Below are 72089 nucleotides of genomic sequence, written 5' to 3' on the forward strand. Positions count from 1 at the left end.
TCCTCAGTCAAGTCTCAGAGTCAACTAGCTCAAAACTTTTTTTTGCTCTGTCCCTATCTCTTTCTATTTCTGTCTCTCTTATTGCCTCTCTCATTTATATTCAGATATATATCTATAGATATACACTTAAATGTATTTAAGCACATACATACATACACAAACTAACACAAACAAAATAAAACATAAGGAAACAGTAAACAAAAATTATGAATAATTTAGACAAAATTGCAGGTGGATGAAATGGTCAAAACTTAAAAAACAAAATTTTCTAACTTTTTTATCTTATAAAAATAATAATGGTCCCATAATTAACTAGTATTTTAAGGTTTGCAAAGATAATTTATATATAAATTGAGTTCTAGTATATAACCTATATAATTATAACTATACATGATGTCATATAATTTAATTTACAGCCAAGTTATAAGCACATTGCTTCATAGGGTGTAGATTATAACCTATATGAATGGGATCCTGATACATGTGTTTTGATATTTTTATGCACAATTCCCAACTCTAGAGATACAGACATTAAACCAGCTCTTTTTTGTTCACAGGACTTTGTTAGAGGTCAGATATGAAAGATAATTTGAATAAAATATGGTCCTCATTCTCATGTAGCTTACATATTAGTTAGGAGATTATTATGACAAATAACTAAAATAAACCATATTTTGTAGAATCTGTGAAAAAATATTATAGAATGATTGAATTTAACCTGCTTGTTACAAGAGGTAAAATTTAAAAGGTCCACAGTGGCATATTGGAGCTCGATATTTTTGCTGTCCAAAAGCAGAATGGGTTACCCCAGGAAATACTAAATTCGCCACTGGAAGTGTTAAGGAAAATTATATCCTTGTTATGTCCACTGTAGTGTTGTTTAAATGCTTCTTTGTTTAAGTTTGGGGGAGGGGAGAAGGAGAACATTTAGACAAATAAATAAATACTAAATATATACATTTTAAAGAATATTTAAATTGGTCACAGCCATCTAAGGGAACTAAAGAAGGAAGATATTCCACAAGGTAAAAAGCAAGGAAGGTGAGTATTTCAGGAATGGAGAAAGTCAGTGCAAAGGATGGAATTCCAAATACACAGAAAAACAAGGATAAAGTTCTTGAGGGGAACCAATGTATCATCAGTCTATAAAATAGGTCAGAGTGAAAGTGTAAAGGACTTTAAATTTCATACAGAGTTTATTTTTTCCTAAACTACAGGTTTTTTTTTTTTCTGGACCTATTTTAAAGACTGATGAAGCTTAAGGAACCCCTTCTCAGATTAACTTTTTGAAAGGATAAAATGAAGTATATAGTAATATGAAAGAAGCTAGTAACATTGAAAAAGCATTTATCAAAATACTAAATCATGACAACTTCCAAATCCTAGTTAACAGCCTTTTTTTTTAAATATATAGTCACTAAATCTTCTTATGTAGTTAACGAACATGGTAAGGATAGTGCTTTAGAAGTTTTAGTTTGGTAATTATGTGGAAGATGGATTAAAGAGGGAAAGGGCTGAAGAAAAGGAGACTAATTCAGATTCCAACTCTGAGATTTCTTTTCAAGTGTTAAGTACATTAGGGAATGGAAAAATAAAGTACTATGAGAGTTCCAAGGTCTTATATAGCATTGGTGATTATAACAAATATTTGATTGATTGATTGATTGATTGATTGAGGTATGGTATATGCTGGAATTTTCCTTTCCAAACCCCTTTCCCAGAAATGACGTAGGAAAATGTTGATATTGCCCAATATGCCTCAGCCCTTTAAGGTTGAATGATTACTAGGTTTACCAAAAATCAAAGCTTAAGATATGTCAACAATCATGAGAAAACTTACTAATGGGAAAAATTCAGAAATCTGTAATTAAATAATGGTGAAACTAGTAAAATATCAGGAAATATAGAAACCCCATTCACTAACTGGTCATCATTGATCAGAACCTTAGGTTATTGGAATAAACTTTGTTGTTGTTGTTGTTAGCTTATATTAGGGAACAACTGACATACTCTGATGACTTTTGTACAAATGAAAAGCATGCCCTTCAGTAGTTATCCACACCTAGTGTCACAGGGGCTAAGTAGGATGATTTTGTGCAGGGGTTCTTAACCGTTTTTGTGCACATCATGAACCCTTTTGAATTCTGGTAAAATGTATGGACTCTTCATGAAAAATATTTTTATAAATATAAAATAAAGCATATAGAATTACAGTGGCAAGCGATCCTATTGAAATAGTTATTACAGTATTTTAAATGTAAGTTCTGTAAACCTTAAAAATTCTTAGACTTATGAATGTTGGAAATTTCCCCAATGGGAAATCTCATACTGGAAAAAATTTCCCACTGATAGTAAGAACTCTATTGGAATGTGAAAACCCTTGGCATGGGAGGGTCCTTCTCCTCCCTACTTAAGACTACTTTAGGAAAAAAAACCTTTTGCTAAACAATGGAAAGGGCTTTGACCTATGCTTAAGCATAGAACAGGAAGTTCTTTGAGTCATGATTGATTTTAGAATTGATACAATAGAGATACTTGGAATGACAGAACCAGGTCTTGAAAAATGCAATCTCCACCCTACTTAGGGTAACAGGATTTAGGAAGGGCTGCAGCAAAGATCAAAATTTAATTATTTGAGAATATGACCTTCAACAGACATGTGCAAAGCCACAGACCTCTGGGAGGTCCTGGGTTAAACTAGAGCCACCATTGGCACAGGGGAGACATCGACAGTGATTGGTAGATGTGAGAACTGAGGGGAGGGAACTTAGATGGTTTCCTTAAAGATAGCGGGGTCTGAGAACAGTGGGAGAGAGAGTTTTTTTGCTCTGAGAGGAGGAGAGATTTTTGCTCTGAGTGAGGTGGCTCTGATGGGGGACTGAGGAGGTTGCTCTGTTGGAGGACCAGGAGAGAAGGCAGGCTCTGAAGTAGGAGAATTCTCTGGAAACATTTCTTGAAAGGAGGCTCTCTTGAAGGTGGAGCCTGAGGTTGGCATGAGAAGCCTTACCTAGAGAGATCTTGGGTGAGTGATAAAACCAACTGACTGATTTATTCATTCTTATTCCTTTCTTACTTTCTCTCTTTTTCTATTGATTAATCAGTGTATTATAAATTAAATTTCTCTATAAAACCCAGTTGGCTTGGGCATATTCATAAATTGGGAATATATTCCCTGGCGACCATCTTATATTTATATAAAACCAAGACACAGTAGAAAACATATTTCAATGGTCATAATTGTTATATATTTCCCTTGCTCCCAAAACATTTTAATTATCACAGTTCATAGATCTGAAGTTAAAAATCTCTGATGTAGTGAATAAGGTAGGAGCATTTCCTTTTCATTACAATCATTTACTTCATCATTACTACCTTTAACTCATTTCTATCTCTTTGATAGCATCTTTAAAAAAGTCTTATGGTGTTTCTACTCTTTGGTAACAGACTTCAGAGACCTTGTAGTTCACTTGTCTCATTGTACATATAATAGGGACTTTGATTCTGACCAGATTATTTATTGTAGAAGCACCCTGCTTCTAGAAGATATGTCGCATTCCTATATCACCTGGGTGGTATTAACCTCATTCTATATTATCTGTATTATTAGAACAAGCTGAAAGTTAAAAACTCAGAACTGAAATGTCCTGAATTTTTCTCATGGCATCCAGAAATGGTAATGGTCACATACAGATTGAATCAAAACACACACGCACACACATACACAAATTTGGAATAGGGAACCAATGACACATTAAATAGGTATATAATATCAGGACTTTTAAGGAAAAAAGGGAAAGAATAAAAGAAGAAAGAAAAGAGAAGAAAAAAGAAAAAAAAAGAAATACCACATAGGAAGGGAGGGAAGGAATCCTTGTATGTATGTACTGATTTGTATTTTTATGTCTTTGGAATAAGTATTCTCTTGTAAAAGCTAATCTAATTTAAGTATTTAAATGTAAGTAGGGTAAAGGGGATCTGATAAAATTGGCTAAATGCAATGGATAAGGTTTAGAGAAGTATGGCAGAGGCACTGGGCATGCCCCATTTTCCTTGAGTGTAATGAAAAACCCTGTGGAAGGATGAAATGTGACAATACTGTTTTCCATACAATAGGGGCTGGAAAAATCACTATTTCATACATATGGAAAATGAATAAACAAACAGAAACTTTAAGGCATGGAGAAGTAAAGTAACTTATTTGCCTAAGTTCACATAGAGTGAAAAACTGGATTTGAACTCAGGGTTCTTCTACATGTTAGATTTGTTTTTTTGTTTGTTTTTTCTTTGATTTTAAAGTTCTTAATAAGCTTTTCTTTTCTCCTTCATAGGGCATTTCCTGTTTATCTGTTGTCAGACTGGAAACTTCTCTAACCTCCCTTCACCTATAATTTTGATTGGAGGTCATAGTTTCTAGGTTAAAGGGTCATCTTGAACTCAGCCTTTAAGGGTTGGCCATTTCTATTTGGTTCAGTACTGTTTAAAAATGTTATTTTAGTTGTATTTCTTTTGTTTTAAATGAAAATATTTCTCCTTGAAACATCTCTAAGCAATGTCTTTTCTGAGTCTTCTTTTTGTCCTGACATCATAGCCCTGCTCCTTCAAAGAATTAATTCAAACCCTTGAGGTATAAATGGAGAGAGTAGAATTTGTAAATTTTTAACCATCAGACACTATTGAAAGCAACTCATTGGAGAATCTAAAGATAGCCTTAGACATATGTACTGTTGAAAAGTTAGAGTAGAGATTTAATTTTGCTCTTTATGGTTACCAGAGAGAATGTGACTATCCCATAATGTAGATTTATGTATCTCCCTATCAGATTTTTCCCTAAAGTCACATTAAATGGCTAGTCTGCCTTCTTTTTAATATTCTGTATTTTAAATTTTAATTATATATTTTAAATTTGACATGTTCCCACATCAGAACATAATTAATTTAGATACTTTGCTTTGTGTTTTAATTTTATATTTGTTTTAATTTTGTATGTGTTTTAACATATATTTGTTTTAATGGAATTTGATGCTTTGTTTTGTGTTAGACATATTTGTAAGAAATAAATGATAGACTTCCGCATACAGTGCTTTTTTCTTAGTATAATGGATAAATAAGAAATCAGGCCTGAATTTTCAATTTCATTGGTATTAGGAACTCATTCCCAAGTTAGGAAACTCCTTCTACAATGCTGCTTGTTACTCTGTAACAGATTCTTTTTAGTGATTTAAAACTGTGATAAATAGAACACAAAGCATAAAGAAATATGAATTCCTAGAGATTAACTGTGGACTTCCTGTCCTGCTAGAAACTTGAGAAACTAACTTCCACTTGTCAATATTAAAATCATTCAGGACCCAGTAATTCAAAAATATGCACAGTATAAGTTCTTGCACTAGGAAAGTAAGGCAATATAATCAGAATTCCCAATGAGTATTTAATTTACATTTCTCATAGAGCTTGGTCACCACATATAGACAGAGGTTGCACTCAAGTATTCAACTCATGACTCTATCTGAACTAAAATTTGAGGCAGTGGTGGTGGTGGTGGTGGTTTGCATGGTCACTGACAAGGACTTGTGACATCATTTGTTCCCAGTTATTCAAAATATTGCATGACCTATATTCTGCCTCAATGGCTATTCGAATTGACTGCAGTTCTCAGGAACAAGTAGTAAATTAGTAATGGTTCTATATACAAAAGGGCAGAGGAGCATCTTGAGAAAGAAGAGGCACTGCAGGAAGAAAAGGCTTAGATATCATACATATCTCTTGTATTTTACTGATCAAGAAGCTAAGGTTAAGGGAAATGAAGGAACTTTCTAGAAGTTATTAAAAAAGCTCTTATCTCATTATTCTGAATCCATTGACCATTCTATCACTCAACCTGTGTAAAACCTACTTGAGTGTTATTCTCTCTTTGCTCCCAGACATTGGATTTCTCGTGGTGTAGAGTGTGTTGTGAACCTCCTCAGTTCTTTATGACAATGTACATATTTGCTCATCTAGATCAAAAGTCCTTGAGAAGTTCCTAGTGGGAAATTTACTGTCATCTGTTTTTCCCTCTATGACACGGAGATCCCAGACTGGTTCTATCACTGAGATGATGTGTCACCTTGGACAAATTACTTTCATCTTTCGGTATCTCTATTCATGTCTTTCTGAATCTCATCCCTGCCTCATTTATCTTCCAGCTGGGATTTCCTAAAGCACATACCCATATCAATGCAATCCTAGGTAGATCAAAACTTCAAAGTGAACATTAGAACAATTGATATAGCAAGATAAAATAAAACTATTAAACATAACTTGTAGAAGGGAGCCTGGAAAGGACCCTTTCATGTAAGCAAATGAGTAACTCCAAACAATATGCTAACCTTCTATTTCTTGGGTAAATATGATGACAGTGTCAAAATATGTCACCTGACACAGGAACACGATCTCTACCCATTCATTTATTTACTTGTTCTAACAAAAAGAATAAAAAATATCGTTCTATTATAACTGACCTTTGCTAATCTTTCCATTTCTCTGGGACTGATACTCATCCCTTTTCTCACACTTGAATATTCTTTTTACAAAAAGAAAATAATCATTAGAAAAAATAGATAGTTTCAAAGTTAACCTAGAGAAGATATACAAGCCTCTTATTTCCATTGGTTCTTAAAATTCACAGCTTTCTATTAGGGGATCCCCTGTTTTCTTTCTTTCTATTTATAAAATTAGGACTTTTTCCTGTTCTTCTCTGCTTGTTTTCTAAAGTGAAAGATCTCACTAACATCCTTAATAAATTAAAAAAAATACTTCTTTTTTTCTCTCTTCAGAAGTGTCATTCTCCTGTAGAGCAGATCAGCATCCATCACAAATTTCCTTTCAAGCTGAAAAATATGTGCAGTGAATTTTGAATTTGGGGAGCTTTTCTATTATTATTAAGTTTCTTCAATTGTCAGCATCCGTATTTCATTCTGATGATGAATAGAGGCATTACATTTTAGCATTAAAATGTAGTTAGGATTGTAATGAGCATCATTAGGAACCATAATGGGAATAAGAGCTGGATCTCATTTAAATCAGGGTGGGTTGCTTTTACTTTTAAAGTATATTTGTTTTTATATTCATTTATTTTTTCTTGATTCTATCAGGTAGGTGGGAATATGAAAGTGTTGTTTTGATTTTTTTAATTCCAGACTATATTTTTCTTTGCAAAAAATATCACATGACTCATAGTCTGCCTCAATTATCAAGTCCTAGATTCACTGTTCTTTTGGTGCATATAGTAACGAGTCATATGAATATATTCTGTATTTCTATGTCTTTTCTTTAAATTAAACTCAAAAACCTTACCAAACATTTAAAAAATGTATTTGACGCTTCCTGGCACATATATCTAGTTAGTTTCAGTTATCTACAATAGAATTGAAAAGATTTCTGTTTTGAGGTCTGCTACAAAATTGCAATGTTAGCAACTGAGACTTTTTTTCACACTCTTAGAGTGGTCAGTACCACATTGTTTGTAGAAACATTCATCCTTTGACATTTCCTAATCTAATGAAGCATGGATATGGGGGGAGAGATCTCTGATTTCACCCCAAATGTAAACTATATCTTGTTCTTCATTAAATAGAGATAAAAATCCATGTTCTTAAGCTTTTTTTCTTATTTTGAAGATTTATTAAAATCTCAGTGCATTTTAAATTTTACGTAAGCCATTAAAATTTTTTTTTGCAGAAGAAAAATGACTTCTGCAATTTCCATCTTCTGCCCACACTGGAGAACCTTCCCACATATGTCTTTTTAAAAAATGATTTTTTTTCCATTTCCTTAAGATGTGCACAGTATGTCATACAAATGTCAAATTGATCAGAAGATTCCTGAAGGGGGTGGAAAGTTAGGAACATCTTTTGGTGTCAACCATCTCTTTCACTCATCACCCTTACAAAAATGCACTAACGTTCTCAGAGACATATATTGCACATTCTTATGTATAAATCCCAAGTCTTAGGAAGCTAGACTTCAGTGTCAAGGGGGTAGAAGATGGCAATTGCCAAATAGATTATCAGACCACATTTACATTTCCAGTTCTGCTGACCTGAGACAGAAACAAGTGAAAACCAAAGTCAGAGTCAGTTCCAAATACAAATTACTCATAGAGGTGAAATATTCCTAGCGAGGGTAGGAGTAGGAGGACACAGCAGTAAAATTGGAGTATATCCCTACTTACAATCTTGAATTGTTTTAAGAACCAACTAATATTTCAAAATGAAACAGAAAGACAATAAGAACCCAGGGTATACAGATTTTCAGTCAGATTGACCCATTCTTTTTTTTTTTCCCCTGCTTCTGATTTTAGGTATGAATGGCACTTATCAGGTAAGCAAACTTTACTAAAAACCTGTAACCAACCATAAAAAAATACCACTTAAAAAGCTCACCAATTGTAATTTGGGAATTACTATGATTTTCAAAGGACTTTAATAGTTATTATCTCTGGCATTTCAAAGGAATGTTCTTCTAACTATAGCGATCAGAAAAAATGTGCCTCACTAAAAATATCCATGCACCGTTAACTAGCACATTTAGACGAAGCCTGAGTAAAAGAATTTTAGATGCGGTAAAGTCGATCTCTGTGTTTAAAATTGAGTCTACTAATCTTTGAACTACAATTGGTATTTGCCTGCCACTGGCTGACTTGAGTCTTTATTTTCTCAGAGTGTAACAGCTATGCATAATTCCATTTTCCAAGAGACTGACCAACATTACCCCCCTATTGCCATCCTCTCCAATATCTATCAACATTGAACAATGCAGCAAGCACACATCTTTAGGAACAATGGTTTCATTTCCTGTTTGAATCAATGCTTTCTTTTTAGATCCTTTTAAACATCCAGCATGTGACACATTCACAGGTGATATTAACCAGAAAGGAAAGCAGCCCACTTTGGTTATTTTTATGCATGTATTTTCAGTGCTCATTATTCCATGTATGGAGATTTTCTCTGAATATTTGAAGCATAGATTAAGAAAGTAGGATGCAATCAAAATTGGGAGTACAAGTCTGAAATAATCTAAGCAGGTATTGCTTTACTCCATGTATGTGTGTGTTAGAAACAATTCTACATTTGCACTAACAAATATGGGGGAGCAGAAACAGTCAATTTTAGGCTTCATGATAATATGAATGGAGGATCAGTCTTGGAGTCAAGAATCATTATTTCTGTCATATTCTAGCTGTTTTTCTTTACGTAAATCACTTAGCTTTTCACTATCCTAAACAGATCTCTAAAAGAGGTAAAGTAGTGAATTTGAAAGTATGTAGGATGACCTTTCGATATTTCCTAGTTTTGTGACTCTGTGCAAGTCCCTTAACCCCATTTTCCTAGCCCTTATGACTCTTCTGCTTTGAAACCAATACTTAGTATTGATTCTAAGACATGAGAAAAGTGTTTAAAGAATAGAAGATGTAGAATCAGATGACCTCAGTGCTAATTCCATCCCTATCACTTGCTATTTGTGCGAACTTTAGCAAATAACTTACAGTTTTCTCACTTATAAAATGAGGGGGTTGGCATGTGATATCTAAGGTATTTTCCAGTTTAAAATTTATGATGTCATCATATAACTAATTTACAAATATTTGTCAAGATGTATCAGTGGAGGGAATTTCCATAATGGAAGTCCTCAACATTTATGCAATTACAGCTCACATTAATTATCATCAATATTTTCCTAATGGTGTATGACTGTTCTCTCTCAAAAAAAAAAAGTTGAGAATAACTTAAAAGGAAATGGATGTGCACCTGATGGGTGTGAACAAAGCTATAACACCTTATAAATAAGAGGCTATAAAGGAACATTAGAGGAAAGATGTCATTCAAGTCATGAATGACACAAAGAAAAGATGGACCAATTATGTAGACAACTTAAGAGACAACATATAAGTAGCCTATATAATCCTTTGATAATCAAGACAACCAAGACAATGTCATCAGAATGTAGGGGAGACCCTTTTGGTGATTTTTGGGAGGATATGAAAGTGTCTCAAACATTGACAGACCTGGATGGGTTGTTATCTGTTCCATTAGAGGGTACCAGCATCAGTGAGACCACCAAAACAATGGAATTTTCAATATATTCGTTACCTCTACACTTTTTGGTAGCATATTCACAAGTTTTTATTTTAACTAAAAGTATGTTTGCTCATAATATTGAGTTGTGTCTTAAATCCTTGAGTTGTGGTCTCTATGTTTCTCAAATTTATGATAGCATTCTTCTCTGCCTCAAACTGCTACTATGCCATATAGTCAATGTAAAAATCAAATAGAGGACAGTGAGTAAATAAGATCAAATTCCATACACAAGTCCTCTAATTGGAAATATCATAAAACACTCTAGAAAGTATTGAAAGAATTAGATTTATGTTTTACCAAATAGATTCTCATTGGTGATGTTTTAAGTGCTAGCATTTATATGTAGTAATTTAAAGTTTACAAAATCCTCACATATTATTTCCTGTGTGATTTAGGAGCTATTATTATCCTCCTTTCATAGATGGGGAAAGTGGGACTAAGAAAAGTTTGCCACAAGTCCCAAAACTTATAATTATTTGAAGCAAACCTTGATTTAAACTAAAATCCCCCTGAATTCAATTCCAGTGTGCTATCAACTAACTTCTTAGCTGAGGTCTGAGGCATTCAGGCATTCATGAAAACATCGGTCCTGGGCAAGGAAAGTTAGGATGATTGATGTGGGGAGAGGAATATAGTAGTAGATATCCAGTTTCACCCAGCATGAGGGGCAAAGCGCGAATGTTAGAGAAATATTGATACAGCCAGAGTACATCGTGTATAGGGCCATGAGCAGGCTACACATCTTATATTCTAGGTTCTCTTTTAGATTTCACAAAATCTGTTGCCACCTTATCCCCCATCCATTGATATAAGCCTTCCCTCTCTCCCTGACACCTCGATACTCTAACACATGGAATACTAATTAGGCATAGGATTTTAAGCTTTGCATAATATGGTGAAATTTCTTCGTATTCGCTCCTCTGCAATGCTGAAAACACTGAGAATGAATCATCAGTTATTTTTATAATGGTAAAAGGAAGGGTTGCATTGAGAACTTTTTTTAGGCAATTATTGAAAAGCATGCTTACTTCAATAGTAGAGTAATATAATCATTGTAAATTTCAAGACCTCTAAGTATTTTCATATTACAGAATTATTTTTTCAAATATTTTATTTTTCCCAATTTCATGCACAATAATTTTTGACATTTAATTAAAAAAAATTGAGTTTTAATTTTCTCACTCCCTTGTCTCCCTCTCTCCTGAGAAAGCAAGCATTTCAATATGAATTATACATGTGCAATCATGAAAACATATTTATACATTAGTTATGTTGTAAAAGAAAGTAGACCCCCCCAAAAAAACCTGGTATACTTTGATCTTCATTTAGACTCCATCAGTTCTTTCTCTAGAAGAGCATTAGTTCTCAACATTTCTAATGCCGTGAACCCACAATACAATTCCTCATGTTGCAGTGACCCCAAACCAAAATATTATTTTGGTGGCTACTTCAAAACTGTAATTTTGCTACCGTTATGATTCAGAATGTAAATACCTGATATGCATTATGTAATCTCATTGCTACAAATTGAGAGTTTGAGAAATGCTGCTCTAGAGGTAAAAAGCCTTTTTTAAATTATTTTAAATCCTTGTTGTTTTGGATTCTCATGGATTATTGCATTGCTGAAAATGACTAAGTCATTGTACAATTTGATGTTATTGTGTACGTTGTTCTCCTGGTTCTGCTCATTTCACTTTGCATCAATTTATCCGTCTTTCCACATTTTTCTGAGAATATCCTGCTAGTCATTTCTTATTCCAGAATAATTTTTCATCATCATAACATATCACAATTTGTTCAGCTATTCCCCATTTAATGAGCATCTTCAATTTCCAATTCTTTGCCACCACAAAAAGAGTCAGTGTTATTTTTTTTCTGCACACATAGGGCCTTCTATTTTTTTCCAAATTGGGGTATAGAAATAGTAATGCCATTACTAGGGTTAGAGGGTATACATGCCTGTATAATAGCCTTTTGGGGAATAGTTCAAAATTGTCCTTTAGAATGGTGGAATCAGTTCACAAATCTAGCAACTACATTAGCACCTCATTTTCTCAGATCCATTCCAAGGTTTGTCATTTTTCTTTTCTGTCATATTAGTCAATCTTATATGTCTGTGGTGTTACCTAAGAGAGATTTTATTTTGCAATTCTCAAATCAATATTTGTTTAAAGCATTTTTTCATTAGATTATAGATAATTGTGACTACTTCATCTGAAAAGTATCTTTTCATATCCTGTGATCATTTACAAATTGGAAAATGACTTGGATGTATTTGACACATTTCTCTGTATATTTGAGAAGTGAGGCCTTGTCAGAAAAACTATAAATTTTTTTTCAGTTATACTTACTATTTTCCTCCATCCTATTTTCTATTTGTTTATTCTACTCTTTCTTCTTTCACCATATCTATTTCCAGAAGCATTTTCTTTCTGACCACCATCTTTTCCAATTCAGTTTGCTCTCCCTTCTATCAGGTTCCCACATTTTTCTCATCTTTTTCTCCTCCTTTTTTCCTGTAGTATAAAATATATGTCTATACCAATCTGAGAGTATATATTATTCCATCTTTGATTGAATTCCAATGAGAGTAACCATTTTGACCCTCCATTGTAAAACATTTGTGCCTCTTTTATGTGAGATAACTTACCCAATTCTACTTCTTCCCTCCTTCTCCCCATGCATTTCCCTTTTTATCCCCTAATTTAATTATATATTTTTTAAAATGTCACATTATATTAAACTCATGTTCGTGTTCTCTATGTATACTCCTCCTAAATGCCCTAAAACAATTAAGTTCTTAGGAGTTACAAGTATCATCTTACCACGAAGGTTTGTAAACCATTTAATTTTCTTGAATTCCTTATAGTTTCTCTTTCCTATTGTCATGTTTATGCTTCTCTTGAATTTTATTTTTGAAAATCAAGTTGTCAATTCAGCTGTAGTCTTTTCATCAGGAAAGCTGGAAAATATTCTATTTCATTAAAAGAGCATTTTCTTACCTTAAAAATGTATCCTTTTTCTTCTGTGTAGATGAATCTTAGTTATAATCTTAAATTCATTATCCTCCAGAATATCAAGTCCAATGATCCTTTATCAAAATTATCTGTTCAATCTTGTGTTATACTTACTATGGCTCCACAGTATTTGAATTGTTTCTTTGTCTTTCTGTATTTCTGTCTGTCTCTCTGTCTCTCTCTTCTGTCTCTGTCTCTCTTCCATTCTCCTCTCCTTTTAAGGTACTATAATACTTCTGAAATTATCTTTGCTATATTTATATTATAAGTGATCTTTTCTTCTGATAAAATATTGCATATTTTTACTCTTTTAATTTTTTTTTTATTTTTTGTCAGGTTGTTTCTTGATATCTCGTGGAGCTATTAGCTACCACTTGTCCAATTTTAATATTTAAGGAATTACTTCCTTTAGTGAGCTTTTGTATGTTCTTTTCCATTTGGGCAATTCTACTTTTTAAAGAGTACTTAACTTCATTGGATTCTTGTGCTTCCTTTTACGATTTGGCCTATTCTGTGTTCTAAAGTGATATTTTTCAGTATTTTTATGCTTCTTTTATCAAGCTGCCAACTCTTTTTTATCATTTTTTTTGCATCAAACTCATTTTCCTCTCCTCTTAATTGATTTTTAAAATTCTATTTGAACTCTTGCATGAATTCTTTTTGATCCTAAAACAAATTTACATTTATCTTTGATACTCTGGATATAGCAGTTTTGTTTTCATTATCTTTTGATTTTATGTTTTGATCTATCGAGCCATCATTGTTATTTTCTTTGCCAAGATTCTATTTTTGTTTTTTTGTTCATTTTTCCAGACTTTCATAACTTTTTACTTTTAAAAAACTTGCTAAAGTTGGGCTATGTTCTTGGGAGGGAGAGGGAACTCTCCCATCCTTAAGGTTTTTTCTGCAGTTGCTTTCCAAGCTAGTTGTGGGGGTCTATAAGATTTCAGTTCTTTCAAGGTGATATAACCTAAGGAAATTTGAATTTACTATTCTCTTGGCCTGTGATCCATTCTGTGAACCACTACAAACACTCTTTTCCACTATTGGATTGTGACCAGGAACCCTGCTCACCTGTGGCCCAATAATTTTGTGTACTAGTGGGACTGCAAATCAAGACAATCAGAATCTGAATATGGACAATATAACAAAGTCCTCAACCCAACCAGAAAAGGAACCCCTGTAACATTCTGACCATTTGTCCAACCTTTTTACTGTCTGATGATTGAGAGCTTCAGAAACTTCTTCTTACACTTTTGACTAATTCAGTTTCCCACAAGAACTGCTGCTGACTTGTGGAGGTAGAGCCTGTCTCAGCATGGCTTGTACTGGACTGTGATTATCCCTCACCCAAGTGCAACAGACCTTTCCGACTGACTATCCAAGCTGTTTTGGGTAAGAAAATTGCTTTACCCTCTCCTTTTGTGAATTCTTCTCCAGAATTGATTTTGAGGTGTCATTTTAAAGTTGTTTAGAGAGGAATTTGAGAGAAATCAGTTGAGAACCACACTTTTCTGTAACACATTGAATCTACCCTCTCATCTTTACATAATTCTTGCCAAATTCCATAAATCAACACCCATTTATGCAGTGTGTGCTTAATGATTTTTGATTCAACTAAACTGAAATCCTCCACAGAATATCCACCAATGCAATTATAATGTTCCCACTGGTTCTTTTAATATTTCAGGCTGTCAGTGGAACATTTGAAATACTCATCTCAGCTCACATATACCTTTGACAGTGTCCTTTATATCACTTCCTCTACACAAAAAAGAGCTGATAAAAAATGTTACATCCTTTATTTCTTCCAATTGCCTTTTGGGCTTTTTGCAATGTTAATTTAATAATCACTCCTAATGCTCTATGATTTATATTCATATACTAATACAAAATGATATTATTATAAAATATGTTTTACCGAAGTAAGCAGATGGCAATCTATAAAATCACCATATAGCTTTCTAAGGTATAATGTAGGTGGATTACTTGCTCTTATTCAATGTATTTTTGAGCTCTCCGAATTTTTTATCTTAGTCTTCTATTTATCTGTCTATCTTTTTATAAACAGAAACATACTAGCTCAATGTGAATTAAAAATGTAGGTTAACCTATTTTTTTCTTGATCTCCCTTTTTGCACAGAAGGCAATGGATATTAAGATATTGGTCAAGTTAAATTGAGGAATCTTGTCAAGTTCTTCATAAATTTTATATTTCTTTATTATATGCAAAAACCTAAAATAATTGTCCATTTGGGGTTTATTTTCTGATGTTAATTCTAAATATTTCAGAGCAAGACTTTAAATGTTTCATTAGATAAAGTTTATTAACATTTTTATAATATGGTCAAAATACGTCTATCACCACAAATACTTGGTGGACATGTAATGACCATTTCATTTTTGGGTTGGATTTAATGTCTGCAGGTGTTTGTCTTATTTTTTTAGATCTCCTTTAATTTATAACAAGAATGTCAAATAGAAGTGGTTCACTTCCTTTTACTGGTATATTGGTTTTACTGGTATATTGGTTTGATGTTTCAGTTAGCTGAAAAACATTCAATAAGCTCATACTCTATGACAGATATTGTGGTAAGCACTGAGAATAAAAAAAAAAAACAAGGCAAAAGACTCTTTTGTTCTCAGAGAGCTTCCAAATGAATAGGGAACAGACATAAAAGGTAAACAAATATGTCTGAATAAAATATATTCAGAAAAATTGGAAAAAATAAAAATAAAGATACTAGCATTAAATGTATTTGGGAAAGGTTTTCATTAGAAGATTGGATTTTAGCTGGGTTTTGAAGAAAGGCAAAGAAACCAATAGATGCAGATGAAGTGGGACAGTATTCCAGGCAGTCTGGATTGCCAAAAAAAAAAAATAACAATAAACAAACAAGCAAACAAAACTTGGAGCCAAGAGATGGAATGCCTAATTGGAGGCTAATGTCACTTTTTGTTGAACAAACTTCACAACTTAAAAATGTCAATGGACAAATTAATATGTGTAGGTAACTTAAAATACCTTGTGTGCTCAGCATTTTGCCCCCCTTTTATTGTGAAATTAAACAGAGGCATTTCAATATACAAAGATCAAGAGGACTCCATAAGAAATAGAACTTAAGCATAAATGATGAACTCATGTGCATCTCAGATTGAACAAAGGGTAACAATTGCCCTTTAGCGTCTTCTACACTTTTTATTGTTTTCCTTATATATTTTCAACATTTTGTTAATGCTTTTTGGCAAAATTTTCATAACCTCCTAACCTACCTGGACCTCTTACCAACTAGAAGCATCTTTTATAATAATGAAAACTATGATGATAATGACATCTAGCACTTATAAAGCACTTTGTGGTTTCTAAAGTGCTTAACATAAGTTATCTCACTTGGTCTCCACAATACCCTTGTGAGGTAGGTACTATTATTAGCCCCAATTTACAAATAAGGGAAATGAGACTGAGAAAAGTTAAATGATTTGCTGAGGATCACACAGACAGCAGGTACAGTTTAAAGCTCAATCTTTCTGTTTCCAAGGGCAGCATTCTATTTATTATATCACCTAGCTGCCTCAAATGTTGATAATAAATATGCAAACTTAAGAAAAACAAATAAAAATCACTGACTATTTCTTAGAATTCATGTCTACTCTCTTGCCTCCCTGCCAAAATGTGGGAGATAAGCTTTCAAACATAGCACTTTTCTGCCAAGAGGTGGGAGATATTCTTTCAAAATATTGTCCTCACACTATTTTGTTATATCAAAAGTGAAAATGGAATGGGTGGGACAACAGGGACCAAGGATCATTTTTATATATACCTATTTCACAGGTCACTGAACTGCATTTGTATACCCCCAAAATCAATACTTAATGACAATTTTTTTGTTAATGAAAATTCTCTATACTTAGCTAAGCTAGTCCTTAGTCTGAAGACCCTATTTCCCCTTGGAATACAATCTGAAGTCTTTCCAGCTTGGTATAACCTACCAGAAATATTGACTTCTTATTTTAGTGTTTCAGAATTCAGAATCTCCAGCCCCTCCAATAATAAATATCATAATGATACTTTAGAAAAAGGATCTTGATTTAAATAAATGTATGTATGGCCAAAAAAGCTGGTAGAAAAATACTTTTAATTTAGACTTAAATTATATATCTTTCATCTCCCTTCCATGCCCCAGAAAAATAATTTCCTTTATGAGAAGTTTATCCTTTTAAGGAAGCATAAAACTTATATTAGAACTGAACTAACTTAGATATTTTGTAAGTTAAATTCATGACATTCTGTGATCATTCTCATACTTCTATGGATAATTTCTGGTTCTTATGTTGGGGAATATGATCATTTAATTTAGTAAAATAAAAAAAATTCAAGATTCTATTATGTCTTATTTTGTCATCGTTGGGTATATAAATGGGCATGATTCACATTTATGCTACTTATGTGCCTATGTGAATTTTTACTTTTTACTATTTGAAGTAGGAGAAGCATGAATCAGGCATCCATGTCCCTGGTCTTTGTTCCCAATTCTTTTGTTGTTGTTCTGACTCCTTCTATAAATTTTAACCAACTAGAAAATGAAATTGCAACCTCTCTGGAAAGTTGTCAGAATACTATGCAATAATTCTGATCAACAAGGAAGTTCTGCTTTGGTTCTTATTCCTCTACACTAATAGAAAATGTAAATATATCCAAATGATCTTCAGAAATATTCCTTATAAGCAATACAACCTGAATTTCTTTTATAAATACTTTTCAGACAGAAAATGTAAATTTTGGAAATGATCAAATTAACTTACCTTTGGCATTCTGCCCAACTACTTTCCACTCAAATGCTTATCTAGAAATAGGGCCAACTCTGATGTTAGACAATTTGGTATTCACTGAGTTGAGAAAACAGGACCTCTTATAACATTGAAGATATGCATTAATTCCTGGAGCTTTTATTGAATTACATGTAAGCCAGTCATTATCAGGGTTTTTTATGTTAACATAATTACCTTGTGAATATGGAAATACCAAGTACTGTAAGAGGGACTTGTTTTCTACATGTGTTCCTGTCACCTGGATGAGAGAGAGAAAGGGATAGAAAAAGAAAAGTTTCATATAGTCAAAGAATCCTACATCATTGCAGCTAAAAGAAACTTGAGGAAGACCTCCAGTAAAACAATTTAAATCAAAAAGTAAACATTTTTTGGATTAAGTACCTGCTATGTGCATAGCATTGTGATAGGTACTGGGGACAAAGGCAAAACAAAAGGCAGCAAAAACATTGCCTGTCCCCAAGGAGCTTGTGTTCTGCTGATCAAATAGAAAATGCAAAATAATTTGAAGAGGAAGAGAAGAGTGAAATGGTGTATCAGCAAAGATTTCTCCATAGATTGTACCTCTTGAGGTAAATCCTGAAGAAATTTAAGGATACTCAGAAATACCAGTGAAGAGGAAATATTATTTTTTTATGCTTGGGGGACAGTATTTGTATATATATATATATATATATATATATATATATATATATATATATATATATATATATATATATATATATATATATGGGATATGGAATAATGCTGGGTGCATACAACAACAAGTAGGATAGTTAGACTGAAGCTTAAAGTGAATAAAGGAGAAATATTTTGAAATGGCTGGAAAAACTAGACTGGAGCCAAATCATAAATACCACTTTTAGAAATGAATAGCTTATCCCAAAGATGATAGTGGGGCACTAGAGATAGTTGGGTAGGATAATGACAAGGTCAGACTTTTGCTTTAAGAAGCACTTCCACACTTTATTTTCAACATTCTTCCTAAATTCAAAAGTCCAACACTAATCAGAGCATTTCACATATTCTCTGGTCAGGTCACATTTCAATAAAGCTAATACCACCTTACCTTTAGAACCTATATATCTCTCTGTGAAGTCCAAAATTGCATTAGCTTTTGGGACTGTTATATCAATCTTTGTTCTGCAACATCTTTATATATAATGTTAATTCTACTTTAATCCCAATATCCACTTCTGGTAAATATAAAACTTCCTTCCTTATTTTATTTTTTAAAGTTTAACTTGATGGTTTCAAAATGGAATGAAGGAGCAAGCATTTTTAAAAAGAAACATACTTTATCTTTCTTTGTATGTCCAGAATAATGCATGCATTATACATGGATATCACTTGGTAAATATTTTGGAAGGCATGAATGACTAGGCCTAGAAATACATAATTATAGATCAAAGTTTTGAAACTTAATATGAATATTTTTGGAATAAGATATCATTAAGAAATGATGCAAGGTATAATTAAGAGATGCAGTGAGTTCAATTTAGGGATTAAAAGTAAAAAACACAAAAAACAATTGATTCAAAGCAAGATACATTGTTATGGAAGAGGAGAGCCTTTGCCTCCCCCATTTCTCTCCTTTTTCTTCCCTGACAAATTTTCTCTTCCTTGCCTAAATATTTAATCTTTTGATATAACTCAGAGAAAATTTTAGCAGGGGAACTTTGGAGGTTATGGCTAAAATTTTGTTGTTGTTTCTATTAAAACATTAATGCATTAATGTTTATCACATGCTCCTTCATTATCTAAAGAGTATAATGATCTTGGTCATGAGGTGGAAATTCTCTTGAGCCTCTCATGCAATTACATCAATAAGGACGCTAAGGTTATATAGATTAAGAAGTGATTGAAATTCAAAAATAACTTTTGGGTTTATAGTTTGTAACTTTTAGTTAGTCATATAAATACTTCTTACTAAGCTTGCTATAAAAAAAAATAACTGAACTATGAATATCCCATTAAGGTAAATATTTCTCAAACAACTTCCTAAAGAGATGTAAAAACTTCCATTCTATTTATTTTATTTTCAGAAACTCAGAATTTAAACTTATGTATATCTAAATAAATACAGTTCTATCTTCCTTTCAGGCACAGATGCTTGGAAAATTTGAATGTCCCCATCTGCAAAATGCTGGAGGGAGCACATGATTATTACTAAGATCCTTCTACTTTTGTTACTCTATCATACCTATGTTACTGAAATATATTTCACTTTTCTTCAAATCATATAAAAGACCTTCCCATGTCTCTCTGAATATATGCTTGCTTATATAATAAATAGTCATATCTTCTAATGATTAAGAAAGTTATTCATAACATGTAGATGTGCCATTGGTGTAGCAAGAAGAAATGATATCTAGACAGTCCATTTATTTTATTGGTTTTATCAGCATTATCATATATATGTGTGCATCTACACACATATATATTCACGTGTATATATATATGTATATATATACACATACTTTTGATCCTCACAACCCTTCTGTGATGCAGATTTTATCAATTTTTCAATTTTACAGATAAGAAAACTGAGGCTGAGAGGTTGTTATTTACCCATTCATACAGTTAAATGTCTGAGTCAGAGTTTAAAATTGGGTCTTTGTTATTCCATGTCCAATGATCTATACATTAAATGACCTAGATCCCTAAGATAAAGAATAGAGAAAGGCTTTTGGTATGTCAGGTCACTCTTTGCAAAGATTTTTTGAGAAATCATGGGCAAGAGTTTATGAAGATGAAAAGGTGAAAATAGGATCTGATTTGCCCTAAGGAAAATAGAATCCACATTGATTAAAACAGAGATTCAATAAAGTAAAGGATCTCTAGTCCCAAGGGAATACTATTATGTGTCTTTTCAATTAATAATGCATCTGCAGAATTAGCAAACATGCAAAATTGGTCACTGGTATAAAGCAAGATTTTCTCCTATTAGTTTTATGAGACAATGTTTATGGCTAAGTAGAATGTAGAATTATATAGTATAATGAAAAAGGAGCTTTTAATAAACATCGTCATTTGGCAATCCCTTTACTAAAGTTATTTTTACTTTTTTCCCCTAATTTAAAAGTAGAGGTCAAAGAACATAGCCTTCCTTCAGCATATACCTGAGAACACAGTGTAAGTTATTCCACCTCCACGGCAATACTATTTCTAACTAGACTTTTCTCCTCATTCCTTTTCTGTTCTCAGAATGGTTCCATTAAAGTCCAGGAGGAAAATTATAGCACCACACAGCAAAGTCTAGAAGAAGTATCATCAGCCTAAATGGAAGAAATATACTGGTTCTGTTGCTGTGGAAGAAATATACTGGTTCTGTTGCTGTCTAGTTCTGTCTCCCCTATATTCTATCCCCTCTGCTGTTCATTCTCCTCCTTCCCTACTTGTTTCTGTCACTGCAATCTGCTTCTGCTGCTCTTATTGTAGCTTCCTCAGCTGCAAATGTGCTGCTTACCCAAGTGTAGTTGGGTACATGATGCCTCTAATCTCCATCTTCAACAAGCTGATGACTCACCTCCCCCACTTTTTCTCAATGGCCATGTTTGGTGCTTTCTGTGGAATGTTTTCATTTCAAAGAGTTCTAAGAAGATATTGTTGTTTTTATTTTATATTACTGGTGCTATTGCCATGCCTGCCTCTACACTCCTTGCCACTTGCCAAGAGGGCTAGCCAAAAAGAAAAAAAAATTGTTGTTTTTTTTTTAATGGAGGAAAAGGGATGGATAGCCATCTGTGCCAAATTCTTTTAAAATGGCTTAAATTCCTTCCTAAAGAACTTTGGATTCTTTTATATAAATGCTAGGAAGGAATGCATGTGAACCTATGTGTGTGTGTACATGTATGTGTTTGTGTGTATATACCCCACTTATTTGGAAGAATATCTATTTCCTCTTTTCAATACTTTGAATTTTCAGATAGCTAGGTTTTGTTTTTTATTCACTCATCTACTCATATGCTTTTGCTCATTTCATCAGGGTTGCAAAATCATAAAATTGGTAGTGGAATGGGCATTCTATTGGAACACCAGCCTCCCCATGCCTATTTTGTTTTACATCCTGAAGACAGAAACCAAGAGGTTAAAGGTATGATAATTCAGAGGCAAATAAAATTTAAATGCAGAACCAAGTGGTCATCATATGGATTATGACCTAAACTTTAAAAGGCTGAGGGAGGTCTTTTTAAAATATGGCCCTACTTCTCTAAGTGTGAAATTAAATGTCGAGGCAAATTGAACAAACAATTTCATCTTTTCTCTTTTTTCTATTTGTCAATGACCTGTTTTTGACCATGAGGGTTGACCTCTCTGAAAGCTGTTCTGTGTTCTCTGTACCCCTTTCTCCAAATCTAACCTCAATTTCCACTAATAATCTTCCATTTCCATGAATACCAAGTTAACTCTTAACTCAAATTCTACCTCTCCTTAAAAAATAGCAGCAGTATAAAGCCTGCTTGATATAATATTCTCAAGTTAGCACAGGGGAATGAATGAAAATTGGATATGGAGCCAAAAGGCCCAGAATGAACTGGTCTTGGGTCAGAGGATGAACTTCCTTGATCCCAAATTTTCTCATTAGCAAAATGTGGATAATATTCACAGGATTTATACATTCCCTCACATAGTTCCCTAGTTCAAATTAATGCTTTTTAATTTCTTTATATCCCAAGAGGGCTATGGGAAAGTGGACAATTTAAACCTCATTGGGTTTGGTTTTTTCCTTTGGTACATATGATCATCCATTTATGCTTTCTTTTTATGTCATCCTTGGCCATGTTTTCTCCCTTCATCTGCCTTCCATAGATCAACTTGTCCACTAATCTATGCTTCCTTTAGGGAAAAAAAAAATTTAGAGGATACCAGTGAAATACCTCACTTTTCCTTAAATATGAACTTTTATAGTAAAGGAACAGCAAATCCTTACTGAATGCTGTAGCTTGAGACTTTTAAAGTAAAACCAAGAAAGTCATTTTAATCATGTCATATCTATTGAACCTTGAAAAAATAATTGTTTTCATTTAGTCAATTGCTTTATTTTTTTGTTATCATTGTTTTGTTTCCAACTTGGCATCCTTTCTGAATACAGATAGGGTTAGTAGTAGAAGGATCCAGATCTGGGAAGCCCAATATTTGCAACAGTGAAGTGTATGTTTCTCAGAGATTGGCTGACCTACCCCCAATTCTGCTTTTAAATGAAAAATCATGCTATCTTGTTAGTACAAAAAGTGTGATTAATGTGGATTTAACCAAATTAGCTCAGAGTTCCCAACCAATGATTTTGACCTAACTACTCCTTACTTGCTCAATTTCACTGGATCTAATCTTGTGAACTTTTCAAATAGAAGTGATAACCCACAGGAATAATATAGAACATACTTAACTATACATAATTTTACTCTTGCCATAGGAATAGTAAAACCGAATAAATCAATTCATAATAAAATTTCTGATAGGCAGGGGTATATCCATAGCTTCTCCTGAACAGAGAAAGCTGCCAGAAAAAAGCCACTAAGCATTTAGGTCTACAAATGCACAATTCAGTTTACATAGTAACCCAACACCTGCTCCTCCTGTAACTAGTCAATGGAGTTTAAGCAATTCAACATAGATCCCAAATGCTGTTCATTTTATGTCCTCTAATAAGGTCAGTCTTTAGATTAATACTCGGTCATCCAGGATCGGAGTCTCAATTAAAAATTCTATTAACCCCAATTTCTCCCTATGGTTTTGATCACCTTATAATTTCTTATTCTGAGATATTCCTTTTTCATAATGCTCACTCTCATACTTATTCATTCTGTCTTCAGAAATTATATGAGAAACTGTCCAAAGAAAATTATGAATTGTACCAGCCTCATTCTAAGTGTGAAACAAGTCTTTTGTTATTGAGACTTGACCATGAATATGAAGATGCTATACCTGAGGACAACCAATCCTTTTCCTTTCTTGAAAACTGAATCACTTATAATTCAAAAGAAGTATAATAAAACAATTGCAAATGCAGTGTACTTCAACTGAAGTGATAGATTTAAGCAGCCTCAAAGAAATTGATAGTTTTAGCTGACTATAAAAGTATCCTATTCTGGCTTTTGTAGCATAAGGATTATACACTTCTCCTTTATGCTTATAATAACAAAGCAGATTTTTCTACCAAGTGCCAAGTTTCTAAAAAAAACCTATAATGTTCAGATCTCTTAAAAATAAATATCAGCCCTTCAAAAATGAATTCCTCATAGCAAAAGGATTTTTATACCATCTTGATCCTTTCTAAATGACATTACCTGCAAGTCAGAGTGACTGATTCTGAAGTTATATCCAGGAATGTAAATGATTCAGGTAATTGTATTAGAAAAGATATGAAACTGTAAATTTCTTATGAGCTAAAAATTGCAGTGTAGTCGTCCTTCTGGAGATCCATTTATTTTCTAGACATAGAAATAGCTAAATTGAAGAAAAACTGGTAAGAAAAATTCATTTCTCTCTATATTTGAAAAACCCAAGCATTTTGGATTGGGGGGAGGGGGAATTCCTTACAATCTCCATTCTTTAACAAATGTCCATTAAAATTTCCCGACCTCATGTGGTTTGTTATTTCAAGGTAACATTTTGGCTGAACAGATTGTTCTGGCAACTTTTCCCCTATTTCTTAGCAAACTTATTTCAATAAACATGTTTTTTACTTCTTTATCTCCTTTGCCTAATTACCTTCTGATTTTTACAGAGATCTGTAATGTATAGCTTAATAATACACTCCAGATGTCTCCCATCTGACAGTATTGTTTCAGAAAGTATCACAAACTTAACAGTTCATTGTCGTCTCTTGCCAATATTCTATTAAAGGGCAGTAGCCTAGAGTGAAGGCTTTGTACTACTTTTCTCCTCAAATTATTGTGAAAAATACAGGTAAAAATTAAAGTTTATATTAGTATGTATCATAGATTTTCCTCATTGCATCATGTAGAATTATTTTTGTTGCTAATGTTCATAGAATCCTAGATTTAGAGATTATATTATATTACTGGTTACCTAGCACAGCATAGCACATACATATGAAACCAAGTCTTAGAAAAGGGAAGTAACTGGTTATGCAGGTAAAAATCAAGTTTTTCTTGAGGCCATATCTAGCAGTCTTTTTTCTAATAGGTTTAAGTGGTGTTGAGGTCATGAGTCAATTGGGATACTTAAATAAGATATCTCAGAGTCAATGTTTTCTATACATGAATGTGGCATTGTTTTTGATTTGAAGAAGTGTTAGCCTTTTTGTATCACAGACCTGGGGATCCCTTCAATAAAATATTTTAAAATGCATGACCCTGTGAACCCTCCTCTCCCTGTGGCTTTCTTGGCAAAGATACTTGAATGGTTTACCCATTCTTTCTCCAGTGCATCAAGGAAAACAGCCACAGATTATAAATACAATTCATAGATTTTACTATTAATCTCAGTTGAATGAATTTGATCAAATCCTCTTCTTGGAGTTGAAAACTACTGGACGTCAAAGGGACTGGAGCTACTACTACTAATGATAAATGCAAAAAAGAATAAGTAAAAAGGAAAATAAAGACAAGCTTTACCTTGACAGTTTTGCCTGGAGCAGCCCCTGCTTCTATTCCTAAGGGAGAGGAAAAAGAAAACAACTGCTATAGCTAGAAAGCTAAGTTTGTAGGAACTTTACACAAAGCTATCATCCTTTAGAAATGATAGTATTGAGTGCCAAACTACAGCAAATGATGCCAAATGAACCTTTTCCAATGGGGCTTCTGCTTTTTCTTTTTTCAAAGACAATTTAGGTCACATTTGGCATCCCGCAAATTTTAGTGAAGCCCTATACTCCTGTACAGATTGTCAAAGAATGTTACTTGCATAACATTCTGTGAATAAGATATAGGAAATGTTATCTTCCAAGGATAATTTAAATAGAAAATTCCAGAACAATTATCCATGAATACTTAACATATCAGATGGTATAAAGACCACCTCATCCTGTGCAATATGGAGCAATCTGGAGGTAGGTAGTATATGATACAATTATATTATTATTTTTAGTAGACTAAAAACCATTTGCCAAGAATTTGGTTACCTGCCCAAGTCAACATTTTAAACTGAAAGTTATTTTTAATCAGTGTTTTAGTACATCTGAACACCTAGACATATTGATGATGAAATGCAATGAACGTTTCTCAAGCCTAATCTTATTGACCTCCCATAGATACTAGAGGCAACTTCTACCCCCTCTTTATTCTTTACTGCATAGAGTTATCATTTCTCACCATTTTTTCCTATGCTATTCCACTTACCTTGGTTATGCTCACTGACTAATCACTCCTTTATACTACTACGAAACTGGTCCTTAGCAAGAGATATGATCCCATTCAAAACTCTTCAATGGCTACCTTCAGACCACAGACTTAAGTTGATATCATTTTGCCATCCAAAGCTTTCTACCTTCTTTGGCAAAAATATTTGATTTATTCTTTTTCCCATCACAGTCACAACTGATTCCCTGTTATTGAACTTTTCCCTTTTAACAAAGTAAGTCATTGAAATCAATGCATTGTCAATCTAAATTTCTAATTTTATCCCATAGTATTATTCTCATTTTTTAGGCATCAGGAAACATGGATTACTTTTTTCTTATACTGTTACATAAACATGAAAACCATTACCCTTAACATGTGGCCTGTAAAAATATTAACAATTGCTTCTTTGTTGTTCAGTCATTCAGTCATTTCTAATTCTTTGGAATAATATGGACCAATAGCATGCTAAAACTGGCCATGGGGTTTTCTTTTCAAAGAGATTATCATTTTCTTCTCCAGGGAATTAAGGCAAACAGAGGTTTGTTACTACCTCAAAGTCATACAACTAGTAACAGTCTGAGGCTACATTTAACCTCAAGTCTTCCTGACTCCAGTCTTAGTGTTTTATCCACTGAGCCATCTAGCTGCCCCAAAACATTGCTTGAATTTTTTTCCTATTTGAAGCCTCGACTCCCACAAATGCTAATGCTTTATAATAACACCTTTTCTACATTTTTCATATTTCTTATTAGATTTAATTTTCCCTATTAGATTAGAGACTCCCTGGAATACAGATCAGAGTCTTACACTAACTTAACATGTACTCAATCATGATATCCTCACTATCATATCATTTTAGTCTTTGAATCTTTGGTGCTTAGTGTAGTACCTGGAATCCAGGAAACATGTTATAATAATGGTTGATTGATCAGAACATTATAAATATTTCTTTATTGAATTAATTTGAATAAGTACATCTTGGAGATTCCAGAATGAGAAGCTTTAGTTTCAATGATGGTATGAGAATGTGTCCTATTTAACAGAAAATAAATGAAATCAAAGCAAGAGAAGGCAAAACATTATTGTCTTTTATTAAGGTTGACTAGTTTGAAATTACATGCCAGCACCAAATAGAAAGACTTAGGGCTTCAAGTTTATAATTTCTTGCACGTTGCTGACAAAACTAGCAAAATCAAGATAGCAAAAAAAACCCTCAACATTCTAGATCCTGTTATATCAAAATATTATTTTCTCTTTCTTCCATCCATGCCCCCTTTAAATGTTACACTAGTAGTTTCTATTGTTGGAATTTTGATGGACATAAAATGATATTATCTACTGTTCACCTTTGTTCTTGATCAGCAATTGTGATTTTGGTAATATAGCTAAACAAATATATTCTTCAATAATGTTAGGTGGCAATTCTACAATAGATTTTAAAAATGTAGTTCTGATTTTAGTCTGCCTTAAATAAATTTTTTGTTGTTATTGTTAAAATCAAGACAAATAAGGAGGTATTTCTATACCCATTAATATATTTGTAATTCACCTCTGCTTTTTTTCTAACCTTTTACAATATTGTGCTCATTGCAATGGAATGTTTATTCTCAGACAAAAAAGTATAATTTACCAAGAGTTCATTGAATTCAGCATAACTGAAAAAGCCTCTTTTTCCTCTTTTATTCTTATACCTGAGTTTTAGTAGTAGTAAATTTCAGCAAATAGGATGGAAGTTGGGGATAAGAAATCATAGATGCCCTGATAATAAAGAAAAGGAACAAGTTTGGGGAATCAACTACATCTAATAATACAAAGAAGCCATGAATCAAGATGCCAAAATACTTCCAATATCTGCTCAGCAAGCAGGGGTCAGGAAGTATACAGAAATAAGATGTCAAGGCAGGATGGTATTTGAAAGCCAAAGAAATGGAAGATTTTTTTTTATTCTTAAGGTGCTGACAAACCATTAGGATATCATATTATTTCAGTTTTGCAGCAATCAAAAATCAAAATACATTCATGGGTCAAAAATCAAGAAGGCAATCAGGAACCAAGGAGGACACTTAAAGCTAGAGGTCAAGATCAGGCAAACATCATAGTAGAAACAAGGGAAGCTTCTAACTGAGGCCATTTCTTTCTGAGATAAGTAGGCACTTGGCCACTTCAATATTCAATTGAAATCAAAGGTTGGTTTCCCAGTGCATGACCAATTGTGTGCCTGGTGGAGTGAGTTGATGAGACCCATCAGGGAGATGGAAAGTGGGCTGTATCTAGGAGTGTGGGATAAAAAATAAAAGCAGATCCTAATGCTTACACATACTTAAAAAGAGTCCTGCTCAGAGGAGAACAGCTGTCTGCTGTTTCCCTGTTAACTGTTTTACATAGTCACTGTTAAGAAGCAATTGCTAAAAAAAGAAGGAAAAAAAAAACCTCATAGTGGCTTGCTTTTACAAAGTCTTTAAAATCATTTCAGATTTTTCCTAAAAGACTTTTCATTATTGAAATGTTTCAGGTGGCAAAGAACAAGCTCTTCACTCCCAAGTTTACCAAAGAAAAATCCTCTCACAAAATTGGTACCAGTATACTACCTCTACTCAAGACTGAGGGTTCAAGGTCCCCAGCACCTTTATGAAATCCTCTTTTACACTTCCATTTCACCCAGTACCCAACAAACTTACCAATACGCTATGTGACCATTTGTGACTTGACTTGCTTTCCAGAAATTGGTTCTTTGCATAGAAAACAGACCACATTTGTTTTCCATATGCCCTGACTTATATGTAATATATGTGTGTGTATATATATATATATTTATCATAAATGTAAATATATAACATAATACACATGTTTCACATTATATATATCATGCCACACACATATTATATATATATTTTTTTCACATATTGCATATATTCCACATTATATATTAATATCATATATGTATATATAATTTAATGTAATATATATTTCACAAAAAATATATGTCAAATTTTATATTAATCTTTATCATTTAGCTTAGAATCAGTGCTATGTATTGATTCTAAGGCAGAAGAGAGTTAAGGGCTAGGCAATGGGAGTTAAGTGACTTGTCCAGAGATTTTGTTAGTACTCTTTCATAAATGAAGAAAAGAATCTAAAAAGGTTGCCCAGAGTCACACATCTAGGAAGTATTTGAGGTCAGATTTGGAACCCAGGACATTCCATCTTTAGTCCTGGCTTTCTATCCACACAGCTGCCTAGCTGCCTCTTTATCTGATATTTTCAATTCAATCCAATGGGATTGTGGATTAAATGAGTTCAAATCACCAGTATGCTAAAAGGCTGATCTTACTGGCAAAGGGGAACAACTACTTAACTTTTTATGACTCTTTTTCTTAATTCATGAATGAGTGCTGACAAAGCCTCTCACATAGTTTGAATGTAAATATTAGTCATTTAGAATCTGTAAAGCAGTTTGAGAATACATAATGACACTAAAAATAGTTAAATATTATATACGCAGACATTTCTTTTTCTACTTTGGATTGCAAGTGGATTTATTTAGTGCTTATTTTAAAGCAATAGTTTTTTCTTTTCAAAACTTTAAAAATCCGTTACATATTTTAGAGTTCAATTTCAAAGTCAACTCCACATTTGTAAAGGAGTTGAATTCGGAAATAGCCTTGACATTCAAGCCTCTGACTATTGGTTCCATTGCAGTATACCACAGGGATGTAATCCTAACGAAAATGCTATTTGATCCCAGGGAGGAAAAAAAAAAGATAATGGATTGCCCCTCTACATGAAACCATAAAACAGAGTTCTGGGTTGCTGCCATTCAAATGAATAGAAACCGGCAGCAATTCTAACACCTATCCAGTTTCAATTTCGTAACATCTGCAGGCATCATTCTGGAAATGGTAAACATTTTAATGATCAGGCCCTGTCCACTTATGCCATTACTATTGCCAGCATTATCCTCCATTTTTTTGTGCAAAAGGGAAACTAAAAGGTGACAGATTGCTGAGAATGGAATGAATGGAAATGCCATTTGCATTCATTTGAGAAGCAGAAAACTTGCTACTTTCCCATTCCTTTGTTGTCCTTCAGAGATCTCACTTATTGCTTTGGAAAAATTCAAGAGCCAGCCACTACGTTTTTGATAATGCAGCTGGAACCCCAAGCATCAGCCCATGAATGGATTCAATAGTGCTAAACAACTTTATAATTACAGTCTATTCCTTTTTTTGCACTCAGAATTGATCCTGATTGGAGGAAGATTGAAGCTGTACATCCCCTGGGATGTTAGATTTTATAAATATAAGTTTTTAAAGGTCCAATGCTCTTATGCCAGAATCCAAAAGCAAGTAATCCATTCATCCCTTTAGTGTTAATTTAAAATTGGATAGTTAAAACCGGGATCCCCTGTATCCAAATGTAACTTGTTGATTCTAGTATTTTAGCCAACTACCATAAGAAATGTCAGCTTTGCAGTCCCTCAGTGTGAATTGTTTATGTATACATACACACACATGCACATACACAAATGCTATAATTTGGCATAAGTATATGAGCACATAGGAACACTGCTGTGGAAAATGGAAGATATTTGAGATTTTGCATTCTCCATCTAAAATACATACATTTAAACATTACATATGCATTTATTAGTCCTACTATACATCTATTTGAATTATATCTATTGTTTCATCTAACTTGGAATTCCTAGTGGAGAAATACACCCCCTCCTCCAATTTATGTAGATCAACTTATGTTTTGGAAGTTATAGCTTTAAAGAGTTGCTTAGAATATTGTGAGTTTAAGTAAATGGCTGAAGCTCACAGAAACAGTAAAGCTCAAAGGGTGAGCTGAAGGTGACTTTTTCTCATTATGACATAGTAGCATCTTAATAAACATAAGTGGAGAGAAGTAAAGAAGGAAGGAAAAAAGGAAAGAAGGAAGGAAGGAAACAAGTATTTATTAAAGACCTACACTCTCAAAATAATATTCAAAGAAGTTTTCAAATAGTATCTCATTTGATCCTCACAACAAATGAAATAATAACATATTATTATTTCCTTTTATAATTGGAGTAACTGGGGCATTTAAAGAATAAGTAACTTGCCCAAAGGTCATATTAGTAAGTACCTGAAGCTGCATTTGTACTCAATTCTTCCCATTTTGTATCCATAACACTACTCATTATATAATTCATAGGATCTCTGTAGCAGTTTTAAACATCATAAAATAAGTCTCTATAGATGTAATCAAACAATTATCAGCTTATCATGATTATAATGTCAATTAGAACCTGATCTCTGCCAACTTTACTATTAGAGATTATTATGGTAAATCACTTGGTGTAACAGAAAACAGACATAAAATAAAACCTGTGGTTTTGCCTTACAATTAATTTAAGTGCTTACTGTCCCTACTGTCCTTGTTACTAGAAATACAAAGAAAAACAAAACAAACAGAAGATTACTTCCCTTAAGGAACTTATAGTTTCCTAGAGTTATGACCTGCATATGGTTAAATAAAGACAATACATTTATAATTATAAGTGTAAAGTTAATTTGAAATAAGAAGGTAAATGAATTAATACTTAAATATTTTGCTGCTGAAGATTTAGCAAGGGCCTTAAGATGAGCATGAACACTTTTTAAGAAGATTATTCATGTAGCTGAGTCTTAATTTGGATCAAGGTATAATCAATTCAAAATGTTTCATCAAAGTATTGATATTGAATTGGCTTTTTCCTGGCAAAGTAAGGTTTAATGTCCATTACTCAAGATGTGAGAATCCCTCTATATTCTGCACTACTCATATCCACATCTTGGGTGTTGTTTCCAAGACACCTAAAAGGAAGAGTGTTGACAAAATGGAAAGTACCCAAAAGAAGACAATTGGGACAATGGACTGCAAAATTCTTTCATATGAGGATTGGTTAAAGGAATGAGAATCATTAGCCAAGACTAGAGAAAAGTTAAAAAAATATGACACTTTTTTTCAAGTAGTAGAAAGACTTTTACATATAAGAAATATTAAACTTATTCTTCTTACCTCCAAAGGTAAAAGCAGGACCTTCAAGTTAAAATTGCAAGAGCAGATTAAGATTTAAAGGAGATTGAAAATTTCTGAGAATTGAAGTTATTAAAAAGAAAAATGGTCTGCTTCAGGAAGTAGTATGGTCCCTCTGATCATCCCTTTTTCAACTCCCTTAGAGATGGGACTCTATTTCAGATGTTGTCTGGACAAATAAACTCTGAGGACTCTTCTAACTCTGAGAAATTACTACTTCAATTAGAGTGAAATATCTCAATAAATTAGTTAATTATTAATTACTAAAAACCCAAATTTACCCTCTTCAGTTTGGGCTTGTCAAATTGTCATGACCATCCACCACCATCATCATCTTCTTCTTCTTCTTTATTGAAATGGAAATTAGAGTGTCATACAAATTCTTCCTCTTTGTTTCATCCTGGAGCCTGAATTTGTAGATCAAAATATCAAGAGATAGTTGAAGGAGCAGCTAGGTGGCTCAGTGGATTGAAAGCCAGGCCTAGAGATAGGAGGTCCTGTTTTCAAATTTGGTCCCAGATAATGAAATGTTAGCACTGGCCTGTACCCCTTTCCTTGGCACCCCAAGTCAAATTTAGCATTTTTAAAAGAGGGAGAAGGGCTTAATATAAAGATTGATGTACAATTCTGCTTTTTACCCTACCCACTGGCTAAACACAAAGGCAAACGAAGCCTGTTCTTTATCTCTAAGCAAGTTATTTAAGAGAGAGGAGTGGAGGAAAAATGGTGGTAGTCAGGGATACTATGTATTCTAAAGGTTTTCTAACTCCTTGCTTCTGGAAGCCTTTATTCTCTTACCCAGAGTCACTCCCTGAAACCAGGAAGACCCACCTGTTCCTTAGAGTGAGGTTAGAGTCCTCCAGTTGGAGAGGCTTTGAAAAGGGACAGCACTAAGAACATAAACTGGAAAAGGGAGAAAATGGAGGCTTTGGGGGTTGGGAATCCAGTGCAAAAAGGATATGCATAGGCCAGACTCTCTGCTTTTGGTCCAGCTCTTCAAGAAGTTTGCTAAAGGGAACAGGCAGCCATATGTGACTAGTGCTCTCTCTGGCACAGCTTTTATTATTTAATAAATAGTCATAAATTAAGGTACAATCTCCAGAAAATTTAAATCTTAGCAAGATACTTCCTTCCTATGTGACCCTGGGCAAGTCACTTAAACCTCATTGCCTAGTCCTTACCCTGGAACCAATACACAATATTGATTTTAAGATAGAGGGCAAAGGTTTATGAAAGAGAGAAACAGAAAGAGAGAGGGAGAGGGGGAGGAGAGAGAGAGAGAGAGAGAGAGAGAGAGAGAGAGAGAGAGAGAGAGAGAGAGAGAGAGAGAGAGAGAGAGAGAAGTTGACTACCAATGAGGGCCAGTCTAGCAGGATTGTAAAAGAATACAGAAATTTCACAAAAACCACAGAGCCAAGTACAGAAGAACAATTCATAGAATCGCAAATAAGTTATTTTTCTAATTAATAAGCTCTCTGAATTAAGGAGGATTCCATCCAAATTCATTCTTTTGGCTAATATACTTCAGATCCTGGTTCAGGGCAAATAGGATATGGGGACCTTATTAACACCTAGCCCCAAGAATATATATGCTTCTGTCCCCTGAAATAATCTCAGATATTAATCAAGGAAATTGAGTACATTTATCTGGAATCTCCTCTATTTCCCTTATGTGCTTTAATATTTTTCAATATTGTTGCTCCTGCTCTTTCACTCCTACTATAAGGGGTGATGATGGGAAATTTTCCTGTTCTTCACTAAACCTAGCCTATATACCTATTTTCCTGGTCCTATTCCTTTTAGCCTCCTCCATGAACTTACTTAAACAATCAGCAATCATCTCCAATCTCATTCATTTTCAGTTACATACCTTACCACTGACAAATGAGCTCAGTTCTCCTCAGTCCTAGATTTTTACCCCTTAATCTTATTACTCAAATACACAATTTGGCTCCAGCTACCTACAATGAATGATATTTCTTCCTAGAGTTTCCTACTGGTACCCAATTGGCTATATCTCAAACTAAGCATATTATTTTTCCACATATGCCTGCCCAGACATCTGACCTCTGTATTTTTATCTTATCTTTTATCTTATAGTTTTAACTCATTTAATTTAGTCCTATAGAGCAGTTAGATGCCTCAGTGGGTAAAATACCAAGCTTGGGGTCTGGCAGATTTGTCTTCCTGAGCTCAAATCCAGTCTCAGACACTTACTAGATGTGTGACCCCAGAAATGACACATAACTCTATTTGCCTTAGTTTCCTCATCTGTAAAAATTAGTTTTAAAATGAAATGGCAAAGTATCCCAGTGTCTTTACCAAGAAAACTCAAATGGGGTCATGAAGAGTTGGACAAGACTGAGACAAATAAACAATAGATATCATGTCCTGTACATTCCACATGAACATCATCTCTTAAATATTTCTCCTCCTATATCCACTGTTATCATCCCAATGTAATCTCTTAACAGAGAACTTTTTAGTTCTATCTTTTCCTTCAATGTGTCCTTTGAACTCATGTCAAAATGTTCTTTGTCAAGCATAGTTTGGGTTATGCCATTCTTCAATTCAAAAACTTTCACAGCCATATAATTACCTATTAAATAAAATTTTAAAAAGATAGACCTTTAACTTTATATTCAAGCTTTTCCACAATTTTGATACCACTTATGCAAATTTTCATTTTTATCTACTCATTCCCTACATTTCTTCTCCTCAAATTCTATTATTCCTGACTTTCTGAACATTTACTGTATACTTTTTTTTCTTTCTGGGATTTTTATCAGGTTGTTTTGTTTTCATAAATATGTTTCATTTCATTAAGAATCAATTGGTTTTAAGTGGAAAAGCAGAGGGTAGAATTTTATTTAAGATATGAAGATACAATGAATTTTTAGTAGAATCATATTCAATTTATGACATGACTTAATCAGGCCTGGTTTGAAAGTAGAAGGTCTAGAATTTTGAGAATTCAGAATCAGTCCTCTACAATAGCCCTTTTTATAATCTATTATCTACACCAGTATTCCCAAGTATTCTGGGGAAAAAAGTTCCTTGATTGAATGGCTATTTTACTTTTCAGAAAGTCTTCTTCTTTATTGCTTCTTTAAATATGTGTGCATGTGTATTTGTGTGTGTATATATGTGTGTATGTATACATGAGTGCATGGGTAGATGTGCATGTTTGCATGCACACATTTGCATTTATATGTTGTATGTGTTGAGAACAGGAGGGGATCAAATAAAACAAATCATATTCTTGATACTGATGGACACCATACAGTGTATTTTTCCTCATAATTTAAAAACTGAAACAGAAACAAAAGCAAACAGTTAATTGAAGCACTAAGTCATAAGGGTCAATCAATTTGCCTGAAATGTCATAATTTAAATGTGTATCATAATTTAGAACTTTCAACTAGTAGTGGAATACAATGGCTTTTGTAGTGTTTGCTTTTGATTTATAAATTCTTTTTTATTAGATTCTCCAAAACCTCTATACCATGAGCCATGCTGAAACTCTGTCTTGCCTAAACTTTGTTTTTATTGTTCTAATCATTTGTAGCTGGAAATAGGCGACAGTAGAGAGGAAATATCAATCTGGATATAAGCTCTTTAATACCAAAGAGTGTTTAATTTTCTTCAGACCCCCTGAGTGCTCAGTGCTGGGCACATCTTCAGTTCTTAACAAACCTTTACTGAACTAAATTGAGTTAAGATTTCAGTGGCAGCTAGGAGCATCATACTATATTTAAACTCCATCCCCCAAAATTGATATTTAATACTAAACCAGCTCATTTTCTATTTCCCAGTCTTGGAGCATATGTTTTGGATCTTTATGTCTTTTCACAGGCTGTCTTTCCATAATGCCTGAAAGAAAATCCTTTCACAACTTCTTCTATAATCACTAGTGACTTTCAAAACTAGCCTAATGTGCCATTTCCAATGGGAAATTTATTTCCCCTAATTTCTTTCGTTATTATTACTCGCTCACTGTTTTCTCTACATGCAATGTAAGCTCCTTGACGACAAAGATTATTTTTTTCCACCTTTGAGTCACTATCACCTAATGTACAACTGAGCACATTTCATTTACTCAGTAGATATTTGTGGATTGGATTGGATAGGAATTCTTATCTTTATGAAAACTCTGTCAAGAGAGAAGTCTTATGCTCTTATCTCTTAATAATCACTGCTTCATTCAGAAAGGATTTAGTTTCTTTCTTTCTTTTTTCTTTCTTTTTTTAGGGGGTAGCTCTTTCTACTTGAGAGATTCTTATAAATCAAATACTTAAAGCAGGGGGAAAGCATGTGAGATTATAAAAGAATTGTACTTCACCTAAAAAAAATCTTTCTTAACATGTATTGGCTTTCAGCTCCACAAATATACTTTGTGATATTGTGCCTTTCACAGTTGGGTGTCTATCTTACAAAGTTTCCAAAGGCCAAATATAGTCATCAGTTCTAGAATTGCTGACTGCTTTGTTTTGTGTAGACAGTGATAATGAATTCAACATATAGCTTGACATAGCATCAGAGAAAGGATTTGTTAGAGGTACTATGTAACTACTATGAGCTCTATGTCAGGTGTTAGGCATACAAAGACAAAAGCAAAATATACCTTATATTTTGTTATTTTAAGTATCATAATGATATTATATAGATCCTGAAAAAATGTTACAGAATCTATAACTACTAATTTCAATTTTTCACAATCTTTTTTCTTTTTTTAATTTATTTTTTCTTAAATTAAATGTAAAAACAGTTTCCAAAAATTTTTAAATAATCTTGGGTCTCTAAATCTCTCCCCATCCCCTGAAACAAACTTTGTGGTGGTAAGCAATCTGAAATAGAGTTTATATGTGTAATCATGTAAAACAGTTTTTTGAATAATATTAATCCTTTTATAGAAGGAAATAAAAAAATTAAGGTTTTTTTTTTTAAGTTTGCTTTGGTCTAGATTCAAACTCTATCCATTCTTTCTCTGGAAGCAGATGACATTTGTTATAATGAGATCTTTGGGATTGTTTGGCATCATTATATTTCTGAGAATAACTAAATTATTCACAATTGTTCATTACATAGTATTTCTATCACTGTGTATAATGTTCCCTGATTCTATTCATTTCACTCTGCTTCAGTTTGTGTAAGTCTTTCCATGCTTTTCTGAACTTCTGCTTGTCATTTATTACAGAGCAATAGTATTCCATTACAATTATATATTAATTATAATTTCCATTCCTATTCTACTCACATTCCAATTCTTTGACCTCACAAAAAGAGCTGCTTTAAATACTTTTGTATATATGAATCCTTTTTCTTTTTTTATCTCTTTGGGATACAAACCTAGAATGGTATTTCTAAGTGAATGGGAATGTACTGTTTAAAAGCACTTTGGGTAAATGTCCAAATTGCTCTCCGGAATGGTAAAAAAAAGTTCACACACCCCACCCCAATGATATACTAATGTTTCAATTTTCCCACCTTCCCACCAAGTTTTGTAATTTTCCTTTTCTGTCATAATGGCCAATCTGATAGCTGCAGGGTGGTACCTAAGTATTGTTTTAATTTTCATTTCTCCAGTTAATAGATATTTAGAAAAATTTTCCATGACTATAGAGAGCTTTATTTACTTAGTCTGAGAATTTCCTGTTCATATCTTTTCTTCATTTATGAATAGGTGGCTTGTATTCTTAGGCCTTTAATTCTTTTATCTATATATTTGAGAAATGAGGTCTTATTAGAGAGAATTGTTGAAATTTTTTACCATTATGATTACTATTTATTTCTCTGAATCCTAGTTTCCTCTACTTACCTTCTGACCACCACATCCCCCTATTTTCCCTCTTTTATATCAGTCTCACCTACTTTTACTCATTCTCTTCCGCTCTTCCATTCATGTAGGGCAAGATAGATTTCTGTATCTAATTGATTATGTATAGTCTTCTCTCATTGAGCCAGTTCTGATGAGAGTAAGGTTTATGCATTCTCCAACCTACCTTCTCCATTTTCCATTCCTTTTTATATACTTCTTTTTTTTGTGAGATCATTTACCCTATTCTATTTTCCCTTCTCCCTATTCCTAATGTATTCTTTTTTCTCATCCCTTAATCCTATTTTTTTGCCTATCATCTGATCATATTCCTCTCACAGTCTGGCCTGCTATCTGTGAATATGACTTCTGACTGCCCTAATAATGTTAAATTTCTTAGAGATTAAAAGGATGATTTCCCCTTGAAGGTATATATACCTTTAACCTTATTGAATATCTTGATTCTTTTTTTTCCTGTTTACCTTTTTAATGCTTCTCTTCAGGCTTATATTTGAAAGTCAGAATTTTGAATCAGCTCTGATCTTTTAATCAGGAATGTTTGGAAATCCTTTATTTCACTAAATGTCTATTTTTCCTCTGAAGGATTAAGCTCAGTTTTGCCAGGAAAGTTATTATTTGTTGAAACCCAAAATCCTAACTCCTTTTCTCTTTGGAATATCATATTTCAGGCTCTCTGATTCTTTTATTTAGAAGCTGAAAGATGTTATGTTATTCTGACTGTGACTCTTCAATATTTGACTTGTTTCTTTTTTGACTGCTTATAATATTTTCTCCTTGATCTGGGAGTTCTGGAATTTGGCTATAATATTCCTGGGAGCTATTTTTTAGTATCTCTTTCAGGAGATGATTGTTGAATTCTTTCGATTTCAATTTTGCTCTCTGGATCTAGAATATCAGGGCAGTTTTCTTTGTTTTTGTTTACTTTTGAAAAATGATGTCTAAGCTTTTTTTTGAATATAACTTTTAGGCAGTCTAATAAATCTTAGATTATCTCTCCTGTATTTATTTTCCAGTTCAATTTTTTTAGAACTTGATATTTCATATTTTCTTCTTTCTTTTTAAAAAATTATTTTGACTTTATTTGATTATTTCTCAACGTCTCCTTGTGTCATTAGCTTGTACTGTGACCAGGGTTCTCTCCTTTACTGTAGCCATAAGTGCTGGGATGTGCTAGTGCTCCTCCTCACCCTGAGACTCTGATGCAGGACTATGTCTTGGATCTGGGTATGAACAATTAGACAAGAATTATGGACCCACAGCCAGCAGAGAGGCCCCTGTAATCTTCTCTTGAGCAATTTTCTAAGCCTTCTTATCATCAGAGACTCAGAGTCCCAGAAGCCTATGCAGCCGATTCAGTTGCCTCCAAGATCTGTTGCCATAGTGGCCCCTGCCTTGACTTGCTGCTCTGCCTCAACTTCCACTTAGGTACAATAGATATTTCATGCCATGCTTCTACATTGTATGGGGCTAAAATAATCACTCCATCTTTTTCTGAGTTATGCTGTTCCAGAATTTATTTTGAGGTATTATATCATAGTTTTTTGGAGGATAATTTGGTAGAGATCAAGTGGGTCCATGTAAATTCTCTGCTATCTTGATTTCCCCTGGCCCCTACTAAGTTGCATTTTGAAATAAAATCTGGATCAGGTTTTTCTTCTTAGATTTTTTTTTATGTGATGGTGAAAAAAAAGGATAGGTTATTTTGTTTAAACTTAAGATTTTGCATAGTGTTTGAGGATAAGGTAACTTCTCTACCTTTTCTATGGGATTCACATAAAGCCCCAAACTGTCAATTTCAGGTTATAGGGAACATTTTTCTTTTTGTACAGCTTTGGGAATTTAATCCAACTGAGCCAGGCTGAGGAAAGGCATCTGGGTTTCTTCTGGTGGCAGCTCTCCGTCACTGGAGTATTTAGATTGATCGGTGGCAGTGCAGGAGTGGCATTTATACAGTATGTGTGTGAATAAAGTATGAAACAAGGCCAATAAATCCTGTCCCCAATGAAAATATGTTAAGGCTTCTTTCATAGCTAAAAATAGATGATTCCCTCAGTTCACATTTGATTTTATGTTATGTACAAAAATGTCCATGCTTCGTTCAATTTATACTTTACTTCAGAATGTGACAATGTTCAGTCCTCAAACCAGCTTTTATGTCATTTTGTAGAATTTAAAATATGTATCCTTTCTGAGCTAAGCCAGAAAATTGTTTCCAAAAAATCTCAAATTTTAACTGATCTCAAAAATATGCATTTCCTCAAATTAACCAATCCCAACCAACCTGCAATCAGAGACATTGAATATCATAGGTGAAAGAGACCTCAGAGGCCACTGAGTCCAACTAAGTAGGAATCCTCTCTACAGTAGCTATGAAAAGTGACCATGTAGCCACCTGATATTTGGAGATCTCCCATAAATTGGACCCCATTACCTCCGTAGTCAATTCATTCTATCCTTAATCACTGGTTCTTATACCAATTGAGAACAGAAAAATCTCCCTAAAGGAGATAAAAATTAAATCTGGTCCTACAACTTAAGGATGATTTATCATGATAAATGTCCATCAATGATTTTTAACAATATTAACTCTCATAGACTATCTAATAATAGATTTGTTGCATATGAAATATTGTAATATAATATAGCTCATATAGTGCTTTCCCCCACCTAAAAATCTGTCTGCTTCTACTAGTGAATTATTTCCAAATGTATTTTATTATTCAACCCAAAATATCCTCTACTTAATTTACTGAGCTTGAATTTAAAATATAGTATAATTGATTACAGAAAATAATTCCAGAGAGTATAATCTCAATTAATAAAAGAATGGTGGAAGTTTGACAGGTCTCCTTCTTCCATATATATAGATAATAAGCATCTTTGTGCCTCAGTAGACAGTCTGAAAGTTAGTGAGGTTGAAAAATTATTCATCTTGAAATCTGCCTGGTGATGAGTCTTTCTGAGTTTAGGCTGACTAATTTTTGACACACACACACACACACACACACACACACACACACATCCCTCTGCTTGTTAAAATTATTTTCTCCAAAAGAATGTTATCCACATCCACAGAAAGAACTGTGGGAACAAAAACACAGAAGATAAACAACTGCTTGATCATATGAGTTGATGAGGATATGATTGGGGATGTAGACTCTAAGCGATCACCCTAGAACAAATATCAATAATATGGAAATAGGTCTTGATCAATGACACATGTAAAACCCAGTGGGATTGCTTGTTGGCTATGGGAGGAGGTGGTAGGAGGAGAGGGCAAGATCATGAATTATGTAACCATGGAAAAATTTTCTTAATAAATAAAATGAAATTTAAAATAAAAATAAGTAAAAAATTTAAAAATTAAAAATAAATAAAAATAAATATATACTTCAGTCACCAAAAATTTTAATAAAATAAAATTATTTTCTCCATTTTAAAGCCAAGCTAAAGTACTATCTTCTTGATTAATCCTTCCCTGACATCTTATCTCTTTTCCCAATTATTAGTGATTTTTTTATTCTTAAATTTGTACTATTTCATATACTCTGGCCTTTGAATTTAATGTAGTCCAGGCCAAAAGGATAAATGTGACTGGGTCAAGGCAATAATATGAATCAAACCCCTGCCAGTGCCAGAACAGGTAGGGGACAATACTTAAGAAGTTCCCATTCTTACTATTCTGGCCCCTTTAGCAGTGTCCCCTTCCTCAGTATGCAAGATTATTTAATGAGTATGGAGGAGTCAATGATGGAAGTCTCAGGCAGAGAAGAAATTAGATTTAGAACCAAAGATTCTTTTTTTTTTTTGTAAATTGGGGTATTTTTATTATTTTTAAATAAAATTTTTCTCCCTTTTATGCTTCCTTCTCATTAAAAAGAAAAAGGACTCTTTTAACAAATATGCATGAAAACAAAGCAAATCTTCACATTGGTCATATCCCCACCTCCAAAAATGTCTCAATCTACAGCCTGCAGGAGACAGGTAGAATGTTTCATCACTGGTCTCCTAGAATTGTGATCAGCCATTTGAACAGAGTTCTTAAGTTAAAATCAAAGATTCTTAAGGAGGATGCTGAATGGGGATTACAAAGGTAAGACTTGGCTTTCAGAAGGAAAGAAGTTTCTCTCAGGAGATAAAGGGAGGCTAGATAGAGGAGCATCATAAGGCATGCTGTGGAAATCAGAGAAGGGGCTTGATTTGCAATCAGAAGTCCAACTGCCAATTCAGCCCCAGTAAGTGATGCTGCTCACCTCTTCAAGCAAGAGTAAGTCGCTTGAAATTGCTGCATCTCAGATCTTTATTAATTAAATCACATTTGGGCTAGGTAACATCTGATAGTACATTAAGCTGCAAATTCTACAATCTTTTGTAATTCCTTATAATCAGACATCATAGGTCCTTTCAAGTTTTCAATCCAGTTGCTGACCAAACTATCATCTAAGATGTCATTTATTTCCTCTATTGAACAGGCCACCCTGATAGTCCATGTCTACCAGCTTGAGAGATTCCCTAGGGCCTTATCGTGACTAGCCTCCATAGGATTCAAGAGGCACTAAGGAGAAGTTTTATATTGTTTTAGGCCTCTCATCTGCATTTATTAGATCATAATTTCTATCATATCTGTGTAGATCAATAGATTTTAAATTGTTTATTATCAGCAATTGAGCCTTGCCTCATTTTTCAAACCCCAGAAATGGGTTACTACATGTATCACATAGTCTCATAGATCTAGAGAAGGGAAAAAAAAAAGTGCTACTGAATTAACAAATTCCTACTAAAATGATTTTGATTTTGTCTCTACCATGCTTTCTCCTCATATAACAGCTTGTACTTAGTTAGTACTTAATAAATATTTGTTGCATTATATTGAATGAATTCTTACCCATGTGGAATCCTCTTTGTTGAGAAAAAAACCCCATACTCCTTTTTCTCATCAGTGTTAGAGTTTTGGGTTTATTTCTTAATTTGCCTAGAATACCTTGTGTGTCAAACACTATGGTAGGGATTGTGAATAAAATCCAAACCTTTCCAATGCAAGTAAGTTTGCACATAGAAACCCATGATCATGAAATATAAACAGAAACAGCTTTTTGGAACATGCCTGACCCTCTTTTTTTACATATGAGGTCTACAAGAAATCATGTGACTTCCTAAATGGATATGAAGTTAGGAAAGAGTCCAGACTAGGATTTATTCTTAGACTAGGAAAGATTATTGGGGATAATTTATTTAGTCTAATCTTCACCCAATGCAGAAATCTTTGTGATGTCCTTGATATATTTTTTGAATTCATGAAGACCCAGTGGCAAAGTCTAACAAAGCTGTACATTCTAATTTTGGGCAGCATTAATTGTTATTTGTGTACCTTCCCCCCCCCCATTGACTACATTAAAGTTCCAGAGGTAATAAAAGGTAAATGTAATCCCTCTAACATGTGTTGTGTATATATATAAACATATATATATATATATATATATATGTGTGTGTGTGTGTGTGTGTGTGTGTATGTATATCAGTACTGCTACCATGTTTCCCCCTACTCTATAACTATTCCCTTCCCCAAAGTAAACATCACTAGATCTTTCACTTGTTCCACACATGAATGACAGATTGTTTGGCATCTTGGTGGCATTCTTCTAGATTTGTTTTAGTTTATCAGTGTCAGGGTCGTACATGTTACTGGTATAAAGAATAGATAAGACAGACACAACTAGAACTCAAAACAGAAAAAAAAGTTCAAATTTATGTAGCAACCTACAGTGTATAAAATATCTTACATACATTATGGAATGTGATCTTTCCAACAATGTCATGAAGTTAGAAATGTTATCTCCATTTTACAGAAGAGAGAAATAAGACTGAGTAAATAGAGCTACTCTGCATCTGAATCCAGCAGTCTTTCTCCATTTCTACTTTTTCTCATATCTTAAGAAGTTGGAAGATCAATTCAATTTCAAGCTTTTTTCAGAGAGAGTCGCCCAACAAGATACAGAATGATTAATGCTGATCTCTCAAAATCACTAAGGTATAAAGTGTTACAAAAAGTATTAATATAACCATGTGATAAAGTAGGTCTGTATCGATGAATCACAGTGATGGGGCTGTCCAAGGGCTTATCTGCAGCAGTGAAAAATGAGGTCATTAGTGAAAATCAAATGCAAATATTATAGGATTCTGGAACATTTCTCTTTACACATCAGGGATGGAGTTTTCATTTTAACTTGAAGAAATGTACACACTTCAGTTTTTTAAGAAGTATCTTTCTCAGAAACCTAAGGTCTATTATTTGAAAGAAATTGAAGCCTTGAAGCTGAACTGCTTCAGGATTCTGGATGTTTAAATGATTTATAAGAAATGAATAAAAAAGAAAAAAATCTTTTAGGACAACTAAAGATGGGACATAACAGTTTGCATGCATAATAAAAGTTGCAAATAATTATTTGCTGTTCCAAGGATTGGATAATTATCATAGAGAAACAAATCTTAAAACTTTAAAACTGTTAGTCCCTTATGCTACTAAGTGAACTTGTCTTTAGTAAGAAAAAAAGCTACAGAATCTGAAAAGCTAAAGTCATATTTCTGAAAGTCTTATATTTCCACAAGTATCACTCAGATAAAACTCAGTACACCAAGGAATCTGTGATCTCATAGTTACACATATTCCCTTTTTGGAGTAGATTGCTAGAGGCAAGACTAGTAATTCTGGCAGTTGAAACAAATGCAAGCCATTAGAAGGATGAGTGCTATTGATTAAGATATGACCACCTCTGTGCCTGAGATAGAATTGTGGCAGAAATCATGCATGGGAACTGAAGAGGCTTAGGAACTGGAAAGCCATAATATTTGAAGAAGGCAACAAATGGGGTAGAAAAGAAGACTATGAAATAAGTCCTGAATTAATTGGAGAAATGAAAGTGACCCAGAAGCCCACTGATGACAACAAAAAAGGGGTTATGGATAAAATGGAGTGGAATTTTAAGAGAGGAAAGAGGATTGCTGAATTACAGAGGCAAGGTAGAAGGTTTGGAGTCTGCAAGTGATATTGTAAGGCATAGAGCATGCCAGCTTGACCTTCTGGGACAGAGTGTTGAGGAGATGGTGGAGACAGATGACAACGATGGTAAGAAATGTGATGTCATTATGAAAAATCTAACTATACTGAGCATAAGATGTGAGGAAGATGAATGAAAAGATCTAGCATCAAATATTTTGAAACTTCAGAGGTCATCAAGTCTAAACTTCTTCTACAGATAAAAAACTAAAACCAAAGGGATGAAATGAGTTTTCTTTGGTAATACATCAAAAGTGGAAGAGTTAAGTCTAAACTCAAATCCTCGGGTCCTAACTATATTGTGCTATCTCTTCACTGAATGAAGCTATCTCTTCAATGAATGACAATTTGTGGTAAAAACCCATGAAACCTATGGAAATTAAATACCTATAGGGTACAGACCACAGAGGGTTAATGCTGCATTTACTGTGAACCTTGGGGAAAGAGGAACTGCAGCAGTGATGGCCAGAACATAAACTTTTTATCCCTTTACTTACCTATCTCCAAACTATTAAAATACATCCATAGTAGAGTGGGTCTCCAGGCCAGGCTATGTTTGTATCAGGGTAGGAGTTGGAGTAGAGCCCTTCCTATCCCATTCTGATGGAAGAAAGCCCAGGAAAGAGGTTGATTGGTCACCCAAACCTACAAGTTGGTCTGTTAGGAGTAGGGATTAAGTAAATTGCAAGACTGAAAATGAGTCCAGAAGTTGCTATTAGAAGGAAGAATCACCTCTAGAATTTGGCATTTGAATTTGTGCTAGTGGCTCTACATTAGTTCCAGTTTTACTAATTCCAATCTATCCAGCAGTATAGATATGTATTTTTCCTGGACATAGATTCATTGAATTGCAGAAGCCTAGAACAAAGAAGTAACTTCCTTTTGAGTCAAAGTATAGCATAATGGAATTTCTTGGTTTTATTTATTTAGGTTTTCATGAGATTAGAGAAGCTGGGTTTGAATTTATCCTTACTATTTTTTACAAATGTGTCCTTTTGCCCATGACACAGTTAAAATGGTAAGTAGGGAATCAGGAAGATGAGAATGGAAATGCAGTCTCATACACTTAACTAGCTGTGTGATTCTCTGTTTGCCTCGGTTTTCTCAACTGTAAAAAGTGGACAAAAGCAGCACCTACTTACTAGGATTGTTGTGCAGACCAAATGAGACGATATTTATGAAGCATTTAGCACAGTCTCTACCCCATAGTAGGTAGCATATAAATACTTAATCCATTTCCATTCACTTTTTCTCAATCACAACTTCTCTGCACATTGATTTCCTCCTCTGTAAAGTAAGGAGTCTTGGCAGAATGGTTTTAAAGACCCTCCAGTTCTATAACTATATCCAAATTCACATTGCCTAGTCTCCAATTTAGCTTCTGTCTCGTAAGGCTGATGATTTCATTTTTTTATCAATCCCTGTATATCAATTATACCTGACATAAAGGAAGTACTTTACATATAAAATATCTATTTTGATCCTCAGAGCATCTCTCTGAGGTAGGCATTAGTATTATCCTCATTTAATAGATGAGGAAACTGAGGATGAAAAAAGTTAAGAGATTCCTCCAAGGTGACACACTTACGTCTGAAACTTAAAAATGAATGAATCATGCTTAGACTTTCTTGAGTTCAAATCCAACAAGTCTGCCCACTGAGCCAATTGAGATAACCAATGGACAGCCTTTGTTATTCACTGTTATCCATTCAATGTGAAGAGCTCTAGAGAAAGTCTTGCAATATGCAACATAACCCATAGGTTCATTGTGGAGGATTTATAGAAGGTCAATTATAATTAACAACAAGAATGAATGAATGGTTTGAAATCTATACTATTGAAATAAATGCTACATCAAGATTAAAAATACATTGAAGTACCAGGAGAGGAGTTAGGATATTCCTAATTACAAGAAAGATAAAATCCTAAAGGTCCTCTACATTATTTTTCAAACCCTTCTATTTCAGTGAATGTTAAGTATTTATTACAAGATAGGAGAGGAGAGCGGTAAGGGATAGGTACTTACCCAGGGTCATACCAATATGAAGTGTCTGAGGCCAAATTCAAACCCAGGACCTCACATCATTAGACCTGTCTATCAACTGAGCAACCCACTACCCTCTCTATATTGCTTCTTGAACTTCCTCAAAGTCTTTGGAAGAATAAATATAATTCACTTTTGAATTTATAAAATTAGCATATTAGTTTTTGCCACTACTGGTAAGACAAAGGTATTGATTCTAATCTAAAAAATGTATACAACTAAAATGTTTTACTTGAGTAAGTTATATATTTTGCTTTTTATATCAGTAACATAAATAATAAGGAATATGTCTAACATCATCATCATCATCTTGTGCTTCATGTTTCTCCTCCTCCTCCTTTTTTTTACCCTCTTCATTAATTTATTCATGGTCTTCCCAGATATCACCCCTAACAAAAATATGAAGAGAGGACTAGACCTGAATTTGCTAGGAATGAAAATATAATTTAATTAAGCATATACTATAGGAAATGGTTGTGATCTACATTATTGGAAATAGTCCTGACTAATCAACTAAAGTTAAGTAAAGGGAAGCAAGGTAGGATAAATTGAAATGAAGTCCAAGGAGTAAAGCAAGGGGATGTAAAACATTTTAAAATAAAGTCAAACAATTAAAATATAGACAGGTAAAATAAAGTACAGGGAGAAAAGTAAGAGCCAAAAAACTCAGCTAAGGAAAATAGAAAATCATGGAAAGGAAGGAAAAGAAGAAAAGGAATGAAAAGATATTAAATTAATCAGAGAGAAATAAGAAGTAAAGTAAAATAAAGAAACATGAACAAATGAAAGCTTATATTAAACAAAATATAATAATGAAAAATAAAAATATGCTCTTTTTGGGATTCAGGCATGAACAAATCATGTGAAATATAAGAATTATAGTCATCTTTTGGGCAATTCTATAATATTTACATGATTTGTTCATAAGTTCATAAACAGATCATGTAAATAACAAAGATGTGCCCTAAACTCTCAAAGAAAAGTTAAGAAACAAAACAAAACATGAAGGATAGTAAGCAAAACAGAGAAGATAAAAAAGACCAAAAAGGGCAAAGCGGAGTAAAAACAAAAATATGGAACATGCTAGCCTAAATGATCTTTTTAGCACTTCTTAGTCCCAGAGGCTCAAAAGCCTAGGGAGCTCTTCATTCATTATTAGAGTCATAACAGAAATATATCATTGTTGCATCTTGAAACAGGATTCACAGGGGAATTTTTTTTCCCTTTATCTCTGGGTTTTTTTTTCATTTTTTAAGTAACAGAACATTCAGATCACTGCTTTTCAAAATAGCAATAATGAAAATAGCATCAACAACAAAATAAACTGTCCCCCATGATAGCTTTGCCCTGTTTAAGTCTTAAATGGATGTCCTCAAATTAGATACATATATGTGTATTTTGGGGTATATTTTATTGATGGATAGATTACAGTTAAATATGTTTATTGTATGTTTATGTATGTATAGATTTACAAAGATGGAGAGGTGATATATGTGTGGAAAGAGGTGGATAAAGAGATGGATACATAGATATATTGGTAGATACATATGAGTTTGGGTGAGACAGAGACAGAGACAGATATATGATGAACTAAATCTGTGATGTCACTGGTATAAGGACCTCCTAGATCTCTATTAATTTATCAATCTACCAAAGTAGCTCATTATCCTCTCTGAAACGATGCCTTACATAGTTATAAAAACCAATGGTCAGTCTTCCCAACTACCTTTTCCAGGACCAACTACAGTTGCACTTGCTCTCCACCCACAATTCCTTCTCTGTACCACTGGTCAAGGTAAAGCAGTTGATATTCTTCTGGCTTCCCCTTGTCTCTTCTCTGTTTTCCCTCTACCACTGGTACTCGGTGATGTCTTCACCTTTGAGACTTTGAGGTTCATGCTATCCTTATCCACTAGATCAAAATTCTAGTATTTGGTCTCTAACTCATAAGAATACTCCCTTTGTTTTCTTAGTTAGTTCCTAAATGATAGACTTCCTCAACATCTATCATCAAACAAGGGATTTCAGCATCAATACTTGTACTCTCTCAAATGCCCAAACCTCACAGTTCGTTATATCACAAGACCTATTTCTACATTTCACCTTAATCAGATACAAAGATGGTCATACATTTGATCTTGCCATTCACAGAAAGCCAATGCTTTAATTATTCATTCTGACATTGCCTTTTTTGAGCCCTACCCTACTGTCATTTCACCCCAAACTGCATCTTTGCATTTTGTGACCTCTGTCCTTTTATCTTTACATTTTCTTCTAGGTTACCAAGGTCTTCATTTGTTATCTCTCTTATGTCCATATTAAGCCCTTAAGGAACCAATTAAACTTTATAATATCCTTTTCTTTTGAGTCCCTTGCCTGTTATTTTATCAAAGATCTTCCCCTATCAAACCTTAGTGTTGGATTATTCCATACCTTCTACTGAAGTCACTCCTGTATGTATTCTATTAAATGAAGCTGAAGAAATTTAAAAAGAAAAAATTCTTACTGAGTCCATTAAGAGTTTATGTTACATAACCTCAACTGGACCTTTTCTTAGTGCTCTAAGACAATCCTTTTCTTCTCTCTTGTTAACTTACTATCCTGATTATGTAGAGGCTCTTCCAAACCCTGCCATCTCCCCTCAAACATCCCACAGTTCTCCTACTTCCTAGTCAATCATCTAAGAAACTTCTCATATTTTATATCAAATAAAAATCCCAAGTAACTATTATACTATATCTCTTCTGCTTTTTTATAGCTAAAGTCCTTAAGAAGACTGACTACAAGAAATACTACCACCTTCTCTTCTGTCACTCTCATTTTAGCTCTCTTGCTTCTGAGTGCATTGGCCTAAAACTAATATCTACAGTACTTCTAACAATCTCCTGATTCTTCCCCCTAATGACCTCTCAGTCCTCATATTTCTTGACCTCTAAGCAGACTTTGACAATTTTGAAGATATTCTTATTCCTTTTTTTAATACTCTCTTTTCTCAGATTTTTCATGACACTATTCTTCTGTTTCTCCTCCTCTGTATTTGATCACTTCTTATCCATTTCCTTTGTTTTATCCACTCATTCTTCTAAAGAAAATTGTCACAAAGCAATCTATTCTAATCTTTCTAAACTAATTTAACTGATCCTATCAACTCCCTTGGATATTATTATCACTTTTATGCCCATGATTCTAAAATCTATTTATCTACCCTTTCTCCTAAACTTTATACTCCCCTCTCCAAAAACAAAACAAACAAACCAAAAAACCAACTATCTATTGATCATCTTGTATTTGATTTCCTGTAGACATTTTAATCTAACATAGCTAAAAGTTAATTCATCATTCACCTCTCATGCCTTCCCCCACTATCAAATACCTCTGGTTTTTTTTGAGAGTTCCATCTTCCTCCTACTCACCTCAGTTCACAACATAGGTGTCATCCTTGCATCCTTACCCTTGTAAAGGGGAAAAGGGGTTTAATTTTAAATGGGTTGGACTTTATTATTTAAGAGTGTGGTCACCAGGAATTTAATTAATTCCTAAAAGATGTTTTACAATTTATTTACAAAGTGTAGAAAGAGTGAAGTAAGAGATCAGAGAGAGGATAAGGTAAGATATCTAGCCTGAGCATTAAGTAATTTATCTCCAGACCCTGGCTGAAAAACTAGGCAGGGGAGTTTAGTCCTCAACTGGATAGATCTTGACCCTTGTAGCCTGAGACCTTTGAAAGTCTCTTTAGAAAAATCAAACAGTTAAAAGTCAGCTTTCACTCACCACTTGTCAGTCCAGTCAGATTATTCTTCTGCCCCTCTTCACCAGCCTTAACTCAAAAGCATGAAGAATTCATCCAATTTCCACTTCCAAAAATGAAGAAATCCTCCTTCACAGGAGGTTCCACTCTAAGATTCCCAGTTCCAATTCAAACTCTACTTTTAAAGACAGTTTCTCTTGCGTCACTTCCCCTAATTCCACATCTACCAATCACAGCTGACGCTCTGCTCTAGGACTGCCCAGAAGGCAGTTAGTCGAATATGATTTGTTACCCACTATCGTACACATGGGTCACAGACCTCCCACTTCATGATTAAATGGGATATTTGCAATTTTGGTGATTAGATCTATATGGGCAGATCTTCATACTTAACTTTTAAGTACCATGTTTGCACTTTTTGTGATTGAATCTAAAAATAGGCAGGTCTCCAAACTTAACTTTTAAGTAGGGTATTTACACTTATGGGGATTAAAATCCAAAAATAGACATGTTACAATTTAAATCTTAACTATCATAGAAAAGCTAAGTACCTTCATTGTTACAATAAGAGGAAAGCCAAATCCAATCTTCACATCCCTCTTTCACCCCACATTTCTAATCTGTTGCTAAAATATTTGGATTTTACTTTTGTGACAACTTTTGACCCTTCTCTTCTCTGACACTGTCACTGCCATTTCAGCCTTTCAGCCCCATTTTAGCTCTCTTTCTTCTGAGTGTAATTACCTAAAAATAATCTCTACTTTTCTGGACTTTGACAGCGACCAGCTAAAAGATTGTACCTGTATCTACATTGTACCTGTCCCCCGCAACTTTCCAGTGTTTTTACACTTTAAATCCTGTCATGTCCTGTTCAGTCTGGTGATGCTGACCATCTTGCTATTCCCTGAACAAAGCAATTCATTTTCTAACTCCAGGGATTGACACTGTGTATCCTCCCTACCTAAAATGCTTCCCTTACTCATATCCATCTCCTGGTTTCCCTAGCTTGTTTAAAGTCTCAGCTAAGATCCTACCTTATCTAAAAAGACTTTCTCTATCCCTCTTCATTCTTGTGTCTCCCTTCTGTTGTTCTTTTTTATTCTCTAAGTAACTTATTTGTGCATATTTGTTTTCCTGTTGTCTCTGCCAATAAGCTATGAGCTCCTTGGGAGCAAGGACTGTTTTTTTTTTTTTCTTCATACTTCTTTATATTCTCACTATATAGCATAGAGCTTGATCTCATAGTAAACCTTTATTATTTATTGACTGACTGACTGACTGACTATTCGTTATACAGCCAGTATGCGTTAGAGGTAGAATTCAACTGACTTCTTCTAAATCTGGAGGCCAGTTCTGTATCCCATGTAACATGTGACTTCTTGTTATTAGAACTTATATAAATGAAAAAAATTTGCTATATTAAGTTAAGTATTAAGTGGAACTAAAAATAAACAGTCACATAAAGTATTACATTATTTTTCTACTACTTTGTGCACAATTCATCTTTTAGTCAAAATTATTAGTGCTATAGGAGAAATGTGTTTTAGATTTTTGTGCCTAGCTTACTAGCCTATTGTGAGCACCAAGAATATAATGAATGTAAAGTGACCTGCAAACTTCATAATGCTATATAAATGTCAAGTGGCAATGGTGACAAACTTCCTATACCTTCTAACATGAGACTTACTCCTTATGCTTGTCATACTCCCAATTGAATGTAAGAATTGTGAATGTCAAAAGCAATCTTTAGTGGTTTTTCTAGAGGACTTTGTGTTTGAATCAGTTATTCAATATTTTGCTCTTTATTTTTTGGGGGGATGAAAACTTAGAATCTATGATTAGCCAACTGGCAGATAATTCATCCATGAAAATGATAATGAATACATTGGATGACCAAATCTATATTTGAAAAGGTTTCTACACATTGGAATACAATGGGTTGCAGTGGACTTGTAACCTCAAAATGAGTCAGCAGTGTTATGTGGCCACTCCAAAATGGTATCTACAGTGCATTGGAGAGTTTCTTCTCTACTTATTCTTTTAAGAATTGTATATGTGCATATATACATTTGTGTTTGAATGCATTCATACATGTGTGCATATTTATGGTATAAGGGTTAAAATTTAAGGTTGGACTAAATATAAGAGAATGTGGCTGCCAAAATTAATGCATCTCAAGTGTCAAGTCAAGTGACTTTTTAGCAGCTTAATTTAAAAAATTGAGGGAAAGAATAAAGGAGAGAAATGAGAAAGAGGGTAGAGAAAGTATCTAACCTATCACACTAGATAATTACTCTGGCCTGGTTTGAACCAGGAAGGGTTCATTAATCCTCCACCAAAGGACCATGAACCAGAGGGGCCAGTGGTGAATAAAGCAAGGGTTTCAGCCACAAGGCCTCCTCCAAGACCGGGGGGGGGGGGGGGTAGGGTGAGGGAGGCTCTCCAGAAGCTAATCCCTTCAGAAACCAGGAAAGGAGTTAACCTTTTTCACTCACCCATGTGGTAGTCCAAAGAGAAGATCCTCCAATATTCTTCAAATCATCCAAAAGAGCCCCAATTCCAACTCCAAAAAATCTTCTCGCAAGATATTAATTCCCTCTCACAGAGAGTTGCAACTACTTTTAAAGACCATTCTTTGCATCACTTCCTGTGCCTTCTTCTACCAATTAAAAAAATGGGGACCAATTATCATTTATAAATTTTCTTAGGACTGCCCAGGAGACAGTCAGTTGTTTCTTAGTTGTCACCCACTTTAGCACATGGGTTGTGGACCTCCCCTCATTTAACCTTAAAGTGGGGGTATATACACTTCTAGTGATTAAATCTAAAAGTAGGCTGGGGAGAGTTAATCCCATCTTCACAATAAATATATGGCTATGCTTATATATCTTTAATGCCAATATATCAGTAGTTAGAAAATATTTCACTGGTTTCTAGAATGGGGAGTGGGAAAGAATATGAAAGGAATTACTAATTCTGCTTTCTATATTTTTTCCACTGAATCCATTTTAAAACTTGAAATATATTTTTCTGTCTTGACTCTATTTGCTTTCTTTCCCCCTACTATTTATATATACAAATAATCTTCAAATACCAGAGGTAGAAAATATTGCCCTTTTTTGGGGGGAAATCATTTTACTTTTCCAGGGAGTAAATTATTTTTACATTAAGCTTGTTATTTTGCATCTGACAATGCACAATTTCTAGACAAAAAAGAAAAAAGTCTGTTTTCACCCAAATTGAAGAAAATACTGGATGGAAAAAAGGAAAACTTTGAGAGATGTCATGTTCTTATTTATCCTTTTATTTTCTCTTGATTTTCAGAAAACATTAAAAGGAATTTAGTCATTAGATAAAATTGTGCTTTCTCACTGAAAAATAGCAGAAGTGTATTTGTGGGTTAAAAATGGAATATTTTTGGAAAATAAACATTTCAGTTTTTCTCATTTTCTCTTCATTGCAAATAAAAATGAACTTTCAAGAATTATTAGTTTTTATATATTAATGTACATAACATATAATTACAAATATAACCTACTTCATTACATAAAGGATCAATTCAAGAAACTGTTAATTCTATTAAAAACAAACAAACAAACAAACAAAACATGTATCCAATCTCTAAAACATGAAGGGATAAGAACTAGGCACTGGAGCTACAAAGATATACTAATATATCTTCTGTACTAAATAAGCTCATATTCTACTGAGGCAGTAATATCATTGGCCTAGACACTCTCTTTTCACAGATACCTCCCTTTACACAGTTCCACAGTGACTCCACAGTATATGATCTTCAAGCTCACCCTATGACCTTCCCTGCCTAGTTTCACAAATAACAGACGACAGACCCATATTCAAATATTTTAATAGCTTTCTAAGGCTTTATGAATTGAAAAAAAATTCCATAGCACAATAGGAAGTCATTATTTCTGCCTATAAAGGAGCAGTGATTTTTTTATGATAAAGAGAAGAATAATGTAAGTTAAATAACACTCTAAAATGTAATGTAACGGATTGATAAATATAGATACAACATGTGACTATGTCTAACTATAAACAATTTATGTTAAAATTTTTTGTTAAAGGAAGGAAGGAAGGAATGAAAGAAGGAAGGAAGGAAGGAAGGAAGGAAGGAAGGAAGGAAGGAAGGAAGGAAGGAAGGAAGGAAGGAAGGAAGGAAGGAAGGAAGGAAAACTGAGGGAAGGAAGGAAAACTGAGGGAAGGAAGGAAGGAAGGAAGGAAGGAAGGAAGGAAGGAAGGAAGGAAGGAAGGAAGGAAGGAAGGAAGGAAGGAAGAAAGGAAGGAAAACTGAGGGAAGGTAGAAAAGGAAGTATGAAAGGAAGAAGGAAAGCAGAGTTTATTCTAATTATTTTTCCAAAAGCAGTTGAGTAATAGCTATGTTCTTCTAACCTACCCTGTTTATGATCTGACAAATTTGAATTATTATTCACTGCATTTATGGAATAGTATTAAGGTATAATAATGCTGTGGAAAAGGAGAGTAGATATCATTGTTGAACATGAATTAGGAAAAGTTTTGCTTAATGACTTAAGTTTGCTATAAGTAAGGGTTCAATCTGGAGGAGTGGGACCTGATCTCTATACCAATGCAGTTTTCTCATTTCTTGACACTTCCATCTCTGTCAGCCATTAACAGTCAATGCATATTTATCGAATGACTACAGAAGCATTCTGAGCTTTGTCTTTTCAGTTATTAATTTCAAAATTCTCCTATTAGTTGTGTTCAAATAACAGCTGGAAATGAGGACAATGAAGCCAGTCTTTGTAGTCTTTGCTTTTTCTCTGAAGTCATTTTCCTCAGTGTTTCCCACATACATTCCTTTGAATCCAATTGGGGGAAATCAGGGCATCTGTGGATATGCAAAACAGAATTTAAATATTCACATTTCACATATTTTACATAATTAACACATTTAGCACAAGTTCAACACAAGTTACAATGTTTTAAAATGTTTCTTATATGTGACATCCAACAAATAAATCATATAGCACATAAAGCAATAAAATGTATAAAATATATTTAGCACCATAAGGCATGTACACATTGCAATAATACATAAAAAGTAACACCTATTGGCAGGGTATGTATACTAAATATTACATGCAAAAATATGGTTCCATAACAATAATGAATGATATAAAAATAACAAAATATATTATAGGGGCATATATATCATCCATTATATACACTCCTTCAATGAGTTGTACCTGACCCTATGATTAACATCTTTCTATTGTTTTTTGACATATCATACATATCTGGTATATCCTATATGTCAGGACTTCCATGATCTGTGAGCTGACTGTGAATATCCTATAGTCCCAATTCTGATCTAATAAATGGTTCAGACTGGCTATAGATGCTAAGCAATTAGACTTAAAAAAATAATAAACTTATTTTCTGACTTAGAATTGACACTGTGTATTGGTTCCAAGGAAGAAGAGTGGTAAGGGCTAGGCAATGGGGGTCAAGTGATTTGCCCAGGGTCACACAGCTAGGAAGTGTCTGAGGTCAGATGAGAACCCAAGACCTCCTGACTCTAGGCCTGGCTCTCAATCCACTGAGCTATCCAGCTACTACCACAATAATTCTTTTTTTCAGCCTATCTCTTGACTGATATACATTAACTCTGAATTCTTACATCTTCTTCATTTCCTCCAACTCCAACAACTGACCAACAGGTCAATAGGGAATTATGGTTCTATTTAAAACATTAAAACCAAGACATTTTTGTCTATATTTTTTTTTTTATCTAGGAGTGTACTAGAACCAGCTCTATCTGTCTTATATAGACTGATTGTAAAATTGTAATGTAAACATTTATATCTCTAAAATCAGCAATTGCTATAAATCTGTGTTTGCTGTAATTTTTGTTAATTGTCAAGATTTAATAATGTATTAGCAATATAGTTTAAATGTAAAAGTCTGAATGTCTAATTCCCCCCAACCCAGAGAGCCTGATTATTTAATATTTATCATCATACTCCTTATTGCTTTATAAGAATTGATTTCTGCAGGAATATAGTAGTAGTACTTGGGGAATGAAATCATTGATGATGAAGGCTCAGTGACTGTAAGCTGATAATAATAATAATTATAGACATTTATATAGTACTTTTAAGGTTTGCAAAGTGACTTATATCCTTTAGCTCATTAGAATTTGCAAAAGCTCTTGAGTCAAAACTGTGACATCATTACTGGTAGCATTCTATGCATCCACTATCAATGATACTTGCTGCCTATATTGAGATTTCTGCTCAGATTTTAGGGTTCTTGGAGTATTAAATTAAGTGAGCTTGAAATATTCAGTTTGTGCCTATCCCTGAGGTCAGTTGCGAGATTCTATGAATCCCTTTAAGGTTGTAACAGTTAAAATTTAGGAATATGGGGAGACTGAGGCAGGTAAAAATTAGTTTCTCTTTGCAAGGAGTATTATATTTTTTAGAGGTTTATTAAAAGTTAAAGATTAAAGAAAATACAGAATAAGAAAAAACACGTGCCTAGGCCAGAGGCCTAGGCCAGATAACCTCACATCATAGAAGAGACATGTCTGCTCCAAAACGGAAGTCCAAAAGAGAGCCCAAAAACCTTTGCCACCAGCTTAAAGCTTCCTCGATCTCGGCCCACCTCAGAATTGCCTGAGATTACAAAGCATTTTGGGGAAGTGGAGCAAAGGCTTGTGGGGATGGTAATCCTGTATTCAAGTCTCAATTTTACAAGGTCAATGTCTCCTTTAGTCATTAGATTTCAAAATTTCTGTTTCCTTCAAAATGAATTCTGAATGGGAATATTCTTTGAAATATTATTCCCCATAATTTCTCAGCAATATTTGTAGCTTTATTTGTCTTTATTCAGTTTGCCCTTTTTTGACCAGATACTAGATCAGTCACAATCACTTTCTTCTTTTTTGCAAAGTAGGGGAAAAGTCAATTCACACAAGTTTCAATGATTTAATTATGTTTATAGTCCATGATATTAAACATTATCTGGGGGAATATCAAAATATCAAAATATCAAAACATATCAAAAATAAACCTATATCATCTACTAACATTTGTGGTTAGCAAACACGAACAATTATTCAAAATTTCTCTAGATGCAAATCTGCAAAATCATGCAACACCTTCATAGTCATCTAATAAGATTCATAGGACAGTATCAGTTGATTTCTGTTATTTTTTTGTACTATCATTTATAGTTTGATTGAACAACTCTCAGTTAGGGAATGACAGGGAATGATAATTAAGTCATAGAATCAACCCTTAGCTTTATTATTAAAATTGTTTTTCATATCCCTTCACTTTGTGTACATGATGCCAAGTTTCCCAGGAAGCCCTTTACTTGTGAACACAATGAGACTTTTGTGAACCCCACTTTCTTGAAATTGAATTGTTCCAAATTTTTTCAAAGTAATATCATTATGAAACATAGGTTTTCTCCCCCACAAATTGAGACTTGAAGGGGGGATGGCAAACACAGTATAACAGTGGTATATACAAGAAGAAGTTGGCCAATTTTTTAAAGCTTGGTTCAGTTTTCCCACTACCATTTATGACTTCAAAGAGTTTAAGTCAGTGAGATTCTTCTTGTCCATTTTTATCTTCTGATTACCTATCACCGAATGAGATATTGAGAAGTTTAGTAGGAGAAGCATTGCTTTAAACAAATGCATGATAGTAACCACTGAGTCCTAGAAGATTCCTTAATTTGCACAAATTTTAGTTGTGGTTAGCTAAGGAACATTTGCTTTCTCTGAATCAGTGATTCTTGGGCCTATATATATATATCAAACTCTAGTTTCCCTCCTGAGCTTCAGTTCTACAAAATCCATTGCCTTTTTTACTTCTTAGATAGGAAGTCACTTAGACTTTCAAATTCTATTCAAAACAGAACTCATCTTTTTCCTAAAACACTTCACTTTTTCCAACTTTGCCATTTTTGTCAAGACATACAATCTATCCAGTTGCCCAAACTCACAGCTGGGAGTCATCCTAAAAAAAATCATTCTAATTCACGTCATTTATCTATTTTATTGACAAATAATTATTATTTTTCTCTTCACAATATCTTATATCTATCTCATATTTTTCATTCACAAAGCCTTCCTCTTTATTCAAACCTTTACCACTTCTATCTTAGTTATAACTTTTTTAAAAATCTTACCTTCTGCCTTAGAATCAATACTGTGTATTGGTTCCAAAGCAGAAGAGTGGTAAGAGCTAGGCAATGTGGGTTAAGTGACTTGCTCAGGGTCACAAAACTAGGAAGTATCCAAGATAAGATTTGAATCTAGGACCTCCCATCTCTAGGCCTGGTTATCAATATATTGAAGTATCTAGCTGCCCCTGGTAATAACTTTTTAAAAGGCATTCTGCCTCATTTCCTTGAGTCACTCAAGCTCAAGTGTTAAAGTCTAATGATTCCACCAACCTAATCAATAAAATAATTGCATCCAAAATCAAATATGAAGGCCTTTTTACATTTAAGGGACTTCAACCCCTTCTCCCATCTTACCTGTCCAGTCTTATAAGAATTTATTCCTGTTTCCATTCTCTGCAGTCCAGATATTCTGGCATTACATCTCCTATCTCTGTTGTTGCACTCTTTCCTCCCTTCCTGGAATGCTTTCCTTTCTTGACTCTACTTCTTAGATCCACAGACACCATTTGCAGCAGATTTTTTTTTCACACATAACCCCATTTTCCAATTTCCATGTACTTTCCTCTCTAAAATGGTCTACCATCAACTTAATATGTATTTTCTACATTCCTATCTACTTTCATGTTTACCTCATCCATTAAAATGAAAACTCCTTGAGGACAGGAACTATTTGGGGTCCCTATTTACATCCTCATTTTTAATACACTGATGAACCCAGAGTAAATGATTAATTCAGGCTTTTCAACTATCTCCTGTTTGGGATTCTATATAATAACATTCTACTTTCTAGTGGTTCTACAAAACTGACATTTGTCAATTAAAAGATCATTTCCCTCCAATAGTTTCATCAATTATTTTTTATCATTTTCCTTTCTTTCCAATGACAATGAGATCCTTTATTTGCATTTTCACTTTTATATCATGAACTAATTCATAACATACTGAATTAGGATAAGTGCTCACGAAATGTCACTCCAACTGAGAACATCCTGCTAGACAGATCAATGCTGTCTTTTCTTGGTTTGTTTGGTTGTTTTTTCCTTCTACCATTAGAATCTTATCATATCAACTGAATGAATCCCAAACTCAGAGTCACTCACTAGCTAGCAAATAGCCCAATGCATCTATTGCTCTTGGCATATGGTGACCCACTTGAATCCTTTTGTTTAAAAATCTATTTCTTGATGTGCATCATGATCATTCAGTATATATTGGGGGAAATGGGGATGGATTTATAGTCATGGTACTAGGGTATGTTTGTAGGGAATGTATGGCACCAAGTTAATTCACAACTCTGGAAACCAAAGTAGGGATGGCAAACCTTTTAGAGTCTGAATGACCAAATTACAACCCTCATGCCACATGTGAGGCCCCTGCTTTACCCTAGATAGGGGAGGAAGGGAGGACTCCCATTGGGCTGCAGGGCAGAGGGAGGATGAAGTGGGAAATGTCCTCAGACATCTGTGGAGTGGGAGAAAGGAGCAGCTCCCTCTGGCATGCATGCCATAGAATTGCCATTATGAGCCTTTATCTCTTTCAATCAGCATTAAGATGTGTAGATATACAGACTATATAACATATATATCTAACATATATGCTCTCTCTATATATGTGTGTGCTACTTTTTTCAAAGAAGAGTTGTCTTAGAACCCAAACTTTCATAAAAATTATTCATTTTAGTTTTTGGAGCTCTCGTTTGTTAAAGTGTTATTCTGCAGAGAGAGAGAGAGACAGACAGACAGACAGACAGAGACAGAGACAGAGAGAGACAGAGACAGAGAGAGAAAGAGAAAGAGAGAGCATATTATTAAAGAAAGGTCAATTTTTGTTTAAAGCAGCTTATTTTTTCCTTCTCTTCACTACCTACATCCCAAAAGGGAGGGAACCATTATAAATAAAGCATTTTCTTATCTAATTGAGAACCATATATGTTCAGTTCAACATTAGCCTAACTTTTCTTTTAAACTGCATCTCTTTTAAATGAATTTTAAATGGAAGAGGTAAGGAAACTCAGATGAGATCATCTACCTGTTTCACAATCTTGTTTTGAGGAAAGTAGAGAGAAAATCCTTTAAATAAAATATAAACGTGTATCTTTACTACCCTTACCACTACAACCTCTACTCCAAATTGAATATTATTTTAGGAATGTAAAGTTTCTTTTCTAATAAACATGGAAAATAGAAATAGTAATATTGGTTTTGACATTGTTGATACATTCCATGTGGTTAATAAATTTTGCTGTAGGCTTCCTGCTGTTTAACTAATTTAAGGCAGCTAATTTGTTTATTTTCTAAATCTTACTCTTCCGTTAACAGAACTTGTTTAAAGAAACACACTGGTCTGAATTTGCCCTTCTATCTCAAAATTTCCATGACCTGACAGATGGGGACCTCTTAACTGTGTTTTATGCCCAAATGTTCACCCACTTGGATAAGCTTCTACCAAATAGTGTTCATTGAAGCAACCAATGTATTAAGCATTGCTAGAACTACTGAGAGAATTACTTAAGGATACTTTGATTCAGGAATTAATTTGCAGAAGAGTAGAAGAGAGGGAGAGACAAATGTAACAAATGTCAGAAAATTATTATAAAAATTTTGATCTAGAAAATACATGAATAAAAGATAAAATATTAATTATCCTAAGTAAATACGTTTTTCAAAAAAAATAATTTGTGGAGTCATTTTAAATACTCCATTGATTTTAACAGGTTTCATCCCTCTTAAACAGTTACTTACACCCATTTAAACTTACACAATAAGAAAAGCTTTCTTTATACCTATCCTTAACCTATGCATATCAAAAGAGAGCTGCCCCTTCCTTAGATCCCAGACTCCATTTTCCTTTATTACCAGCACTCCACAGTGACCAATATGCATTTTTAGGGAGTATAATCTGTCTTACTGATTGGATAAACTTGTCCCAGTTTTCTTAGGGACTAGAAAATGTTCATAAAGCTTTTACTCTTAAGAGAAACATATAGCAAAGCTTAAAGATATTCAATTCATATCAATGCAGGTCTAAAATGAACTATCTAAGTACAGGAGTAGGGACAAAGAAGAAACAGAGAAAAGAAGGGTAAGAGTTCAGATACCACTGTGACTCCAGCATCAAAAGGGTCAGTTCCTAGCATATATACATGTATGTATATATATATATATATATATATATATATATATGTATATATATATACATACATGTATATACTATATATAGTATTCAGGTTATACTTAAAAAAGGAAAAGAATTTCGGCCATGGTACTTTGAGATTCTAATAGACCTTCCTCAGAATCTGAAATACAGTAATTCCAAACATTCAATCACACCTTTTGGTTGATATATCTAAATGTACATTCCTACTCCACAAACTGCCATCCACATCTCTTTTGGAATTTTTTTTTGTTTTTGTTTTTCCTTTTAAATATTATTTTATTTGATCAATTTCAAACATTATTCATTGGAAAAGAACATTTTCTTTTCCTCCCTCTCCCCTCCTACCACCCCTCCCATAGCCAACGTGTGATTCCACTGGGTATCACATGTGTCTTTGATCTGGACCCATTTCCATGTTGTTGGTATTTGCATTACAGTGTTCATTTAGAGTCTCTCCTCAATCATATCCCCTCAACCCCTTTTGTCAAGCAGTTGCCTTTCCTCGGGTTTTTTATTCCCACTGTTTGTCCTCTGCTTGTGGGTCATGTTGTTTTCTCCTTGATCCCTACAGATAGTTCAGGGACATTGCATCGACACTAATGGAGAAGTCCATTACATTCAATTGTACCTCAGTGTATCAGTCTCTGTGTACAATGTTCTCCTGTCTCTGCTCCTTTCGCCCTGCATCATGTCCTGGAGGTTGTTCCAGTCTCCATGGAATTCCTCCACTTTATTATTCCTTTTAGCACAATAGTATTCCATCACCAACATATACCATAATTTGTTCAGTCACTCCCCAATTGAAGGGCATCCCCTCATTTTCCAATTTTTTTGCCACCACAACGAGTGCAGCTATAAATATTCTTGTACAAGTCTTTTTCCTTATTATCTCTTTGGGGTACAAACCCAGCAGTGCTATGGCTGGATCAAAAGGCAGACAGCCTTTTATCACCCTTTGGGCATAGTTCCAAATTGCCCTTCAGAATGGTTGGATCAATCCACAACTCCACCAGCAATGAATTAATTTCCCAACTTTGCCACATCCCCTCCAGAATTCATTATTTTCCTTTGCTGTCATGTTAGCCAATCTGCAGAGTGTGAGGTGATACCTCAGAGTTGTTTTGATTTTCATCTCTCTGATTATAAGAGATATAGAACATATTGTCATTTCCTTATTAATAGTCTTGATTTCTTTAACTGAAAACTGCCTATTCATGTCCCTTGCCCATTTATCAATTGGAGAATGGCTTGATTTTTTGTATAATTGATTTAGCTCTTTGTAAATTTGAGTAATTAGACCTTTGTCAGAGGTTTTTGTTATGAAGATTGTTTCCCAATTTGTTACTTCCCTCCTGATTTTATTTACATTTTTTTTTGTTTTTTGTACAAAAACTTTTTAATTTGATGTAGTCAAAATTATTTATTTTACATTTTGTGACTTTCTAATTCTTGCTTGGTTTTAAAATTCTTATCCCTAAGGTCTGACATGTATACTATTCTGTGTTCACCTAATTTACTTATGGTTTCCTTCTTTATGTTCAAGTCATTCACCCATTCTGATTTGATCTTGGTGTAGGGTGTGAGGTGTTGATCCAAACGTAATCTCTCCCACACTATCTTCCAATTTTCCTAGCAATTTTTATAAAATAATGAATTTTTGTTCCAAAAGCTGGGATCTTTGGGTATGTCATAGACTGTCTTGCTGAGGTCACTTACCCCAAGTGATCCACTGATCCTTCTTTCTGTCTCTTAGCCAGTACCAAATTGTTTTGATGACCACTGCTTTATAATATAGTTTGAGATCTGGGACTTCAAGGCCACCTTCTTTTGTATTTTTCCCCTTATTTCCCTGGATATCCTTGATCCTTTGTTCTTCCAAATGAACTTCATTATTTTTTTTCTAATTCAGTAAAAAAGTTTTTTAGAAGTTCAATGGGTATGTCAATAAATAGATAGATAAGTTTGAGTAGGATGGTCATTTTTATTATATTAGCTTGTCCTACCCATGAGCACTTACTATTTTTCCCATTGCTCAAATCTAGTTTTAGTTGTGTGGAGACTGTTTTGTAATTTTGTTCATATAGTTCCTGTGTTTGTCTTGGCATATAGATTCCTAAGTATTTTATATTGTCTAAGGAGATTTTGAATGGAATTTCTCTTTCTATTTTTTGCTGCTGAGATGTGTTGGAAATATATAGAAATGCTGATGACTTATGTGGGTTTATTTTGTATCCTGCTACTTTGTTATATTTGTTGATTATTTCCACAAGCTTTTTTGTTGATTCTCTAGGATTCTTTAAGTAGACCATCATATCATCCGCAAGGAGTGACAGCCTGGTCTCCTTGTTGCCAATTTTAATACCTTCAATTTATTTTTCTTCTCTAAATGCTACTGCTAGTGTTTTTAGTACAATGATAAATAACAGAGGTGATAATGGGTATCCTTGTTACACTCCTGATCTTATTGGGAATGTATCTAGTTTATCCCCATTGCAGATGATGTTTGCTAATGATTTTAGATATATGCTGTTTATTATTTTTAGGAAAGACCCTTCTATTCCAATGCTTTCTCGTGTTTTTAATAGGAATGGGTGTTGTATTTTATGAAAGACTTTTTCTGTGTCTATTGAGATAATCACGTGATTTTTGATGGTTTGCTTGTTGATATGGTCAATATCAATATTATGGTTGGTTTGCTTGTTGATATGATCAATATGGATTGCTTTCCCAATATTGAACCATCCTGATATAAATCCTACTTGATCATAGTGAATGACCCTCCTTATCACTTGCTGGAGTATTTTTGCTAGTATCCTGTTTAAGATTTTTGAGTCTATGTTCATTAGGGAGATTGGTCTGTAGTTTTCTTTCTCCATTTTTGACCTGCCTGGCTTTGGCATCAGTACCATATTTGTGTCATAAAAGGAATTTGGTAGCACTCCCTCTTTGCTTATTATGTTAAATAGTTTGTATAGTATTGGGATTAGCTGTTCTTTGAATGTTTCATAGAATTCACTTGTTAATCCATCAAGCCCTGGGGATTTTTTCTTAGAGAGTTCTTTGATGGCCTGTTGGACTTATTTTTTCTGATATGGGATTATTTAAGAATTCTATTTCTTCTTCTGTTAGTCTAGCTCATTTATGTTTTTGTAAGTTTTCATCCATATCATCTAGATTGGCATATTTATTGCCATATAATTGGGCAAAGAAGTTTTTAATGATTACCTTAATTTCCACTTCATTGGAGGTAAGGTCTCCCTTTTCATCTATGATACTGTTAATTTGCTTTTCTTCTTTCCTTTTTTTAATTAGATTGACCAGTACTTTGTCTATTTTGTGTGTTTTTTTCAAAGTACCAACTTCTAGTCTTATTTAATAGTTCAATAGTTCTATCACTTTCAATTTTATTAATTTCTCCCTTAATTTTTAGGATCTCTAATTTGGTTTTCTCCTGGGGGTTTTTAATTTGTTCACTTTCAAGTTTTTTGATATGCATGTCCAATTAATTGATCTTTGCCTTCCTTAATTTGTTAATATATTCAATAGGGGATATGAATTTTCCTCTGAGTACTGCTTTGGCTGCAAACCTTAAGGTTTGAAATGATGTCTCACCATTTTCATTTTCTTCAATGAAATTATAAATTGTTTCTATGATTTGTTCTCTAACTAACCGATTTTGGAGTATCATATTATTTAATTTCCTAATTGATTTTTAATTTGGCTCTCCATGTACCCTTTCTGATCATTATTTTTTATTGTCTTATGATCTGAAAAGGTTGCATTTATTATGTCTGCTTTTCTGTATTTCTATGCCATGTTTTTATGACCTAGTGTATGTTTAATCTTTGTGAATGTGCCATGTGCTGCTGAAAAGAAAGTATATTCCTTTTTTTACCTATTTATTTTTCTTCATATATCTATCAACTCTATTTTTTTTAAATTGTATTCACATCTTTTACCTCTTTTTTATTCTTTATATTTGATTTATCTAAATTTGATAGTTTTTGGTTTATATCTCCCACTAGTATAGTTTTACTATCTATTTCCCCCTTTAATTCTCCTAGTTTCTCCATTAGAAATTTGGGTGCTATACCATTTGGTGCATACATGTTAATTAGTGATATTTCCTTGTTGCCTATACTCCCTTTTACCAGGATGTATTTACCTTCCCTATCCCTTTTAATCACTTTTATTTTTGCTTTGCTTTGTCAGATACCATGATTGCAACTCTTGCCTTCTTTCTGTCAGTTGAGGCCCAATAGGTCTTACTCAAACCTTTAATTCTGACCTTGTGACTATCTACCCGCCTCATGAATATTTCTTGAAGACAACATATGGTAGGGTTTTAGATTCTAATCCATTCTGCTATTCGTCTAATTTTCTGGGTGAGTTCATCCCATTCATGTTCAAAATTATTATTGTCACTTGTGAATTCCCCAGCATTTTGTTATCCTCCCCTAATTCTGACCTTTCTTCTTTTGCTATAACCTTTTAAACGAGTGGTTAACTTTAAATCAGTCCCCCAGTCCCCTCCCTTCCTATGCATCCCTTTCTGGCTCCTCCCTTTTTGTTCCCTTCTTGTTTTTTTGGGGGGTCTGTTAATTTCCTTCCCCCCTTTCCTTCCCTCACTGTCTTTACTCCCTCCTCCCTCCATCCCCTTAGTTTTCCCTTCTACCTTACCCTATTTGATAAGATAGAATTCACAATCCCAATTGATCTAAATACTCTTCCCTCTCAAAGTTGATTTCCCTGAAAGTAAGATTTAAGTAATACCAATTAGCACTTTCTTCCTCTCCTCCTTATCAGAGAATTCTTCCCCTCCCTTTCCCATGTGTATCTTTGTGTGGCAAATTGTATTCTAGTTAATGTATTTCTTTTTCTTCCAGTATATCTTGGTACCATCATCTATTCCTCCCCTCCCTTTTTCTTTCTTCTTTTTTTTTTCCAAATCATCTTAATGCCCCAATCTTTCCCTATGAGTGACTCTTCTGATTACTCTATTAATTCATACAATTTTTGAGAGTTACACATAACATTTCCCCCATATATATATATATATATATATATATATATATATATATATATATATATATATATATATACACACACACACACTTTGATCTTATAGCTCTTATAGAAAAGAGTTTGAAGAAAGGAAAAAAAAAGATTTTTTTTCTCCTTTTCCCTTTCGTTCATTTTTACCTTTTCATGTTTCTCTTGCTCTTTGTGTTTCCATGTCAAACTTTCCACTAAGTTCTGGTCTTTTCTTTACAAATACTTGGAAATCTTCTATTTTGTTGAATGACCATACTTTCCCATGGAAGTATATAATCAGTCTTGATGGATAGGTGATTCTTGGTTGAAGACCCAGTTCTCTTGCCTTTCTGAATATCATGTTCCAGGACTTGTGGTCTTTTAGCATGGAAGCTGCCAGGTCTTGTGTGATCCTGATTGGTGGTCCTTTGTATCTAAATTGTCTCTTTTTGGCTTCTTGTAAGACTTTCTTCTTAGCTTGGAAGCACTTGAATTTGGCAATTACATTCATGGGAGTTGCCTTTTGGGGATTTAGTATAGAGGGTGTTCTATGAACCCTTTCTATTTCTATTTTGCCAGTTTGTTCAAGGGCTTCAGGGCATTTTTCTTTGATTTTTTTCTTGTAGTGTGGCATCAAGATTTTTTATTTTCTCTGTTTTTTTCAGGTAGATCAGTGATTCTAAAACTGTCTCTCCTTCCTCTGTTTTCCTGGTCTGTCACGTTGTCAGTGAGATGTTTTATTTTTTCTTCTACTTCATTAATTTTTTGACTTTGCTTTATTAATTCTTGATGTTTTGCAAGATCATTGTCTTCCAGTTACTTAATACTGGTCTTTAAAGACTGGATTTCCTTTTCACTTTGGTCTGCCCTACTTTTTGTGGCTCCCAGCTGTTTCTCCACACTGTTGTTCTCTCTTTGAATTTTTTTTTCCATTTTTCTTGCCAATAGAAGATATTTCTTGCTACATCTTATCAGTGGTTCAGGAGGAGGAACTGAAGTAGGTAAGCCTGAATGGTTTGGTTCCAAAGAAAGAATGGTTTCCTCACTGGAAAGGATGGTTAGTTTATCAACATGATGTGCTCACAAGAACCAGTATTTATAATCTTTGGAATCTTTGTTTTTAATGGCTATTTTCAAGTCTTTTAAGATCTTGAAGTCAAATGGATTTTTCCATCCAGGCTTTACAAAGTTTTTTAGCTTTTGTTTTGTTGTCATCCAGTTCTACTTACGAAGATTAGGATCACTCCAAGAATTAAAAAGTTTATGCAGGGGTGAATCTGGAGGAATATTTCCTGATTTCCCTTCATGTGTTGCAGTATTTCTCATACTGTCTAGGTTGTCTCTCTTAATCTGCCTATTTTGGCTAGTCTGAGAATTGCTAAATGATTGTCCATTTATAAAATGAAAAATACCTAAAATATAAAAAAAAAATATGGAGAGATAAATTTCTTCAATGTTATTGTGGAAGGCAATGAGAGTGGTGTAAATAGGAAGCTAATGTAAGGAACTAAATAATTGTTATGCAGCAATAGTTCCAGTAATGAATGTGCATTTATTATAATTATTGTTATTAATCATAAACAAGGATCAATTATTACAAGTATTAATCATTAATAGTTCTTGATGACTAAATAGTCATTTATAATTAATAATCATTATTATTGATAATATTATTAATAGTATTATGTTCTAAATTGTTCCTTAATGTTGAATTTAATTAATTTGATTTAATTTTGGCCTTGTTCAATTTTAGAAATGTGTTTGTAATTTCATACAATATTATTATTAATATTTAACTGTTAATAATTCTTTCATATAAATATATTCAATTTAATATTATCAGATCACTAGGAGTAGTAGTAGTAGGAAAGGAATTTTCTTTTGTATTTCCTGCAGTTTTTACTTCTTGCATGAGGGTGGCACTACAATTGCACATAGAGGGTAAGGCACTAGAGGGTAGGCCTTATCTGAAAGGCTGGGAGAGAAAGATAAAATAAGCCCTAGAAGGAATGTGCAAGGTGGGGAGGGAGAGAGATAGGAAAAAACAAAAATAAACTTCCTAGTAAAGGTTTAGTCCTTTCCTTTCCTCCAGAGAAAACCTACTTTTCTCCAGCCCCTTACTGTCAGGTTCCAAATTTTCTGTGAGGGCTGGATCTTAGCGTCTCTTTACACCAAACCCCCTCAACCTGGAAGTACACCCAGGATTAATTTACTACTCCCAGACCCCGCAAGCTCAACCCCAGCCTCCATATGCTGTGCTTCCAGATCTCATGGGCTGCACTCACAGCAACTAGGAGCTTGCATCAGTGTACTGCCAGTTTGAGGTGCCTGGGGAAATTCAGGCAGACATGGGACTGGGAAAGACTAGGAGTTGCTTTTGGGTCCTAGAACCCTTTGGTTCCTGTTGCGAAAAAAAGGCTTGAGCTCTGTTCTCTACCACCCCATTCTCATCTAAGCTAAAGGAATGGGAGGGGGAGCCATATGAGAGGGAAGTACTCATTGATTAGGGGTGATAGGCGTGGCTAAGGTATGTCTCACATATCAAAACAGATGAGCAGTGAGGCTAAAAATCCCCCAATGCTTTCCCAAGTACTAACTCAAAATTCTCTCTGAAGATAATTAAGAATCCATTTCTAACCAATGTGGTTGCCAAGCTGTTATATTTAAAATTAATATATATGTCATTATTTTTCATAAAGTTTATTAATAGAAAAGATATATAAGCATAGATTTAATTCTCTCCCTTACTCTAAGTTCTCAGACCATGTGTCTCTATTCTATCAGCATCTTTTCTCTTTTCCTCACCTCTCTCTTCCAACCAGCTATCAGTGCCAAAAGACCCAGGTGGATTCCACTCACTTTCTTTTATTCACATTCATGGACTTTCAAGGACATTCACAGACACAATTCTAGTATGTGAAGAATGTTGACAAACTAGGTTGGCCCTTCAGGAGGTGGAAAGGAAGAACTTCCCTTGACACACTTCCTCATTAGAGTGTGAGATCTTTGAGGACAAAGAACATAAATCAGAGAAGGTATACATAGGAGAATATATGCCAACTAACACAGAGTAAAGAAGCACAAGCCTGGTACATATTACACTCAATAAATCTTCATCAATTCTAACTCTGATTCTTCCATTTAAATCTACATAGTACTGTGAGGTCTCTTTTAAACCTAAAATAACCTTTAAAAACAAGTATTAATATAAACTGAATTTAAAATAAATATTAGGAATTGTTGTATTATAATTAAATATTATATGTGTGTATGTTTATGTCATGTATGTATTAACATAGGACCACTTACAAAGGAATATTCATTTGAAAAATTATAATCACAAATATATGAACATATTTCCCTTGAAGTAGGAGAAAGATAATCCCTTTTCCCTTTTACAACACCTCTCATGTAGTGGGGGAGATTAGATTCAGACCTTTGGTTCCCATAGACTACACTGTCAGTTCCAATACTGAAATCCTCTAGTTCCAAGATCAAAATCCTCATTGGCTTCAAGTCTCACTCCAAACTGTTTTCTCAGTGTTTCCTTGATAAACTGACAAACTGTAATCTGGGCAAAATCTTATTTCCAAGGTCACTGTGGTTCAAACTTAAATATTCTGTGGGGATCACCACTAGATCCTGAAAGTATAGGCAAACAACACAGAAAAGAAACAATTGGCTCTACTTTTAGCAGGTTCCTTCCCCTCTCATTGGTTCAATTTGTAGCTTGATATTGACCATAGAAGATAAGAGTGAAGAAAAAGTGACCAGGCTGGCTTCACCAGTTTTGAAGATGAAGATAGAGAATCAAAAAGGATACATAGGACACAGTGCAAATGAACTAGGTTTGTTCAAAAGTCTCTTATGGGTAGCTCTATGGTATACTGAACATGCCCAGAAACTAGGGCTACACATTCCCCTGGTGTTTGGAATTTGCCATCCAAAGCAATTAGATAATTATGCATTTTTCTTCTTTTCTTTTGTTTTCTTCTCCCCCCCCCATCCTCCAACCCTAATATCAGAAGAGTTATCTATAGTGTCTGATGAGATTTAAATAATGTCCTTTAATTTGCTTCCCCTAGTGTCAGAATTTGTGTCAGATATCATATATAATCCTACAAAATCAAAGTAAAATCAAAATTATTTCCAACTTTCTCATTGTGCTATTTCTGGGGACTTCTATCTTCTTTTCCCAGTATGAATGCCATGAAAAAAACCAATGAGAGGAGAAGGAAAGTTCTTTTCCTTCTTTCTTTTTTTTTAATCCCCCTCCAAGATATGTACCTGGGAGTATTTATTTCTGTTCTGTGGTTGTCCTCAGTTTCAGGAACCACAGGTGATCTCCCCAGAACAAGGGAATTTGAGTCATAATCACCTAAGAGTCAGGATTGCAAACAATGTGGTGCAGGCAACCTGCCTAGTAGGAAACCCTGAGAAGCCAGTGCACCCAGGACTCTGGTACAGATTTTGTACTTGGAACTGGCTCTGTGCTCTATGGGAACTGAACTAAAGCAGATGGTATTTGCTAAATTCTTACTGGTAACTTGCTAGCCCATTGAAAAAACTCTAGGGGATCCCTTTGTCAAAGTAAAAGGAGAAATTAAGAAGCTGATATACAAATTGGAGAAAGCCCATTGCTGAATGACACTTTGGCAGTTAGACTCCAACTTCAGGGAAATGAAATTATAAGTCAGTAGTT

This window comes from Monodelphis domestica, chromosome 6 (genome assembly GCF_027887165.1).
Source record: "Monodelphis domestica isolate mMonDom1 chromosome 6, mMonDom1.pri, whole genome shotgun sequence".
NCBI lineage: Eukaryota > Metazoa > Chordata > Mammalia > Didelphimorphia > Didelphidae > Monodelphis > Monodelphis domestica.